General features: G+C 45.6%; 2 pseudogenes; both read right to left on the bottom strand.

Annotated features, from left to right (window-relative positions):
• Positions 1 to 45579: 45579 nt before the first annotated feature.
• Positions 45580 to 49522, bottom strand: LOC141021441 (uncharacterized; annotated as a pseudogene).
• A 9272-nt stretch (positions 49523 to 58794) lies between these two features.
• On the bottom strand, positions 58795 to 70949 carry LOC109759331 (signal peptide peptidase-like 4; annotated as a pseudogene).
• Between the last annotated feature and the right edge of the window lie 1140 nt (positions 70950 to 72089).

The raw sequence follows: 72089 nt of genomic DNA, 5'->3' as shown, positions 1-72089 counted from the left end.
CCTGCCAAGATGTAAATTATTAATTAACTTGCCCAAATTAATCTGGGAATACATGTGTTGTTTCTTTAATACTTCGTCTCATTTAGAAAGGTTCTTTCTTTAAAAAAATTAGAAGTGTAACACACTGAAATGTAAAATAAACAATTTTAACACTTTATGAGAGTTACCTCAATATATTATATATGATTGTAACTTAGAAAAAATAGTGCAGAAGTTACAAATAAATTTAGTATAAATAATGATATTTATGTTTATTCAGGGCCCATGTTTTACTTTTTTATTGAATCATATGAAATTTCATCTTCTTGTTTATGTCATGAACACCTATACGGACACTAAGACTGGGGCGACACATATGAAATCATCATAGTCCATATATAAACAAGTTGGGTACATACTATTTGCTCTTCTTGTTGCATATCTTGTCAGCAGCTTTCTTGTCCACCCTCCTAAGAGCGAAGAACTTGATCCTCAGATCAAATGTTTTCTGTTCCCACATCTCATTGAGCAGGTAAGTTCCATCGCTGCAACAACCACCAACTTCAACAGTTAAGAAAGAGAAAGCGGAGGCAGCATAATTGGAAGAACAAAAAAAAACCATTATAACTTTTTAAGTAACTGCGAACAAGGTCTGTTAGTTTTCTTTTCCCTGTCACGATCTGATTGTAAGCGAAGGATGAGGAGGAGGGGGTGAAGAGTTGTTCCGCGCCACATTGCTACGATGATTTTTTTCAATTTTGATAATCTTTTTTCAAATTCAATGAACTTTTTTTTGTAGCCGCTGAACTTATTTTCGAACTCGATGAACTTTTTTTGAATCCGATGTTTTTTCCCAAAATTGTTGAACTTCTAATTTTTTTCTTAACATTTGATGAGCTTTTTAAAAAATCCATGGAGTTGTTTTTGAATTTATGTTTCTTTTTCAGATAATTTATATTGGGTATATGTAACATTTTAATAAATGAAAAGGTTAACTACCACTGCTTTCTTTTAGTAGACAACAAGGTTACTTTGGTCTAATGGTTAGTGCGGTGGGCCCCTCTTCATGCGACTGGACTCCACCAAACATAAACGGCACCTTAAGCACCCCTGAATGGGTTATTCGCAAACAACGCGTAACCCCCCCCCCCCCCCCCCCCCCTCCTTCCTACAATCTAAGTGGGCATGAATTTTTTTTCTAATTCATGAATTTTTTTAATTTTGTTTTGTTTTTTTCCAAAAACACATTTTTCCTGAAATGTATGTGCAATAAATAGCATTGCTGCGTTTTAAGCATCTCTAACAGATCCCGCAAATGCACGTCCCACAAAACGCGTATAAGGGCTCCAGTTAAAAAAATACGGTGCGGCGAGCGCTCCGGCCGAACAGATCCCGCAGATGTTTTGCGGGACGCGTTTGCGGGATCTTGTTCGGCTGGACTGCTCGCCACAATGTAAACTTTTCATAAAACATCAAACAAATTGCACATTTCACAATAATGTCAACCGAAAGGAATCTAAAATAAATTCAACATACGAATGTATAAATGGTCAAGCAACTCATAATACAACAACAGTCATCGTTACAACAAATGTTTGAATTCAAATAATCATTACAACATCAAATTGTTCAAATCTCACACGAATATAAATGGATACAAATGGGGATCTATCTCCCCCCATAGAGCTGCCACCGATGCTCAATAAGATGATGTTGGAGTTGGTTGTGCGAATCACGGTTCTCAATTTTCCGGTTGGTCTCAAGAAATGCATTGGTCTCATCTGTTCCAAGCAGTCATCATGTTTCGGAGGGATTTTTTACCCAGAAGCGAGCATGACCTCAAACAATGACAAACCGAGCTTGCAATACATGAAATGCCCTCTCGATATCCCCGTCAAACCAAAGAAGCAATGACAAATCCATAGATCATGTGAAGCCACGGCTTCAAGCACGCCGGTGGGTTTACATTTGTGGTCGGTGTATTGCCCTGCCCAAGCCACCGGGATGTTCTTCCACCTCCAATGCATGCAATCAATACTAGCTAGCATGCCCGGCCATCCTCTTGTTTCATTCATTTCCATGAGCTTTTTTATGTCCTCTTAATTTGGAGCTCGAAGATACTCTGGGCCAAAAACCAGGATTATTGTCTTCGCAAAGACACAGACACTTTTGGTGGTCGTATCTTCGCCAATGCGAAAATAGTCATCCGCTTAGTCGGCCGGAACACCATATGCAATCACTTTCATGGCCGCCGATTTTTTTATATGCACTAAAACCAATGAAACCGGCAGCATTCCTACATGGGGGTGAAGAAACGGCAATTTTGCTCGCAAGCCTCGACGATGTGGACGAAAAGTAACCTACGCATTCGGTATCGCCTACGAAAGAGGTAAGCCGAATATGTCGGTACCTCGGCGAAGTAGTCCTTCATGAGCATTTTGTCGCCGAGAGCTCGGTTGCGGGGAATGCGTAGCCGGCCAACCGTCGATCTGTGCCGCTTTTTCTTCGGCCCCGCCTCAAATTCATCGACGAGATGCAACAACACTAAGTTCTCATCATCGTCGTCGAGGACCAAATTTTCTATGTCCGAATCGTCGGGCAAAGACGACGAGGACGAACTCCAATCCATCTACAAAATGCACACAAGCTGGCATGACTTTCACCCGAACCTACTCCGGGCCAAAATCAAGCACGAACCAGCATGGGTTTCGCCCGAATCAGCGCCACGCCGCCCCTTCCTTCTTCCCACCGCCCGAAGCCACGTCGGCGCTTTCTTCTACCCGCCGCCCGAAGCTGCACCACCCCTTTCTTTTCCCCGCCGGCCGAAGCTGCGCCGCGCCGCCCTCTTCCCCCGAAGCGCCTGGGCAACGAATACGTCCGTGTACGCGAAATGTGACCGTATTTGCACGTTCGTACAAGTTTGATGACTGCAAGCACATATTTTACAAGTTTATGCACCAAAATGACCATCAGGTGCAAATTCTATGACTGCTAGTGTATTTACCTCGACTCTAAAGGATAGACATGAATAAACCAAATATGCTTCTAAGTAGGAGCAAAGGACATGAACAAACCAAAGATCCTTTCTAAGCAGAAGCAGAAGACCTCAGGGATTACTCTTACAAACCAGTGATTGCGTAAGCAGATAATAGTTTTCATGATCATTGAGATGATTCATAATGTGCTCTCAGCCTTCATGTAAGCACATATGTTCATGCCAACCGAATAAATTGCTCAAAACCACAATATTTGTGGCTAGAGTACTAAACAACTATCGTTTTTGCTAAAAATTACAAAAACCCACCAACTCTGCGGCAAGTGAGTAACAAATCGCACTAATTCGGAACTGAACCGCCTCTAACAGCAAAACTGACGAGTGGGACCTGTCTGTCAGGCTGATTTGGCATGTCTACATGGACAATATGGTGAGGTGGAAGATGGCCCCACTAGTCAGCCTCTCATCTCTTTTCAATTTTTTCCCTACTTCCATGGTCAACGCCATGCCCACAGGCCGCCGGCTCCGGTCTGTGGTGCGCGGCCGATCTGCCGCCCCCCTGCAGCTCCCTCCGACGCCGCCTCGCCTCCATACACCGACCCGGCCTGACTTCCCCCGCGCGGCCGTGCCACAAGCCCACAAGCGTCACAAACCCGTGCCACCCATGCATCTACCTCCGACGCCGTCGGCCGTCCACGCTCCAGCCCTGCTTCCGACGGTGCCGCCAGCACCCACGGCCGCCGTCGTAGCCGAGGCGACACATGCAGGGGACCTCCTGCGCGTGCTCGTGTCGTAGCGGAGTAGCAGCTAGCCGGCCACGAGGCTCCTCGGCTGCGCGTGCTCATTTTTCCAACAGATTCAGCGGGTCTACGGCTTCGCGGCTTGCTTGGTTGCTGGACTCGCCAGCATGACGCTGTTTTCAGCAGTTGGATCCTATATACCGGTGGATCAAAAAACATCGTTATGAGTTATGCTTACTGTGGAGTACTTCAGAAATGGCTGATGCCATTCCTTCCAAGTATCAAATGTGTGTTATTCAGACATTCAGGCTTACCAAATCTAAGTCTAAAGAAACGAGTCGTAGGCGTAAATGCCTATTTCTTCAGCATTAAGAACTTTAGGTTAGTCAACACAATGATTTCTATGCTGGGTTTGCTCTTCACGGTAGGCTCGAACGTCACATTTAACCTATCTGTGCTAGTAAACTGATGCTTTGTCTTCTCTTAGTCGGAGTTGATGTTTCAAATGCCATGCTTATGCGATATTTGTTCTGAACATTATTACTCTTCTACATTCGCGATAGCTATAGTCAAACTTTCAAGTGTGAATCATATGATCCTGTCGAATGCCAGTTTGATATATATGTCCTGCTCTTGCATTGGCTCCACTAGCTTTGTTTCTTGAATATTTGCATTTTGCATTATGCTGATTTGAACCTTTGCTGGGCAGCACAGCCTTCATAATGGGGACCAATAAACAACTAAGGATGATGCTTGATGTAGTTCTTGTTTATATTCACCAGCTATTTATGTTGGATGTGTTGCTTTTGCTCTTTTGGTTAGTAATATCTCAGTCCTTTGTTAATTTAATTACCCTTAGTAACATCTCAAACCTAAGTAAATAACCAAGTTGGAATGAATGAACAACTAGCCATACCCGGCAGATAACCATGTGTTCTGATTGTGGTCCATGTGCAGATTCATGGCAAGCTGCTAACATTGATTGCCATCATATGTGAGATCCGTGCGCTCTTCTGGTAAGTTGCCTCTTCCTACAAACTGTAGCGACTTCCTGACATGTTAATCATTCGACTATCACATTCTAATGCCAATGCCACTTGGAAAGTTGCAACTATACCTTAAATGAAAAGTTATATGAAATTTGTATTTAGGCACTTATTACTGTGCTAAGTTAGGCAACGTCTAGAATGTCTTTGTGCTGCAATCCAAACATCTGCCAATGTTTTATTCATTTACTTCTCTGTCTCTCTTGAAAATCGCAAGCATATAATAACATGCACATAACCAATTATCTTTAGTCGTTTGGTCCCCGAGTGCTATCATGCACTGAATGTGTGCTTGTGCTTAGAGGACCATTGAGATTAGCTTATACTTCAAGAAGACAGAAAATTGTTACGTCCTCTTGCATTTTTCAGGGAGTGATTTCAGGGTTTCCTCATTTTCGCGTTTGTGGTATGTATCCCTTCGCCCAAGTTAGTTAAGTCACCGTGACATTCAGTTTCAACCATGTTAAGCTGTCGAAGAAGCAATACCTGGAAATCGAAATAGAGTCACACCTCTAACTTGCTTATTATTTGAGGTTTGAGTGATGGAAGCACAAATACACCAGTTGGTGATACGCGATTCACCCTTAGTGCACTCTATTTTAGGGGGAACTGACTATGTCTTTTTGAGAATGTTATTTCTTGTACAGCTGGGCCTGCATAGTTACACAAGTATACAATTGTAAAGAGCACATGCCTATAAATCATAATGATGCTAGATTAGTAGCCTGTAACCATGAGTGGTCATAGCATCATCTCTGTAGAAACGCTCTGTGTCATGTGCAAACCTGAGTGAGCGTCGACCGACTGTTAGCTCCTCAGGGATTTCAGAATGTTGTGCTCGGTGATCCAGGCAGTAGCCAGGAGTGAGAAGGCAGTAGCCAAACCATGAGTGGTCATAGCATCATCCCTATAGACGCTCCGTGGCATGTGCAAACCGGAGTAAGCGCCGACCGACTATTAGCTCCTCAGGGATTTCAGAAGTGTTGTGCTCGGTGATCCAGGCAGTAGCCAAGAGTGAGAAGGCGGTAGCCAAACCTGGCGATGAGAGTATGAACTGATATGTTATGCTGCAAAAAAAAAGATGACCAGAGTAGCAGCCAAACTGGCATGTATGATAGCATGGATCGTGTTTTCTTTCTTGAATCAAGACATGCAGTTGTACGTGTGTCCTTGGAACTGTTTCTTCTTGTAATCAAAGTCCAAGAGCAGCCTGGAGTAGGATTTTATCATTGTTGTTGTTGTTGTTGTTGTTAGTTTGAACCTCTAGCCTATCCCAATTTATTTGGGACTAAAGGCTTTGTTGTTATTGTTATTGTTGTTAGTTTTAACCAAAGGGAAACATGACAGTGCTAATATTTGAGCACAAAGAGCTTCATTGGATCGTGCAACGATGCAAGCTTGGATATCACTTGATGTAGATGCAGGTTATTTTGACACTGTACAATCTGCAACCCCGGAAACAGTGTGCTCCTTCCCCTTTCAATCAACTGACAGAAGTTTTCAGAAAAGGAAGAAGACAGTGTGAGGAACCGAACTAATTCCTTGGATGGATCGAGAGATGCGCGCTCCTGATTTGGAGGCGATCTGGAGGGAGTTCGGGGAAGAAGACAACACAGCCACCAAAATGACCTCACTTGGTCGGTACAACGTGAATTACATATGGATGTTGTTAGTTTGAACCTCTAGCCTATCCCAATTTATTTGGGACTAAAGGCTTTGTTGTTGTTGTTGTTAGTTTGAACGAAAGGGAAACATGACAGTGCTAATATTTGAGCACAAAGAGCTTCATTGGACCGTGCAATGATGCAAGCTTGGATATCACTTGACGTAGATGCAGGTTATTTTGACACTGTACAATCTGCAACCCAGGAAACAGTGTGCTCCTTCCCCTTTCAATCAACTGACAAAAGTTTTCAGAAAAGGAAGAAGACAGCGTGAGGACCCGAACTAATTCCTGGGATGGATCGAGAGATGCGCGCTCCTGATTTGGAGGCGATCTGGAGGGAGCTCGAGGAAGAAGACAAGACAACCACCAAAATGACCTCACTTGGTCAGTACAACGTGAATTACATCTGGATTTTACCGCTCTCCTCTGGTTACGTTCGATAACTGGTGGATATCTCCTGATATCTCCGGTCCATGCTTCTCTTCCTTACTCCTCACTCAGGTACATACCACATCCCTTTCAGTTATCTTTAGATACGCCTTGCAGTTCCTTCAATCCCAATAACCATTTGTAAATTTCAAAACCCATGTTGCTTCGCCCGCACCTCCTCCCGCACGCAGCAGTGCACGGCGCCCGCAGCCACAAGCATAGAGAGAGGGGGGAGGGATGGGGATGGAGCTGAGGAAGCGCCCGAGGCCACGGCGGCTCCACCCTGACTTGGTCTCGTCGCCCAGGATGCCGCCGCCAAAGCAGGACGCAGAGAAGGGACCACGGCAGGCGGCGGCGAGACGCAGCTGGCGTTGAGCAAGCGCGCCAGGTGCGGGCAACAGTGCGTCAGGAGTCGAGCCGCCGGCGCCGGGCTTCAGCCTTGCAAGTCTGCTGCTGCTGCTACTCTCCACTACACCACAACACCAATGCAATGGCATATAATCTGCCGGGAGAACGCCCTTACAAGGGCAGAAATACTGTCGGGACAGAGTTTCTCGAAGCAGATAGAACTGCCACGACAACGGCTGCCATGGATTACTTCTCCCGACAAGTAAACAATCCCCGGCAGTTTCTCTGCCCTGACCTTTATATCTCCCGGCAGACTGTGTCCTAGGGTAGGAACTACAATTGCCGTAGTTTCACTGCCTGCACAAACACATTTACCCGGCAGGTAGTATGCCATCACGTGTTTTTTCATAAGCAATCTGAATTGTTATGGGTAACATATCCCTTATTTAATTATCCAATCCGTATGTTCAAACAATCATGTCAGATCATGCAATTTATACATGTGTTTCAATCAAAGTTATATGTAAGGCCTCGTTCAATAATATAAACAGACCAAAGACATGTGTACATATGTTTCAAGATAAACAAAAGTTGTGGCACACAAGCAAAATGAGGATACAATGGCTTGTGTGCCAAAACAACCACCAAAATGAGCAGAGTAAAACATTGCAATGTCTCCAGGTACAACAAACAAGGCATATTACATATATGTTATCACTCCACTAACTTGTAGATCTTGCAAACCTCCAGCAACTTGTAGATCTGCCAAGCATCCATCAACTTCTGCATCTTTGAGAAACCTGTAAAAAAAGTAAACTCAAAAAGCTGCTCTCGTTTCAGATTTTAAATCGACAGATTAAATATTAATGTCAATATATTTAGAGGAAATGAGCATGTCTATGGGGACACATATAATGTTCTCTTCATACAATTTTCTAATCATTTATTCGCAGAATATTTGTCCACACATTATCCGAACAAAACTATGATTCAGACAGGGCTGGGTGCTGATACGTCCATTTTGCATCATGCTTTGATATTGATATTTATTGCATTATGGGCTGTTATTACACATTATGTCACAATACTTATGCCTTTTCTCTCTTATTTTACAAGGTTTACATGAAGAGGGAGAATGCCGGCAGCTGGAATTCTGGGCTGGAAAAGGAGCAAATATTAGAGACCTATTCTGCACAACTCCAAAAGCCCTGAAACTCCACGGAAGTTATTTTTGGAATTAATAAAAAATACTGAGCGAAGAAAATACCAGAGGGGGGGCACCCACCATCCACGAGGGTGGGGGCGCGCCCCCTGCCTCGTGGGCCCCTTGGCAGGCCTCCGGTGCCCATCTTCTGCTATATGTAGTCTTTTACCCTGGAAAAAATCATAAGCAAGCTTTCGGGACGAGACACCGCCAGCACGAGGCGGAACCAATCTAGGGCTCCGGCGGAGCTGTTCTGTCGGGGAAACATCCCTCCGGGAGGGGGAAATCGTCACCATCGTCATCACCATCGATCCTCTCAATAGGAGGGGGTCAATCTCCATCAACATCTTCACCAGCACCATCTCCTCTCAAACCCTAGTTCATCTCTTGTATCCGATCTTTGCCTCAAAGCCTCAGATTGGTACCTGTGGGTTGCTAGTAGTGTTGATTACTCCTTGTAGTTGATGCTAGTTGGTTTATTCGGTGGAAGATAATATGTTCAGATCCTATATGCATATTAACACCCCTCTGATTATGAACATGAATATGATTTGTGAGTAGTTACATTTGTTCCTGAGGACATGGGAGAAGTCTTGCTATAAGTAGTCATGTGAATTTGGTATTCGTTCGATATTTTGATGAGATGTATGTTGTCTTTCCTCTAGTGGTGTTATGTGAACGACGACTACATGACACTTCACCATTGTTTGGGCCTAGGGGTTAATCATAAGTGGGATGCTTGTCCAAGAAAGGGCAGTACCCAAGCATCGGTCCACCCACATACCAAATTATCAAAGTAACGAACATGAATCATATGAGCGTGATGAAAACTAGCTTGACGATAATTCCCATGTGTCCTCGGGAGCGTTTTCCTTCATATAAGAATTTGTCCAGGCTTGTCCTTTGCTACAAAAAGGATTGGGCCACCTTGCTGCACCTTATTTACTTTTGTTACTTGTTACCCGTTAGGAATTACCTTATCACAAAACTATCTGTTACCAATAACTTCAGTGCTTCCAGAGAATACCTTACTGAAACCACTTGTCATTTCCTTCTGCTCCTCGTTGGGTTCAAAACTCTTACTTATCAAAAGGACTACGATAGATCCCCTACGGTTTATGATGACTCTAAAGAGCTGCTTGCTGCGTGCAAGAAGGAGAGAGATTCCTGGGCATACTTTTCTGGGTGTGGCTGGTCCATGGAATTTCTGGAATTTCACCCCGCATTGATGACTTGTAGCGACCCGACCTGAATGGATCAAGTCTCTGTGCTTAAGTGTCATCCCTGGATCGGTATGCTGACACACACAGTACTCGAGGATTTATAACAGAGGTAAATCACATGTATAAAGTAACGTAAATACTATTACCTCAATCCAAATAGCGGAAGTAACAAGGTTGTGGATTCCCATCAACACCAACGGCAAAGTTGAGTGTAGAAATCGTAACCCTAACGTATCACTTACTCGTCGTAAGAATCCTGCAACATGAAACGTTGCAGCCCGAAAACGGGTCAGCACATGGAATATGCTGGCAAATACACACCATAGAGAAATGATGAACAAAGGCTATCACTACATGCATATATGGCTGGTGGAAAAGCTCTATGGTTATAATGTTTTTGCGAAAAGCCAATTTTTCCCTACTACAAAGGAATAAATTTTATTTAACTATCATGGTGGTTGTTAAACATTGAGATGGTTGACAGCATCTCAATCCCAATTAAGTATCATCATTAACCCAACAAGATTAATTAAAGTAACATGATGAGATCAACGGGATAATCCAAGAACTAGATACTCAAGATGTCCATAACCGGGGACACGGCTAATCATGATTAGTTTGTACACTCTGCAGAGGTTTGTGCGCTTTTCCCACAAGACTCGATCTCCTCCGTTGGGATTCTCGCACTTCATGGTGTTTGAGAAACGGATGACCGAGACATAGTCTTTCAGAAGCGTTTGCACCTTACGATGTGATAGACCGTACCAACCTACATCCCCTACATCTGCTAGTCTACCACTGTAAGAGTTCACACAACTTAATCAACTATGCTAGAGCCCATAATAGCTTGCGGCTGTACACGGAAGTTTCTAGCATGAAAAATCTCATGATCCCTTTGAGCCTGGGTGGCGGTCCAAAAGAAAAACAGGCAATCCTGGAATACCCAGGTACCTCAATCCACCCAGATGTGTGTTTTAGTTGCCACCTTAAGTTTAACCATTAATTAACAATCTCACATCTGTCATGGTAACACTCAAACCCAATCCACGTCTACTAGCATAGCATAACAATATAAGCAAACATAGAAGTAACTCCCAAGGGTTTGCTAATAAACAGGGCAATAGGTACTACCTCATCTACTTTCCAGAACCCACAATTTAATTAGATCCTAATCATGCAATGTTTGAGGGTTGATCTAATGCAATAAAACTGGGTAGTCAAAGAGGTATGATCAAAGTGTTACTTGCCTGCAATGCTGATGAAGATGATTCGCACTCATAACTCTTGATAGATCTACTCGTCACACTCCGTTTCAATCTATCGAAAGCAAGCAATAGTAACCACACATAAGCAATCACTCAAAAGATCAGAAAGAACGAAGAAGACGATTCGGAAAACATCAAAACCAAGCAAATAACTCTTGCAACATAAAACAATTTCTAACAGTACCAAAATTATATGAATTTGGCCTTATCAGGAAGTTTAGGCCAAGAGCTTCGATTTGCAAAAAGAATCAACTAAATCGGAGCTACGAAACTCAAGTTACGATCAAAAGAAGATTCAAATTCAAATCTGATCTAATTCAAATTTTAAAATTTCAAAAACATGTTTGAGTTGTTTTACTGGATTTGGACAAACGAGTGAAAAGTTGTGATCGTTTGAAAACCAGGGGCTAATCTGTAAAATAAATCATCACAAATAGGTCCCTGACCGGAACTAAAAGAAAAAGAAAAGCTCTACAGAAAGAACGTTCGCTGCCGAACGCTAACTGACGAAATTCGTTCGCTGCGGAGAGGTAAACAGCGAGCGTTCACTAATTAAAGAAAACCGTTTAAAAAAATAGAACCGATCTGGTCCATTGGATTCAGATCTGACGGCGAGGGAAGGGCGGCGGTTACCGCGACGGATGGAGTCGCCGGCGACGAGGGAGATGGCGGCGGGGGCTCGGACATCGACGGGGCGACGGCTCCGGTGGGTCTCCGGCGGCGGCGAGGGCGTCAGGGGGCTCGGCTCGGCGCGGCGGTGAGGATGGAGGGGGCGGCGTCGGTCGGGAGTGGCGTGGCGGAGCCGGGCGTCGGCGACGAAGCTCGGTGGCGGCGGCAACTCCGGCGAGTGCGGGATGCGGCGGCGGCAGACAAGAAGAGAGGGGCGGGGCGGCGGTCTCGCCTTATAAAGGCCAGGGGGGCGCGGCTTGGAGGAGGGGCCAGGGGACGCGGACTCCGGCGGCGGCACGCTCGGACGTCGAGGCTGACACGGCGGCGGCGCGTGCAGTGGGAGGAGTCCCGCTCGGTGCGGGCGAGCGGCGTGGGCCGGCTGGGCCGCGACCTGGCTGGCTAGCTGGGCCGGCCCGGTCCGGTCGGTCAGATTTTTTCAAAACATGTTTTTTTTCAGACAAACAAAATAATTAAAAACAAAATAAATAAAAAAATTATATAGTCATATAATATATCAAAATTTCCAGAAAAAGATTTCCTACAACATGAACATTTTTGTAACGTCAAATAAAATCCTCAAAAATTCAAATAAATCAGACAGTGCTACTGCCTTAATAAAATCCAATAAAAATCATTTTTAAAATTACCAAAATGATTTCAAATTTATTTCTCTCCAATTTTCTGTTGTAGGGAATCATGTTACCCTATTTTCCGTATATTTTATTTTTGGAGAAAAATAATTTGAATAAACCCAAATAACTCCAAATTGAAAATAATTTCAAAGGGACTTTGAATTTGATCCTTTTAAACTTCCAACTCATATTTCATATGTTTTGAAGAAGTCATTTTATCTTCTCTCGTGAAAATCATTGAGTTGCATAAAGTTTGAGAATTGGAAATATTTCCAAATGAAATTCAAATATTTTCAAATACCCTTTCATTTAATTAAATGGAAGAAGTCATATCATCTTCGCTCAAGGGTTTTGTATTTGAAAAGAATTTGAATTCATGGAGATCAGAAAGCAAAGATGAAAGTTTGGGAAAGTCCTTTTATTCCCTCTCATTTAACTTTCAAAAAGTTTCGAATTCACTCACTTTCAGACAATCAATCAAACAATCAATACAATCTATCTGTTTATTATAACATTCCAAAATTTAAAATTTTGGGATGTTACAAACTACCACCCTTAAAATGAATCTCGTCCTCGAGATTCGGAGAGGCTAGCAAGAAATAGGTTAGGTTTGGGGTCTTCTCAAAATCCGTTGATCATCACAGGGGGTCTGGGGTGCTACCACCCTTAGAAACATCGTTATGGTCCCATCAATACTCATGCACTCCATCCTGATTCTTGACGGGGCCGGTCTTCTCAAATGCTCGAGATAATCCCTTCTCTGGCTCTTCAGGTAGTGGCATAACCTTTACCACAATTCTTCTGTCCTTTCCTCTTGGTAAGGTTATTCCGAGATTGGGTCTTCTTAGCTGACGGGTCTGGCGCCAATACTAACTAACTATCGATATCTCATGGTGGTTAACAATTTATGGTTTCTCCTGCAGGAAATGGGCCTGGGTTGATCCTCACCATACAACCTACGGTTGGCAACAACTGCCTTGTACAAGGGAATAATACTTATACCATTCTAAGGTTTAAACAGGGTTTAATACCGTCGTCTCTCTACTATAGGTAGGTCACTCAGATTTACCATCCCATATAGCAAAGCGAACAATAAGAGTAAGTCGGTATGGTGATCAATCCATCCCGCACCCAAATTATTACCTTGTATATGGTTTAGCGAATCTCGCATTCTAACACTCGGTCATCCTCGCAAGCATTGCAGAATTTCTCTTGTCGACGAACTGGGTTTGGATAAATCCATAGATTCTGCAAGCCAAACAAACATCTATCGTTCCTTCCCAACCCTCAGGTTTTGCGTAACTCCTATAAGATCGTCTGTCGATAAAATCGTAACTTCTTCCAGGGTTTTTCCTTCAGCAAGAATGTGCTTGCTTCTTGGCAGGTCCTGGGGCCTGTGGGTTATGGCCCATCTCATCACTTGTAAACCTTGAACTCATCATCGGGCAACTGATCCTTAATCCAACATCCAACTTCCTGGTATTCTTAAATCCATCCAATTGTACTGTCTTCCTTCCTTCTATTGGCACCAAACTAGGACATGATTACTCAGACTCATCATGGAATTTCCATTGATACATATTTCCAACATCATACCTCCTTTATATCCAATAGTACTTCATCTCTTCATCCTCGGGGGATATCCCACATACCGAGATAAAAAAACTTATACTTATGAAGTCCATACTCCACTTCGTGGAACATCATTATCCTTTCCAGGGTCAAGCGTCCTTACAGGGGAATATTGGCCATCTCTGCATGGCACTTCTTCAACTGGGAAACATGAAACACATCATGAACTCCTGACAGTCCTTCGGGTGACTCCAACTTGTAGGCCACTTCTCTCATACGCTCCAAAACTCGGTATGGTCCTACAAATCTCGGGGCTAACTTTCCCTTAACTCCAAATCGTTTAATTCCTTGCAGAGGGGACATACGAAGACATGCTCTGTCTCCAATTTCATAGACTACATCCTTGCGTTTTTGAGTCTGCATAACTCTTCTGCCTGGACTGAGCTACCTTCAGTCTATCTTGAATCAACTTAACATTCTCTTCTGACTCCTTGATCACATTTGGTCCAAACAACTGACGGACTCCAACTTCATCCCACTTCAACGGTGTCTGGCTCTTTCTCCCATACAAAGCTTCAAAGGGGTCATCTTCAAACTGGCTTGGTAACTGTTGTTGTATGAGAACTCCGCATAAGGTAGATTATCATCCCTACTAGATCCATAAACTAGCGCACACGCTCTCTATATGTCCTCTAGAATCTGATCTCTCGGTCTATCCATCTGTCTGCGGATGAAAGGCCGTACTGAACTCTAGCCTAATACCCAAAGTGTGGTGCAGCTGATTCCAAAATTTGAGGTAACCTGTGTTCCTCTATTTGATACGATGGTCCTCGGAACTCCATGCAGACATACGATCCCGGTTAAATATATCTTGGCCAACTTCGCACTTGTATAGGTGGTTTTCACTGGGATAAAGTGAGCCACTTTGGTCAAGCGAATCAACTACTACCCAAATAGAATCATATCCCGTTCGGGTTCTGGGGAATTCGGTAATGAAATCGATGCCAAGCTTATCCTACTTCCATTCGGGTATCGGCATAGGTTGTAGTAATCCGGCTGGCTTCTGATGCTTTGCCTTTACTCTCTGGCATACATCACCTACGACTACATACTCCGCAATATCCTTCTTCATACCAGTCCACCAGAAACGCTCCTTCAACTCCAAATACATCTTGGTGTTTCCAGGGCGAATCGAGTATGGTGAGTCATGAGCCTCCTAAGGTATTAACTTCCTGATCTTTGCATTATTGGGCACATATACACGGTCCTCGAACCATAAGGTGTCGTGCTCATCCTTACGAAAACCTTTGGCCTTTCCTTTGCTCATCCTCTCTTTTAACTCAACAATCTCTTTGTCATTCTTCTGAGCTTCACGGATCTTGCCCAACAATGTAGACTGAACTTCCATTGCTGCAACAAAACCCTTGGGAACAATCTCCAACCGAAGTTCCCTGAGATCCTCGGCTCACTCCTTTGGCAATCCTCCGCTTATGAGGGTATTCGTCCTTGTTTTCTTTATGGTTGTGTCCTATTTCTCCACAAAGCTTGTATGCACAAGGTTTCTTCATATCCTTTCCATAAGGCTTCAATTTCTGGGACACAAGCCAAGACTTTGGCAAAGTCAACTTAAATTCTTTCCAAGTGGTTACTCCTTGCCATCCGTTGATGGTTTGGTACATCCTCCACCAAGTAGCAGCACCTCTTTCAAAACACTGAAGAGCATGCTGGGCCATATCTTTTCTTGCTATAGGGTTATTCTCCATGTGATCCTTCATGTTCTGAATCCATTGGTCCGTCTCCAATTGACTCATCGGTCCAGAAAATACAAGCTCATCTCCATTCATCCTCTATTGGGTCCATGGGTTTGGGGTGAGATAAGAGAGGCCGAGAGGGATGCACACAATACAAACAAAAGTTTTGAAAAGACAGAATTTATTTGTGGCTGTCGGGAAAAACATCAAACAAATGACAGCTCACAAATGTCGCATCTAACGTAGGTATAACAGGGGTTTGGTCTTCTAAAGGTCAATAAATCTTCAACGTCGCCAAACTCTTCATGTCTTGTTCATGCCTCCGATGGCTTCTTCCCATCGTGCTTGTCCTTCTCAAGTTCTTTTGCCAGATCATCTCTGTTGACTCAAAGTCTCTCGTGACATCCTTGAATATTCTGGAGTTGCATTCCAAACTTCTGGGTTTCATCAACCTCGACATGGACCATGATCCTACTGTCCTTCAGTTCATGACGAATCTTTGATGTCTCGAGGCTTTGTTCCTCCATCATGGCTACTTTCAGCTTCTGGGTTCTGAGTTCTTCACGAAACACTTCTTTGTCAAATACAGCTTCCTGCAGGTCCATCCTAAACTTCTTGATGTAATACTCCAGATCCTGGTGATACACCAGCTGAGGTTAAAACTTCGTCTTGCTGGTAGGTGCTCCATCAGCCTTCTACCATCCAATCCTTCAATGCATCTGCATGCTTAACTCCGCACGGTGACAATAGCATAAACGGGTAATAACATCATGGATAGCCGCATTTCTTCCCTTGTCATTGCCATTAGCTATCATTCCATAGTTGATATCTCCTGCCTTAGGGTTTTCCTTGACAAAACTTTGTTTTCTAATGCTCCACGTTCCAGTCTTTCTCCGATACACCTTGATCTCGGGCATTGACGGCTTCCATAGTCTGCCAACTTCCATAAGGGTAGCCATTCCTAGGTCATAAAAAATTTGGGAATTCTTCAGAGCCTTTAAAATCTCCTAGTCTTCGGAGTCTTCAACCGTTGTAGTTTCCATTTACACGGTAAAATCCTCTTCATTCCGAAGTGATCTTAGTTGTCCGATATCTTGTACTTCTTAGAGTGGTCTCATCAGTCGAATCTTCGAGTGGTCAAAAGAGGAAAAGGGGTATGGTCTCACTAAAGGGAATATTTGAATAAGCTTAGAAGAGAAGAGAGGTAAAATATCTTCTCGAAAAATAAAGTTTTAGAGAAAACTCTTTTCCTATGGGCTTGCCAGTTTCTAGGGTCACGTCCTACAGTTAACATGTGCTCTGATACCATCTTGTAGCGACCCGACCCGAATGGATCAAGTCTCTGTGCTTAAGTGTCATCCCTGGATCGGTATGCTGACACACACAGTACTCGAGGATTTATAACAGAGGTAAATCACATGTATAAAGTAACGTAAATACTATTACCTCAATCCAAATAGCGGAATTAACAAGGTTGTGGATACCCATCAACACCAACGGCAAAGTTGAGTGTAGAAATCGTAACCCTAACGTATCACTTACTCGTCGTAAGAATCCTGCAACATGAAACGTTGCAGCCCGAAAACGGGTCAGCACATGGAATATGCTGGCAAATACACACCATAGAGAAATGATGAACAAAGGCTATCACTACATGCATATATGGCTGGTGGAAAAGCTCTATGGTTATAATGTTTTTGCGAAAAGCCAATTTTTCCCTACTACAAAGGAATAAATTTTATTTAACTATCATGGTGGTTGTTAAACATTGAGATGGTTGACAGCATCTCAATCCCAATTAAGTATCATCATTAACCCAACAAGATTAATTAAAGTAACATGATGAGATCAACGGGATAATCCAAGAACTAGATACTCAAGATGTCCATAACCGGGGACACGGCTAATCATGATTAGTTTGTACACTCTGCAGAGGTTTGTGCACTTTTCCCACAAGACTCGATCTCCTCCGTTGGGATTCTCGCACTTCATGGTGTTTGAGAAACGGATGACCGAGACATAGTCTTTCAGAAGCGTTTACACCTTACGATGTGATAGACCGTACCAACCTACATCCCCTACATCTGCTAGTCTACCACTGTAAGAGTTCACACAACTTAATCAACTATGCTAGAGCCCATAATAGCTTGCGGCTGCACATGGAAGTATCTAGCATGAAAAATCTCATGATCCCTTTGAGCCTGGGTGGCGGTCCAAAAGAAAAACAGGCAATCCTGGAATACCCAGGTACCTCAATTCACCCAGATGTGTGTTTTAGTTGCCACCTTAAGTTTAACCATTAATTAACAATCTCACATCTGTCATGGTAACACTCACGTAGAAGTAACTCCCAAGGGTTTGATAATAAACAGGGCAATAGGTACTACCTCATCTACTTCCCAGAACCCACAATTTAATTAGATCCTAATCATGCAATGTTGAGGGTTGATCTAATGCAATAAAACTGGGTAGTCAAAGAGGTATGATCAAAGTGTTACTTGCCTGCAATGTTGATGAAGATGATTCGCACTCATAACTCTTGATAGATCTACTCGTCACACTCCGTTTCAATCTATCGAAAGCAAGCAATAGTAACCACACATAAGCAATCACTCAAAAGATCAGAAAGAACGAAGAAGACGATTCGGAAAACATCAAAACCAAGCAAATAACTCTTGCAACATAAAACAATTTCTAACAGTACCAAAATTATATGAATTTGGCCTTATCAGAAAGTTTAGGTCAAGAGCCTCGATTTGAAAAAAGAATCAACTAAATTGGAGCTACGAAACTCAAGTTACGATCAAAAGAAGATTCAAATTCAAATCTGATCTAATTCAAATTTTAAAATTTCAAAAACATGTTTGAGTTGTTTTACTGGATTTGGACAAACGAGTGAAAAGTTGTGATCGTTTGAAAACCAGGGGCTAATCTGTAAAATAAATCATCACAAATAGGTCCCTGACCGGAACTAAAAGAAAAAGAAAAGCTCTACAGAAAGAACGTTCGCTGCCGAACGCTAACTGACGAAATTCGTTCGCTGCGGAGAGGTAAACAGCGAGCGTTCACTAATTAAAGAAAACCGTTTTAAAAAAATAGAACCGATCTGGTCCATTGGATCCAGATCTGACGGCGAGGGAAGGGCGGCGGTTACCGCGGCGGATGGAGTCGCCGGCGACGAGGGAGATGGCGGGGGGGGGGGGGGGGCTCGGACATCGACGGGGCGACGGCTCCGGAGGGTCTCCGGCGGCGGTGAGGGCGTCAGGGGGCTCGGCGCGGCGCGACGGTGAGGATGGAGGGGGCGGCGTCGGTCGGGAGTGGCGGGGCGGAGCAGGGCGTCGGCGACGAAGCTCGGTGGCGGCGGCAACTCCGGCGAGTGCGGGGTGCGCCGGCGGCGGACGAGAAGAGAGGGGCGGGGCGGCGGTCTCGCCTTATAAAGGCCAGGGGGCCGCGGCTTGGAGGAGGGGCCAGGGGACGCGGAGTCCGGCGGCGGCACGCTCGGACGTCGAGGCCGACACGGCGGCGGCGCGTGCAGCGGGAGGAGTCCCGCTCGGTGCAGGCGAGCGGCGTGGGCCGGTTGGGCCGCGACCTGGCTGGCTAGCTGGGCCGGCCCGGTCCGGTCGGTCATTTTTTTCAAAACATGTTTTTTCCAGACAAACAAAATAATTAAAAACAAAATAAATAAAAAAATTTATATAGTCATATAATATATTAAAATTTTCAGAAAAAGATTTCCCACAACATGAACATTTTTCTAACGTCAAATAAAATCCTCAAAAATTCAAATAAATCAAACAGTGCTACTGCCTTAATAAAATCCAATAAAAATCATTTTTAAAAATACCAAAATGATTTCAAATTTATATCTCTCCAATTTTCTGTTGTAAGGAATCATGTTACCCTATTTTCCGTATATTTTATTTTTGGAGAAAAATAATTTGAATAAAATCCAAATAACTTCAAATTGAAAATAATTTCAAAGGGACTTTGAATTTGATCCTTTTAAACTTGCAACTCATATTTCATATGTTTTGAAGAAGTCATTTTATCTTCTCTCGTGAAAATCATTGAGTTGCATAAAGTTTCAGAATTGGAAATATTTCCAAATGAAATTTCAAATATTTTTAAATACCCTTTCATTTAATTAAATGGAAGAAGTCATATCATCTTCGCTCAAGGGTTTTGTATTTGAAAAGAATTTGAATTCATGGAGATCAGAAAGCAAAGATGAAAGTTTGGGAAAGTCCTTTTATTCCCTCTCATTTAACTTTCAAAAAGTTTCGAATTCACTCACTTTCAAACAATCAATCAAACAATCAATCCAATATATCTGTTTATTATAACATTCTAAAATTTAAAATTTTGGGATGTTACATGACTGCAGTAGCATGCCTAGATCTCAGCTACAGCTCTATGTACGTATGCTTACAAAACTACAAATATACGTTCCCCTCTCTGAAACGAAAAAACAAGCTACAGCCGTACGTGCGTTCCTTTCTCAAAGGTTGGTTTTTTTTAGAATGGTCGTTGCTCTATCTATATTGCCGAGTATATCTGTGGCAGCCTGAATGTTTACCCGTTTAGGTGCGCCTGGTGGTGAAGCCATGGATTTCAGTATCCAACTTCTGCTATGGTGATCCGGCACAGATGAGAGAACCTAATATGGAGGAAAGACATGAAGTGAGCGCACGTCATCGCTGAGGAGCCCGTTTGGGTCGCATTTTTTTGTGACCGGTCACTGACTGGGCAGTCCGTGCGGACGTTTGAGGGGGTTTGAGGCGCCCGACTGTAGATGCTCTAATAAAACTTAAAATAAAAAGAAAAGCTTGCCCGGCCTTTATTTTTTTTATTAACTAAAATGTTGCAGGAATTACAATTTGGGTCATGGGTGTACCAGCCACAAAACTCAAATAAACGTCTAAAAAGGAGCTCTCCCAAGGGCCGAGATCTACCTCGGAGGAGCCAAACGGACGGCTCGAGTTTCGTGTAAGCGCACCACCTGTCCACGCCAGCCCGACCCGATGGAAGCCGCCGCCGCCGCCGGCTCGTCTCGCCGGCTTCGTCTTGCCCCCAACCCGATGCGAACGTTCAGGCCACCACTTCATCTCGCCGACTTCGTCTCGCGACCGCGGAAGCAGGACGCGGAGAAGAAGCGACGGCGGGCGGCTCGTATGATAACTTCATCAGCAGGCATGGCTCGTATGATAAGTGTGGCCTTGTGTGGCGAGACGTCTACAACATGTGCTGCAGAGAGAAAATGAAATTGATTACAAAGGGTGATGCTGACACGGAAATCGGCATTGTGAGGAGCAGAAAGGAGAAGGACCCAGACTTCTTCTTTGAGTACGTGCTCGATAAGGAAGGACGGTTAAAGAACATGTTCTGGTGCGATGCATAGTCACGGCGGGACTATCAGTTGTATGGAGAGGGGGCATATGCCCCCCTCCTCGGCGCACTTCACCAATCGTTACTTGCATCATGGTCGTTCGCCCATAATGCCGATTAAGACGATAAGGATTACCTTCGAAGCATTGTCTCCCTTATGGTCGTTCGCCTTGCGTTTCACATAATCGGTCACTTGATCTGCCCTCGACCTCTTTGGCACGGCCTGTGGCTGCGGGCGCGGCGGAGCCGCCAAGGCCGGCGGCTGCAACGTACAGAGCCTATGACCTACGCCGGCTGGGTAGGCTGGCTTGATCCCCTTATACTTTGACTACTCCCACTGCTACCCCGACCACTCGGGGGCGGCGGTGGTTTGGTGGGTTTGCAGGCATTGGCTTGAACTAAAGTAGTGATATAAACATTTTTATATTTATTTTTACATTACATAGGGAGGGAGTAGCAAACTTGCAGGTTGCATGCATGGCCCAGTTCGTACGACTGAGTGATAGTTCTCTCTTCTTCTTCTTTTAAAAAAAATTAAAAGGAAAAAAATCGATTGGAGGGAACCAGGGGACATGCTTGCTCAACGAGACGGTTTTTTTTTCCTTCGATTGATGATGGAGATGGAAGTGCGTGCGTGCGTCGGAGAGAGCACGGTTTTCTTTTTCTTTGGCAGAAAAAAAATACGTACAGTATAAGTGTTGCGACGCGTTACTGCTTCATACAGAAAAATAGTACGCCTGGGTAGGTACGTAGGTACTGCTTCATCGACTGAGTGCATGCACGCAGGTAGGTAGGTAGAAATAGTACTTGATCCAGCCAAGCAGCACGAGGCAGACGTGCGTACGGAGCCTACGCCTACGAGCTCCCACCTATATATGTCGGCTGGGTAGGCTGGCTTGATCCCCTTATACTCCGACTCCTCCCACTGCTACCCTGACGACGACGAGCGGCCGCCCTTCGTCCTCATCGATCCATGCGCCTACTTCGCCAACCACAAGAACGGCACCACCGCCGTCATCGACATGGAGGCCGGGGCCCCCAATCTCAGGGGCCAACTCCAGGTCACCTTCTGCGCCGTCGCCCCACCGTTTGTCTCCTACTTCTGCGTCCACGCCACCCACATGGACCACACCGAGTTCCCCATCACGCCCTACATCCTGGCCACCGAGACCGACGGCAGCCTCGTCCTCCTATGCGTCGCCACCGGCAACCATCCGACCAATCACCCGCGTCCCGAAAATTGCCAATACTTCGTCTACGACGCCCTCGCCCGCAAACTTCACTAACTCCCGCTCCCCGGCTTCCAACACCAACTCAGTGAGCCCTCGCTCGTCATCATGCGCAAGCCCAACAAACGCTCCAAAAACACCAGCAACCACGTCAACCTACGCCCCCATGTACATGGAGAGGCCGAGGCCGAGGCCCATCACTTCGTCGTTGCCGCACAATCTTACATTTTCTAGGGTAAAAAATCTCCTCACCTCTGCATCTATGACTCTGCTATCAAGACCTGGAGCAACAAGCCGGTGGTGATGGGTTCATCATATCCAGAACACCACCTCACAAGCAAGACACTCACCATCGGAGGAAGCAATGGCACCGTGGCTTGGGTGGATCTCTGGCGCAACATTGTCTTCTGTGACGTTCTCGCCAAACGCCCCAAGCTTGGCTACCTGAAGCTGCCGTCCGAACCCGGCGAGGGGGCTATCAATCCAAGGTCAATTCGCGACATTGCGGTCTTTGGCGACACCATCAAGTTTGTTGTGATGCTGCTTCACCCTGACACAAGCTCCTCTAAGGTCCCCTCCCGTCGTTGGATGGCCACAGCATGAGCATCAAGAAGGGCCGTCGGTCCTGGCCCAAGGAATGGCACATGGAATGCAAGCTCGATTCCACCCGTATAATGGTTGATGCGGCTGGTACCGTCGCTACCTTCCCAACCTTGTCGTCTCTTTGCGTTGGCCTGCCCACACTCAGCCTGCAGAATGATGCCATTGTTTACTTCCTCGCCAAGATTGACTTCAGCCCAAGCCAACACACAGCTTGCGTGCTTGCTGTTGACATGAAGAAGGAGACTGCTGAGCAAGTGGTGGAGTTCCCTGCTGAGAGGACTTATTGTGTAGCCCAGGGCTACGACGCAAGTAGGATCTCGGCATATCTCCAACCCGCGCCAGGTAACTGATACTTCCAACAATACTCCATGCTAAACTACCAGATTAATGCATGTTCTTCTTGGTGAGTGGGGACGACATCGTCATATCGTACACGTCGATAGTGTGGGTTTTACGGTGGATAATACAAGTCCAACCGAAATAAGATGATATGCTAGGTCATGATACTATTCATCTCAAGACAGGTTTGGTGACACTTCGCACCTCTTGTTTGGGAGGAACTTATCGAGGTTTTGAACACATTATATTATTTTTTTGAACACATTATATATATGCAATTTTTTCACATAACTCGCTTTGGAGTATCTTAGATAGAGCATATGAATATACTAAAAATAATAAAGTAGAGTATATACTACCACATGGTAGTATATGAGAAATGGGTGTAACTACACCTGGTAGTAGGATGCATTTTCCCTATGAGAGATGGGAGCTGATATACGTGCGCAAGTCAAATGCCACCAATTTGGGGATGCTGACGGTGAAATCCTAACCAGAAAAATCACACTTCTCCTGTGACATGTAATTTATTTATAGGGCGTGAGCATTGCTTGCTGGTCTTTTTTCAGTAGCCTTTTTGCATGGAAATGTAGAATAATGGTTCTATTAGCGGTAGTTGTTTGTCGATCAGTTTTTCTTTCCCAAACTGTTGCTGAAGAAATGCGGAATTTGATATGCTAGGTACGAAGCAAATACATAAACGACCAGGGGTGCCGTTGCTGAAATCACCTAGCAAGAAGCATACTGGAGATGTTGACGCCATGGTGGAGTGATGTTGATTGGAAGCTGAATATATATGGTAATTCATATGGCATGATGTTGCATGGAATGGAAAGTGACTATATATGGTAATTCATATGGCATGATGTTGCATGGAAGCTTGTATGACCTGAAAATAGTGTCCGGTGTCAATGGAGGGGAGTTGTGGATTATCATGTTTCACTGCTATGTTTGGTCTTCTTTTGCATGTCTTTCATTTATTTTATTAGGATTATTATATGGCCCTCTAGACCCTGTACAAGGTCACCTTCTGTGCCATGGCCCACCGCTCATCTCTTACTTGTGCGCCCCGAACTACTACTAACAGCGCAGAGCACGGCGCGCCCATGCCAGTGCCCTTGTTGGTTTAGCTTATCCAGCAGCAGTAGTAGTAGTAGTAGTAGTTGTTGTTGTTGTTGTTGTTGTCGGGAAAATCAAATAAAAGCAATGTAGTAGACAGTTGCAGGGTGGATGGAAAAGTATAATGGGAAGTGCGTTGGGTTACGGAAGTACATTGCATGGGTTACACGGTTGCAGATTAATGATCGCGCGACATTGTAGACGGTTGTAAATGAAGAAGAAATGCTCTGGTGGCATACATTGCATTGGTTGATGATACATAGGTGCAGATAAATAAAAGGGCCCAATTCTATTGGTGATTTGCTTGTTGTGTTTACGCCTTGTCGTTGGTTTCTTCATTGGAGTCTTCTCAGGCAATGGTGCCAATTGAGGTTTTTCTCTCTTGTCCTGGTTGAGTAGCTCCAAGAAAATACTTGGTCGTTTACCCTGCTAAGCATATCATGGCCTTGCACACTGCCTTTCAACAGAAGAAATATATTTTTGGTCCGAAAGCACAACTAAAAACGGAGAAACCTATAGCCTACAATAATCTGCACACCTTGGGTGGATGATGTGGCACCAAATACCACTATTATTGCATCCCTCGAATCATCAGTATGTGTGTGCTTTGGTTGCCTGCAAGGTGAAGGGAGGGGGGGTTATGGGCAGACGCACGGCGGTGCAGTGGTTCACATGCATTGTGGAGTACAAAAATAACTAGATGATACCCCGCGCGTTGCTGCGGGAACACATGCTAAATCATGAGATAAATGCTTGAAACATTAGTTGAAAAACTTAGATTGGAAGTCCATAGGATTCAAAGAACAATAAAACATGTTTCTAAGAACACATGATTAATATAAAGATAGGTAAGCTTTTGCATCATTCATAAGAATGTTGTTTTCCGTTGACATGTGGAGAATTAATGAAGCACAAACATATCCTAAAAATTTATATTAAATGGGAACAACCCAGTATCACAGATAACATAATGCAAGGTGATATAAACAACATAACTTTAAGATATTGCACCTTATCTCAAGTACATAAACATACTATATGGCACACAGGATGAGAGTCAACAGTAGGCAGAGGCATTCCATATAAAGTGGTTGAAGTCTTGGAGATAGTAATTTTCCCTTCAGATGGTATTGGGTATACTGTGCTTTTTTTAGGGAGGTATTTATTTCATCCTCTTAAGATATTTGAACAGAGTTGAGATGATCAATTCTTTGGTAGTCTGTTATTTCATATATACCTTTGTACCGTCCACTACCGGACTCGCCCTCTAAGCCCGACGGCCCCAGGCCGCCGGCATAGGCCATTTGTCGTCGGCTTAGGTCTATGCCTACGGCAGCCATCGGCATAGATCACGTCAGCGTAGATGTGTCAGACCATCGGCATAGGTACATATGCCGACGGCTTCCGTACGGCCGTCGGCATATCATCGCCATCGACAGTGATTTTCACCTGACGGCAACAGACGGCACCGTCAAACGCGCTGACAAACCACGGGCTGCCACATGACAGGGGTATGCTGACGGCTAGATGAAAATCTATGCCGACGGCCTGGCCGTCGGCATATCTCTGCCACGTGGCAGCCTCTGGGAGCTCCTAGCAGCAGGGATATGCCGACGGCGATGAAAAGGTGCTGCAGTTTTTGGCAGACTCCTCGGTGATGAAAAGGCTGCAATCTTTTTATAAAATCTCCTTTTGATGCTTCACCTTCTGTTGGATGTGCCACTTCATCATTTTGGCAGACTCCTCAGTGATGAAAAGGCGCTGCAGTCTTTTTATAAAATCAAGATACCGAAGAACCTTCACAGGGATTTTTAGCTGCTGCTTCTGACCCTGCTCATCGACCACCTCAATATACCGAGAGGAACCGCACTTCCTACAGTAGTTGTCATTCGCATACTCATGCCTAAACAAAAGGCAATTCTTTGGACAAACATGTATTTTCTCATAATCCATGGAGAGCGCCTTCATGATTTTCTTCATAGCGTACATGGTTTTCGGCAGTTCATGGCCCTTAGGCAAGTTGTTAGCCCATACTCCCAGAAATGCTTCGAAGCAACCTCGGCTACAGCCGTACTCAGCCTTGACTGCCACCAGTTGCGAGATGGCATCCAGCACAGAGAGCTTGGAACCCTCATAAAGTGGTTTCTTTGACGAGGCCAAGATATCCAGGAAGGCCTTTGCGGTTTCCTCCGGCTCCTCCGGTTCATTCGCTGAATGTGACGGAGGTGTCGCCTGTGCAGCAAAGACATCATCTAGCATGTCTCTAACCCCATGGTCCTCATAACCAGGGAAGCGTTGTCGTATCACCTCCTCTCTATGACGGTCCCGTTGGGCAAAATTTATCGGCAAATTAAAGTTGGGCATAAATCCATGCGTGCGAAGGTGCTTAGTCATCTCACTCTTATCTCAGCGCATACGTCTCTTACATTTGGCACACGAGCATTCTGGCACAACCCTCATTGGACTACGGAATATCTCTTTCAAAAACACATCAGTTTTCTCGACCCACTCTGTTGTTACTTGATTCCGACGGAAAAACCCACTATACATCCATTGATTATCTGCCATCTCTGCTTTATTGGAAGCCACACAACAAAATTAAGGATTCATTTAAATTACTGACATCAATATTTTATTTTTTACAGGGTTGACAAGAAACGACATTTAATCCACCTACATCTCTAATAGATAAAGATGGGTCCTAATCCCACCCCGAGAATGTGTAGATTGAGTACGTTGTCCATGCTCTACCCCATTCCGAGACAAAATTTTGGCAGCACCTCCCCGCTGTTCTCCAAATACACGTCTCAGCAAAATGTCGAGAGAATGTGCATCCGGAGAACAATAGGGAGGCGCCGCCGAAATCCTGTCTTGGAACGGGGTAGAGCATGAACAACATACCCAATCTACACATCCTCGGGTTGTCCGTGGAAAGCGCTGGACAATCTGAAAGAGCTGCGGTGATAAATATGCAATTGAATGCATATTTATTGATGCAACCCTTTCGGACGGGAGACGCCTAGTTTACGCGACTTGATGTGAAAATTTAATCTACTTACATGAAAAAAAACGGACGAGGTCATGGAATTGTTGCTCACCCTCCGATGTAGACGATGTAGTCGATCAAAGGAGAGACGATTGTGGACCAACACCTCCAACGTCGACGATCACTCCACGAAGATGGAACACCACATATCCTGTTAATTCCACAGAGTGAAAAAAATTCAGGTCATCACCTCACATTAACCATTTGGCACAACATTATGAATCGACATGAAACAACATGTCAAATTGCAAAAAAAAGCTTTATTAAGTATTTTAGAAACCAAGTGCTTCGATTTGCTTCTTATATATGAACCAACATGACCAAAACACTAACTTGACGAAACACTAACTTGACCAATATCCATCCATCTATCACAAACTTGCCCAACATCTATTCATCTATATTCACAAACTTAGTAAAAACTATCTAGTATATATCTAAATACCTAATAAAACTACACAAAACAAAAAAAAATACATTTTATCCATCTATCTATTCATCTAGCATACATCCATCTATCTAGCATCTATCTATTCATCCGGCCACCATGAACACTAGCAGCGGCAACAAGGGTTTGTGGGAGGGGGGTGCTCACTGGGGCTGGGCGGGGGACATCAGCGTCCGGTGGTGGAGGGGGTGCTCAATGGGACGGGGGGGTGGGGACGGCGGTAGACAAGCAGGGCCGGCCGAAGCCGCGGCCACGCGTGCTCGTCAGGGCGGCCAGCGCGGGCTCCGGGAGGCCGAGCCAAGGTCGGGGAGCTCTGCGGCCGGCTCGGGTGGCGACGGTGTGGGGTCGAGGTGGGGTTGGGAGGACGGGGCGGGGTCGGCACGGCGCGGGTGGACGGCAGTGGCGCGAGGAGGGGGCAGAGAGGGTCGGGGTGGAGGCGGGGAGGGGCGAGGGAAGGGGAGGGGCGCAGGCGGCGGCGGCGGGGAGCGATGTGGGTGGAGCGGCGGCGGGCGGCAGGCGGCGGACGGCGCGGGTCGACGCGGAGTGGGGGAGAGGATGCGGGTGTGGGAAAGAATGAGTGAAAGAGGGTGTGGCCGCGAGTGGATAAGGCGCCGTCGGCATATATGAAATCATGCCACGTGTCATATATGCCGACGGCTAAGCCGTAGGCATAGGTATATTCTTTTTTTTATGCATCAACTTTGTTCTTTTTCTAAAAAAAAGTTTTGTTTCCACGATGTTAATTACAGACTAGCCTTCCTATACCCTCCGTGAACGGGGTGCCGACGACGGCGCCGTCCGTGAGGGGGGTGCCTGTGCGGGGTCGGGGCGGCGCTGAGGCCAAGCAGGAGAGGCCGGAGGGCGCGGCGTCGGGGCGACGTGGACCGGCCTGGAGAGGTGGCAGGGCGGACGGGGGGTGGTGGTGGGGTGAGGGGACGAAGAGGGTGGTGGCGGCAGCGGGGCACGGGTGGGGGGAGGGTGGGCGAGATGGGGAATGCATGGAGGGGGCCGGTGGCGGCGCCGTTCGTGAGGGGGGCCACACCCCGGAGACGCGTGCTGCCTCTTCAGATTTCCACAACACCACCCCGCATGTATGGGATGCCGGTGCGACACTCCAGTGGCATTGCTACCCCCAGGGCCCTCGTCCCGCCTAACCTTGGAGCGATTGACCACGAGATCTAGCACTTTGACTTCCCATGGACGGGCTTTGACCAGTGGACCTCTCCGCACGGTTGTGTTAGGTCAGCCCAGAGGGACACCTGGGAGCAACATCTGGGCCAAACCCACAGCAACATCCCCTCCGTATAGACCCGACGCGTCCGTTTCCCCCCTCCAGGTGCCGGCGGCCGTGCCGTCCGTGAGGGGGGCCACACCCTGGAGACGCGTGCCGCCTCTTCAGACATGCCACTAAAGGAAATATGCCCTAGATGCAATAATAAAGTTATTATTTATTTCCTTATATCATGATAAATGTTTTTTATTCATGCTAGAATTGTATTAACCAGAAACTTAGTACATGTGTGAATACATAGACAAACAGAATGTCCCTAGTATGCCTCTACTTGACTAGCTCGTTAATCAAAGATGGTTAAGTTTCCTAGCCATAGACTTGTGTTGTCATTTGATGAACGGGATCACATCATTAGAGAATGATGTGATGGACAAGACCCATCCGTTAGCTTAGCATAAATGATCATTGAGTTTTATAACTACTGCTTCTTCATGACTTATACATGTTCCTCAGACTATGAGATTATGCAACTCCCGAATACCGGAGGAACACCTTGTGTGCTATCAAACATCACAATGTAACTGGGTGGTTATAAAGATGCTCTACAGGTGTCTCCGATGGTGTTTTTTGGGTTGGCGTAGATCGAGATTAGGATTTGTCACTCCGTGTTTCGAAGAGGTATCTCTGGGCCCTCTCCGTAATGCAAATCACTATAAGCCTTGCAAGCATTGTGACTAATGAGTTAGTTGCGGGATGATGCATTACGGAACGAGTAAAGAGACTTGCCGATAACGAGATTGAATTAGGTATTGAGATACCGACGATCGAATCTCGGGCAAGTAACATACCGATGACAAAGGGAACAACGTATGTTGTTATGCGGTTTGACCGATAAAGATCTTTATAGAATATGTAGGAACCAATATGAGCATCCAGGTTCCGCTATTAGTTATTGACCACAGATGAGTCTCGGTCATGTCTACCTAGTTCTCGAACCCGTAGGGTCCGCACGCTTAACGTTCGATGACGATCGGTATTATGAGTTTATATGGTTTGATGTAATGAAGGTTGTTCGGAGTCCCGGATGAGATCACGGACATAACGAGGAGTCTCGAAATGGCTGAGACATAAAGATTGATATATTGGAAGGTTATATTTGGACACCGGAAAGGTTCCGGGGCTCACCGGATAAAAACCGGAGTACCGGGGAGTTACCGGAACCCCCCGGAGGGTCAATGGGCCTTCATGGGCCTTAGTTGAAATAGAGGGCAGCAAGGGAACTGTGGGGCGCGCCTCCCCTCTTTCCTTCTCCCCTCCTCCTCTTTCCTTCCCCTCCTAGTTGGACTAGGAAAGGGGGAACCTACTCCTTGTAGGAGTAGGATTCCCCCCTTGGGGCGCACCCTATGAGGCCGCCGGCCTCCTCCCTTTGCGGGGGCAGGGGGCACCCATAGACACACAAGTTGACATTGTTTAGCCGTGTGTGGTGCCCCCCTCCACAGAATTCCACCTCGGTCATATCGTTGCAGTGCTTAGGCGAAGCCCTGCGTCGGTAACTTCATCAACACCGTCACCACGCCGTCGTGCTGACGGAACTCTCCCTCGGCCTCAGCTGGATCAAGAGTCCGAGGGACGTCACCGAGCTGAACGTGTGCAGATCACGGAGGGGTCGTGCGTTCGGTACTTGATCGGTTGGATTGCGAAGACGTTCAACTACATCAACCGCGTCACTTGACGCTTCCGCTTACGGTCTACGAGGGTACGTGGACAACACTCTCCCGCTCATAGCTATGCATCACATAGATCTTGCGTGATCGTAGGAAATTTTTTGAAATTACTGCATTCCCCAACAGTGGCATCCGAGCCAGGTTTATGCCTAGATGTTATATGCACGAGTAGAACACAAAGAGTTGTGGGCGATAATAGTCATACTGCTTACCAGCATGTCATACTTTGATTCCGCGGTATTGTTGGATGAAGCGGCCCGGACCGACATTACGCGTACGCTTACGCGAGACTCGTTCTACCGACGTGCTTTGCACACAGGTGGCTGGCGGGTGTCAGTTTCTCCAACTTTAGTTGAATCGAGTGTGGCTACGCCCGGTCCTTGTTGAAGGTTAACACAACACACTTGACGAAAAATCGTTGTGGTTTTTGATGCGTAGGTAAGAACGGTTCTTGCTAAGCACGTAGCAGCCACATAAAACTTGCAACAACAAAATAGAGGACGTCTAACTTGTTTTTGCAGGGCATGTTGTGATGTGATATGGTCAAGACATGATGCTATATTTTTATTGTATGAGATGATCATGTTTTGTAATGGAGTTATCGGCAACTGGCAGGAGCCATATGGTTGTCGCTTTATTGTATGAAATGCAATCGCCATGTAATTGCTTTACTTTATCACTAAGTGGTAGCGATAGTCGTAGAAGCAATAGTTGGCGAGAAGACAACGATGCTACGATGGAGATCAAGGTGTCGCGCAGGTGACGATGGTGATCATGACGGTGCTTTGGAGATGAAGATCAAAGGCACAAGATGATGATGGCCATATCATATCACTTATATTGATTGCATGTGATGTTTATCCTTTATGCATCTTATTTTGCTTTGATTGACGGTAGCATTATAAGATGATCTCTCACTAAATTTTAAGGTACAAGTGTTCTCCCTGAGTATGCACTGTTGCTACAGTTCGTCGTGCCGAGACACCACGTGATGATCGGGTGTGATAAGCTCTACGTTCACATACAACGGGTGCAAGCCAGTTTTGCACAAGCAGAATACTCGGGTTAAACTTGATGAGCCTAGCATATGCAGATATGGCCTCGGAACACTGAGACCGAAAGGTCGAGCGTGAATCATATAGTAGATATGATCAACATAGTGATGTTCACCGTTGAAAACTACTCCATCTCACATGATGATCGGACATGGTTTAGTTGATTTGGATCACATGATCACTTAGATGATTAGAGGGATGTCTATCTAAGTGGGAGTTCTTAAGTAATATGATTAGTTGAACTTTAATTTATCATGAACTTAGTCCTGATAGTATTTGCATATCTATGTTGTAGATCAATAGCTTGCGATGTAGCTCCCCGTCTATTTTGATATGTCCCTAGAGAAAAATAAGTTGAAAGATGATAGTAGCAATGATGCGGACTTGGTCCGTGATCTGAGGATTATCCTCATTGCTGCACAGAAGTATTATGTCCTTGATGCACCGCTAGGTGACAGAACTATTGCAGGAGCAGATATAGACGTTATGAACGTTTGACAAAGCTTGGTATGATGAGTACTTGATAGTTTAGTGCACCATGCTTTACGGCTTAGAATCGGGACTTTAAAGACGTTTTGAAAGCCATGGAGCATATGAGATGTTCCAAGAGTTGAAATTGGTATTTCAGACTCATGCCCGTGTCAAGAGGTATGAGACCTTTTGACAAGTACTTTGCCTACAAGATGGAGGAGAATAGCTCAGCTAGTGAGCATGTGCTCAGAATGTCTGAGTAATACAATCACTCGAATCAAGTGGGAGTTAATCTTCCAGATAAGATAGTGATTGCTAGTGTTCTCTAGTCACTATCACCAAGTTACTAGAACTTCATGATGAACTATAAAATGCAAGGGATAACGGAAAAGATTCCCATGCTCTTCGCGATGCCGAAATCGGCGAAGGTAGAAATCAAGAAAAAGCATCAAGTGTTGATGGTTGACAAGACCACTAGTTCCAAGTAAAAGGGTAAGGGAAAGAAAGGGAACTTCAAGAAGAATGGCAAGCAAGTTGTCACTCCCATGAAGAAGCCCGAAGCTAGACCCAAGCCTGAAACTGAGTGCTTCTACTGCAAAGGACATGGTCACTGGAAGCGGAACTGCCCCTAGATACTTGGCGGATAAGAAGGATGGCAAAGTGAACAAAAGTATATTTGATATACATGTTATTAATGTGTACTTTACTAGTGTTTATAGCAACCCCTCAGTATTTGATACTAGTTCAGTTGCTAAAAAGTAGTAACTCGAAACAGGAGTTGCAAAATAAACACATACTAGTTAAGGGTGAGATGACGATGTGTGTTGGAAATGATTCCAAGGATGATAAGATCACCATCGCACACTCCCTATAACTTCGGGATTAGTATTGGAACTGAATAAATGTCATTTGGTGTTTGCGTTGAGCATGAATATGATTGGATCATGTTTATTGCAAAACGGTTATTCATTTAAGTCAGAGAATAATTGTTGTTCTGTTTACATGAATAAAACCTTCTATGGTCTTACATCCAATGTAAATGGTTTACTGAATCTCGATCACTGTGATACACATAATATTGATGCAAAAAGATGCAAAGTTGATAATGATAGTGCAACTTATTTGTGGCACTGCCGTTTAGGTCATATTGGTGTAAATTGCATGAAGAAACTCCATGCTGATGGGCTTTTGGAATCACTTGATTATGAATCACTTGATACTTGGGAACCATGCCTCATGGGCAAGATGACTAAGACTCCGTTCTCTGGAACAATAGAGCGAGCAACAGACTTGTTGGAAATAATACATACTGATGTATGCGGTCCGATGAGTGTTGAGGCTCGCGGAGAGTATCATTATGTTCTGACCTTCACAGATGATTTGAGCAGATATTGGTATATCTACTTAATGAAACACAAGTCTAAAATATTTGAAAAGTTCAAAGAATTTCAGAGTGAAGTGGAGAATCATCGTAACAAGAAAATAAAGTTTCTACGATCTGATCGCGGATGTAAATATTTGAGTTATGAGTTTGGCCTTCAATTAAAACAATGTGGAATAGTTTCACAAACTCATGCCACCTGGAACACCACAGCATAATGGTGTGTCCAAACGTCATAACCATACTTTATTGGATATGGTGCGATCTATGATGTCTCTTACCAATTTACCACTATCGTTTTGGGGTTATGCATTAGAGACAGATGCATTCACGTTAAATAGGGCACCATCTAAATCCGTTGAGACGACACCGTATGAATTGTGGTTTGGCAAGAAACCTAAGCTGTCGTTTCTTAAATTTTGGGGTTGCAATGCTTATGAGAAAAAGTTTCAACCTGATAAACTCGAACCCAAATTGGAGAAATGCGACTCCATAGGATACCCAAAGGAAACCGTTGGGTACACCTTCTATCACAGATCCGAAGGCAGTATTTTTGTTGCTAAAATGGATTCTTACAGAGAAGGAGTTTCTCTCGAAAGAAGTGAGTGGTAGGAACATAGAAACTTGATGAGGTAGTTGTACCTGCTCCCTTATTGGAAAGTAGTTCTTCACAGAAATCGGTTCTTGTGAGTTCTACACCAATCAGTGAGGAAGCTAATGATGATGATCATGAAACTTCAGATCAAGTTATTACCGAACCTCGTAGGTCAACCAGAGTAAGATCCGCACCAGAGTGGTACGGTAATCCTGTTCTGGAGGTCATGTTACTTGACCATGACGAACCTACGAACTATGAGGAAGCGATGATGAGCCCAGATTCCGCGAAATGGCTTGAGGCCATGAAATCTGAGATGGGATCCATGTACGAGAACAAAGTATGGAATTTGGTTGACTTGCCCGATGATCGCCAAGTCATAGAGAATAAATGGATCTTCAAGAGGAAGACAGGCGCTGATAGTAGTGTTACTATCTACAAAGCTCGAATTGTCGCAACAATGTTTTCGACAAGTTCAAGGTGGTTATTACAATGAGATTATCTCACTTGTATTGATGCTTAGAAGTTTGTCCGAATCATGTTAGCAATTGCCGCATTTTATGAAATTTGGCAAATGGATGTCAAAACTGCATTCCTTAATGGATTTATTAAAGAAGAGTTGTATATGATGCAACCAGAAGGTTTTCTCGATCCTAAAGGTGCTAACAAAGTGTGCAAGCTCCAGCGATCCATCTGTGGACTGGTACAAGCATCTCGGAGTTGGAATATACGCTTTGATGAGTTGATCAAAGCATATAGTTTTATATAGACTTTTGGAGAAGCCTGTATTTGAAAGAAAGTGAGTAGGAGCACTACAGCCTTTCTGATAAGTATATGTGAATGACATATTGTTGATCGGAAATGATGTAGAATTTTCTAGAAAGCATAAAAGAGTGTTTGAAAGGAGTTTTTCAAAGAAAGACCTCGGTGAAGCTGCTTACATATTGAGCATCAAGATCTATAGAGATAAATCAAGACGCTTGATAAGTTTGTTCAATGAGTACATACCTTGACAAGATTTTGAAGTAGTTCAAAATAGAACAGTCAAAGAAGGAGTTCTTGCCTGTGTTGCAAGGTGTGAAGTTGATTAAAGACTCAAAACCCGACCACGGCAGAAAATAGAAAGAGAATGAAAGTCATTCACTATGCCTCAGCCATAGGTTCTATAAAGTATGCTATGCTATGTACCAGACCTATTGTGTACCTCACCATGAGTTTGGCAAGAGGGTACAATAGCGATCCAGGAGTGGATCACTGGACAGCGGTAAAAAATTGTCCTTAGAGGACTAAGGAAATATTTCTCGGTTATGGAGGTGACAAAGAGTTCAGAGTTACGTCGATGCAAGCTTTGACACTAATCTGGATGACACAGTATCTCAATCTGGATGCATATTGAAAGTGGGAGCAATTAGCTAGAGTAGCTCCGTGCAGAGCATTGTAGACATAGAAATTTGCAAAATACATAAGGATCTGAATGTGACAGACCCGTTGACTAAAATTCTCTCACAAGCAAAACATGATCACACCTTAATACTCTTTTGGGTATTAATCACATAGCGATGTGAACTAGATTATTGACTCTAGTAAACCCTTTGGGTGTTGGTCACATGACGATGTGAACTATTGGTGTTAAATCACATGGCGATATGAACTAGATTATTGACTCTAGTGCAAGTGGGAGACTGAAGTAAATATGCCCTAGAGGCAATGATAAAGTTATTATTTATTTCCTTATATCATGATAAATGTTTTTTATTCATGCTAGAATTGTATTAACCGGAAACTTAGTACATGTGTGAATACATAGACAAACAGAGTGTCCCTAGTATGCCTCTACTTAACTAGCTCCTCAATCAAAGATGGTTAAGTTTCCTAGCCATAGACATGTGTTGTCATTTCATGAACGGGATCACATCATTAGAGAATGATGTGATGGACAAGACTCATCCATTAGCTTCGCATAAATGATCGTTGAGTTTTATTGCTACTGCTTTCTTCATGACTTATACATGTTCCTCAGACTATGAGATTATGCAACTCCTGAATAGCGGAGGAACACCTTGTGTGCTATCAAACGTTACAACGTAACTGGGAGATTATAAAGATGCTCTACAGGTGTCTCCGATGATGTTTGTTGGGTTGGCATAGATCGAGATTAGGATTTGTCACTCCGTGTTTCGGAGAGGTATCTCTGGGCCCTCTCGGTAATGCACATCACTATAAGCCTTGCAAGCATTGTGACTAATGAGTTAGTTGCAGGATGATGCATTACGGAACGAGTAAAGAGACTTGTCGGTAACGAGATTGAACTAGGCATTGAGATACCGACGATCGAATCTCGGGCAAGTAACATATCAATGACAAAGGGAACAACGTATGTTGTTATGCGGTTTGACCGAGAAAGATCTTCGTAGAATATGTAGGAACCAATATGAGCATCCAGGTTCCGCTATTGGTTATTGACCGGAGATGAGTCTCGGTCATGTCTACATAGTTCTCGAACCCGTAGGGTCCACACGCTTAACATTCGATGACGATCGGTATTATGAGTTTATATGTTTTGATGTACCGAAGGGTGTTCAGAGTCCCGGATGAGATCACGGACATAACGATGAGTCCCGAAATGGTCGAGACATAAAGATTGGTATATTGGAAGGTTGTATTTGGACACCGGAAAGGTTCCGGGGGTGACCAGATAAAAACCGGAGTACCGGGGAGTTACCGGAACCCCGCGGGGGGTCAATGGGCCTGCATGGGCCTTAGTTGAAATAGAGGGCAGCAAGGGAACTGTGGGGCGTGCCTCCCCTAGGCCCAAACCGAACTGGTTTAGGGCTTGGGGGGCCGGCCCCCTCTTTCCTTCTCCCCTCCTCCTCTTTCCTTCCCCACCTAGTTGGACTAGGAAAGGGGGAACCTACTCCTAGTAGGAGTAGGGTTTCCCCCTTGGGGCGTACCCTATGAGGCCGCCGGCCCCCTCCCCTTGCTCCTTTATATACGAGGGCAGGGGGCACCCATAGACACACAAGTTGACATTGTTTAGCCGTGTGGTGCCCCCCTCCACAGAATTCCACCTCGGTCATATCGTTGTAGTGCTTAGGCGAAACCCTGCGTTGGTAACTTCATCAACACCGTCACCATGCCGTCGTGCTCACGGAACTCTCCCTCGGCCTCAGCTGAATCAAGAGTACGAGGGACGTCACCGAGCTGAACGTGTGCAGATCGCGGAGTTGCCGTGCGTTCGGTACTTGATCGGTTGGATCGCGAAGACGTTCGACTACATCAACCGCGTCACTTGACGCTTCCGCTTATGGTCTACGAGGGTACGTGGACAACACTCTCCCGCTCGTAGCTATGCATCACATAGATCTTGCGTGATCGTAGGAATTTTTTTGAAATTACTGCGTTCCCCAACAGCCACCACACCACCCGGCATGTATGAGGGCCCGGTACGACGCTCCGGTGGCATTGCTACCCCCTAGGGCCCCCGTCCCGCCTAACCCTGGTGCGGTTGACCACGAGATCTAGCCCTTTAACTTCCCACGGACGGGCTTTGACCAGTGGACCTCTCCACCCGGTTGTGTTAGGTCAGCCCAGAGGGACACCTGGGAGCAACATCCGGGCCAAACCCACCGCTACATCCCCTCCGTGTAGACCCGACGCGTCCGTTTCCCCCCCTCCAAGTGCCGGCGGCGGCGCCATCCGTGAGGGGGCCACACCCCGAAGACGCGTGCCGCGTCTTCAGACATGCCACAACACCACCCGCATGTAGGACTGGCCAGTGCGACGCTCCGGTGGAATTGCTACCCCCCAGGGCCCCCATCCCGACTAACCCTGGAGCGGTTGACCACTAGATCTAGACCTTTGACTTCCCATGGACGGGCTTTGACCAGTGGACCTCTCCACCCGGTTATGTTAGGTCATCCCAGAGGGACACCTGGGAACAACATCCGGGCCAAACCTACAGCTACATCCCCTCCGTGTAGACCCGACGCGTCCGTTCCCCCCCTCTAGGTGTCGGCGGCGGCACCGTCCGTGAGTGGGGCCACACCCCGGAGACGCGTGACGCCTCTTCAGACATACCACAACACCACCCCCCATGTATGAGGGGCCGGTGCGATGCTCCGGTGGCATTGCTACCCCCAGGGCCCCCGTCCCGCCTAACCCTGGAGCGGTTGACCACGAAATCTAGCCCTTTGACTTCCCATGGACGGGCTTTGACCAGTGGATCTCTCCACCCGGTTGTGTTAGGTCAGCCCAGAGGGACACCTGGGAGCAACATCTAGGCCAAACCCACAGCAACTTCCCCTCCGTATAGATCCGACGAGTCCGTTTCCCCCTCCAGGCACTAGTAGAAAAAGGGCCATTTGTCCCGGTTCATAAGGCCCATTTGTCCCGGTTCGGGAACCGGTACTAAAGGGTCGGTACTAAAGCCCTATACCTTTAGTCTCGGTTCTTATACCAACCGTGACAGATGGAGCTCCACGTGGCTGCTACGGCTTGCCCTCACAGGGGGGGCCTTTTGTCCCAGTTGGTAGCACCAACCGGGACCAATAAGCTACCACACGTCAGCAATTCAGGGGCTAGGGTTTTTGCTTTTTTTGAAAGGTGGGGTTGGGGGGTTTTGTAGGGTTAATTTAGGTGTTTCATATATTGTGTTAGCTAGCTAATTAATAGCGAGAAGTGTCATCTCTTATCTCGGTTCTGGGTCGACGCTACGTACTATACGTATAGAGAGGACTCGACACGCTAGCTAGTAAGCAATTGAAGGAAACCATTAAGTACAGAAAATCATCATGAACATATGCATACAGAGAGAAGTGATATCGACCTCTCCTTCTCCGAGAGATTGGTCGAACAACAAGTTTTCGTATATCTATCCGACGCTACTGGCTACCTATATACAATGTAAGATCTCTTACAATATAATCCCCTAATTATATATGAACTCAGGTTCCACATGGTATTCTCCGTCTTTATTGATCACGTGGTCAAGAAAGAATCCTGCCAATTCCTCTTGAATTGCTCGCATGCGATCTTGTGCTAGGAGTTCATCCCGCATCTGAAACATCTAATTTGAAGAAGAGGGTCAATACATATATATGAATGAATGAAACTCAACACAAATGATGGTAATAAAATAAAATTGTGAATATTATTGCTTACGCACTTCATATTGTTTTTTAGAGTAGCCCCGCTCACAGGTCGTGTGGCGGATGGACTCGCAAATGTAGTATCCACAGTAATAATTCCCGGCTTCCTGCCACAACCACTTTACAAGAAATAGAGGTCAATCAAACTGATAAGCATGCATGCTAAATGGTATTGATGAAACTAGCGCTTGAATCACTAGGAGATGCGTGGAACTAGCTAGTAGTACTTACTTTTGGGTGTGTAAATCGCAGCTTCCCCGGCAGTCCCGGAGCTTTTGCGGTGAACTTTTTCCAAACCCTGCCAGACAAAGAAAACAATTACTTGATATCAGGAAATGAACAAAGTTGCCGATATGGTGAGATAATGATCGATTTAACTTACTTCTCGTGCATTTCAGTCATGTCCGCATACTCCTGGGGATCTTTTCGTCTCGAGTCTAAGACGGCTACTAGTCCCTGCTCAAGCTTAATCTCTACGAGAATATAGTGGAAGCTGCGCACGCATGCATAACTCATCAATTACATTATACTATAACCTCGACTAATAAGGGAAACCGAATATGCACAAGACAGTAGCACTCACTTGAAGTTGTAAGGGAAGAGTATTATATCTTTGTTTTGATTTATTACCAACGATCGTAGCAAGTTGGCCTCGGTATCTTTGGCATGAAATTTAATCGTATATGCATCTATGAGATTTGTGTTAATGAACCCAATATCACCGATTTGTCTTTTCTTCAATTCGACGATCTTCAATCTGCATAATATAGTGAGGATAATTATATATACATGCAATGAAAGAGCTGAGCTATATATAGAGACTTAATGACAGAAGTAGTACTTACAGACAATAGCAAGTGACCATTAATTTATCGAGGGCCTTTTGATTGAAAAACTGGAAGAACTCCTCAAATGGAAGAGTCAACAGTTCAATTCCAACGAGGTCATGCTCCTCTTTAACTCTCAGCGCCAAAGTATCCTTCCACCCAGACTCTCTGCAAGTTTTCATGTACCAATCATGGAATCTTCGCATCATCGTTGTTAGAGATCTTTCATATTTTACGAGAGGCTTCCCGTAATGGTATTTGTGTTCGTCCACCTCCATTGTATCATAATGTACATCGTCGGGCAGGTAATCTCCAAGATTGGTACCGGGCAAAATCTCCGGATGATCGCTAGACACTGAGCGGGGGGCACGATTGGTTCGCTTGTTCGCCGAGCTGGGGAATTTTTTCCCACTTCTTTGTTCTGCTAACCTTCGATCACTGCAAGTACTTCCCGGCCGTGACGCTTCCTTATATGTCATTTCAATAATGCGATCATAGTTGGATTGCGGCGGAGAAGGTGGTGGTCGCTTCAGGGCATCGATAGTGCGCTTCGCTTTCACCGGATCTATCTTCTCCTCCGGAGGTGGATATTTCTTTGCTTCACCCCTTCAAAGAAGTCCCTCACTTCGGCTTCCACAATCTTCGTGTTTTCCTCCACGGTCCTCTCGTATCGTAACTTCTCTAGAGGCTTGAGAGATGGACCGAATCTGTATTGCCTCCCGCCTCTGGCTGTACCGCTAGACGCCGAAGCAGACGGAGCGGCTGCGGCTGTCTTCTTTCCTTGCTTACGAGGCGGATGAGAAGGACTACGACGCGCCGAAGCAGCCAGAGCAGCATCGGTTCTCTTATGCCCTTGCTGACGAGACGGAGGAGGGTGAGGCTAGCTGCTCGGGCTCACCGGCGCAGGCGGAGAATGAGGCGGAGTGCTGCCACGCGCCGGATAAGGAGGCGGAGTGCCCTGATCACTCGCCGGCGGAGGAGGCGGAGTGCCCTGACTCGCTGGAGGAGGAGGAGGAGGCGGAGGCGTCCAGTTCGGAAGGTTGATGAGCTCCTTCCTCCATAGGCATGGAGTCTTCAGAGCAGAACCCAGCCGAGTCTCCCCTTCACCGGTAGGGTGGTCAAGCTCGAGGTACTCAAATCCCGCTGTTATTTCGTTCACGGTCACCCTAGAATATCCTTCTGAAATTGGACGGCAGTGAAAAGTTGTGCCGGGTTCAGGAGGTCGAACAGAGCCAACAGATGCCTTGACTTTGAGGTGCCCCCATTGTGCCATAAGGTGGCAATCTTGAGACTCCGTGATAGCATCCACGGGGTAGCTAGCAGGAGCCGTGAAGACAAGCTCCTGAAGCAGCTCGGTGGAAGCCACACTGCTTCTCCGCTGAGATGGCGGGGTAGCTTCGGCAGGTCGCTTGCTGCAAACTGCTTCTCATTCCTCTAGCGCTTGTACCCTTGCGTGCAGCGCCTGCAGTTGGGTCTCCTCCACTTTCTTCTTCCTCTCCCGACGTTTGTAATCGCCTGCGTCAGGAAACCCAGCCTTCCATGAAACGGAGCCTGGCGTGCCTCGTGTCCGTCCAGGGTGCTCAGGATTCCCGAGGGCCATTGTGAGCTCGTCGTTCTCTCTATCGGGAACGAACGTCCCTTGCTGCGCTTTCTCGATATACTCCTGAAGCTTCGTGACGGGTGTTCGCAGTTGCTCATTCGTCTAAACGCACTTCCCTGTTTCAGGGTCCAACGATCCCCCAACCCCGAAGAACCAAGTCCTTGAACGGTCTGTCCAGTGCAATATCTCTGGTTCAACCCCTTTATCAATCAGGTCATTCTCAGCCTTGTCCCACAACGGACGGGCTTTGAGGTAGCCACCTGACCCCGTGCGATGGTAATGCTTCTACTTTACAGCATTTTTCTTGTTTGTCGCTGACATCTTCGTACTCTTCTCCAATTTCTTGTGGGCGACAAATGCGTCCCGGTGATCTCTGATCTTCTCAAATCGGCCGGTAAATTCTGGAGTCTTGTTGTTGTTGGCATACGTTGTTTTTAGCTCATTCTTCCACCTCCTGAATAGATCTGCCATCTTCTTAAGAGCATGAGCCTTGATCAATGGCTCTTTAACTGGCTTCTCCGGATCCTCCTCTGGCGGTAGGGTGAAATTTGCCTTCAGCGCGGTCCAAAGATCAGCTTTCTACCTATCGTCGACATAAGACACCTCGGGGTCTTTGTTCTTAGGCTTATACCATTGGTGGATGCTGATCGGGATCATGTCCCTAACAAGAACCCTGCACTGAGCAGAAAATGCTTCCTTGGTCCGGAGGGGTGCAATCGGTTGGCCATCGCGCGCGATTTCTGTGATCGTGAATCTTTCATCCTGGCGCAACTTTTTCTTCGTGCCTCGTCTCGTTAGCGAAGTTTGGCTCGATCTGGAGGGCTAGAAAAGAAGAAAGAAGAGAGTTAATATGTGTACATACCAAAACAATTAATGCATCAATTAGCTATAGTCAGCACAGGCTTAATTAATATATATACCTGGCCGGACTCCGTTCGGTCACCGGAGCCGTCATCACGGTGTCCTTCTTCCACCTGCATTCGATCACCGGAGCCATCATAATCATGTCCTTCCTCCTCCATTGTTCGATCACCGTAGCCTGCTTCACCCTCTCCTTGCAGACCATCGGTGTCGTTGAGATACGACAAGACATCACCTCCGGCTGCGATTATGTCCCCCAACATCTGTTGTGCTTCCAAGTCTCGGTGCTCCATAGTTTCTGCAAATATTACAACATGGCAATTATTATACAAAACATATATGACAGATGGATATATTATATAGTGGCAAACATAGACCTAGCTAGCTAATCACAACAAGGAATCATATTAGTGGCCTCGACACGCTTCTAGGTTTTGGGGTGGCCTCGACAACGCTTCTAGGGTTTGCGGTGGCCTCGACAACAACGCTCTTTTAACTTGGTAAATTTGGGTGGCCTCGGCAGCGCTTCCAGGTTTTGGGTTCAGCAGCGCTCTTTTAACTTGGTAAATTTGGGTGGCCTCGATAGTGCCCCCCATGTCACGTTGGTCTAGTGTCAAAGGATTCAACAAAACCATGTCTTCATCATTAGGCGAAAGTAATAGGCGCATGATGGTACGAAGCTCTCCAAAGTTATTTTGGAACGGAGTCCCAGATAGGATAATTCGATTTTTGGTACAAAGTTCAGCAAGAGCCTTCCGAATATCGCTATTTGGAAGGCCTTTGATGAAATTCGTACCAAAAGGCGGATTATCCTATCCGGGACTCCGTTCCAAAACAACTTTGCAGAACTTCGTACCAACATGCCCCGGTTACTTCTGGCTAATGATGAAGGCATGGATTTCTTCAATACTTTGACACTAGGCAACCTCTCGACCCATCGGCGATCCTCGACCCTCGGCCCCTCGACGACCCTCGACCCTCGAACACTCGGCCCCTCGACGACCCTCGAACGCTCGGCCCCTCGACGACCCTCGAATCCTCGACCCTCGACCCCTCGTCCCTCGAACCCTCGGCGACCCTCGACCCCTCGACCCTCGAACCCTCGGCGACCCTCGACCCTCTACCCTAGCTAGTTCCCGACCCTCGCCCCCTCGAACCCTCGGCGACCCCCTCCCCCCTCATGTCAAAGTTATCGGGGAGGGGTATATCGACCCCCCCCTCATGTCGAAGTTATCGGGGAGGGGGTATATCGACAACGACATACCCGATAAAAAATAAGAAGAGGAAGAAGAAGAAATAAAAGAGGAGAAGAAGAAAGGAACAGAGGAGAAGGTCGAAGAAAAAAAAGAAGAAAAAAAAGAGGAGAAGAAGAAAAAATAGAATAATATTATTCTTTCTTTTTTTCTTCTTCTTCCCTATTCTTTTCTTCTTCTCCTCTTTTTTTCTTCTTTTTTTCTCTTCTTATTTATTTCTCCTCTTCTTCCTCTCCTCTTCTTCTCCTTCTTCTCCTCCTTCGTCCTCTTCTTATATCCACACATACATACATAGCCACATGCATCCATACATATATGAACAAAATTAATATCTACTAATTAACAACCTAAATAAAAAATTAATACATATATGAACAATAAATTGCTATGAACATTATATCCATACATACATAGCCACATCCACACATACATATATCCACATACATATATACATTATATATATGAACAAAAAATATCATCACAAAAAAATCGCATAAAAATTTGACAAGTGCGGCGGCTCACAGCGGGGGCGCACGGCCACGGCGACGGCGGGGGCGGCGATGGCACGGCGACGGCAGGGGCGGCGAGGGCACGGCGATGGCGACAGAGGGGGCTGGCTGGGGCAGGGACGCGGCCGACCGGCGCGCTCGGGGGCAGGGCAGGGGTGGGCCGGGGCTGAGGCGTGCGGGGTCGGGGACGACGTCGGCGACGGCGAGGACGAGGCATGGGCAACGGCAGGGGCGGCGGACGGCGTCGGGGCAGCCTGGCGGCGTCGATGTCGTCGGCGTCGTCGGGGAAGGAACTGAATGAAAAATTGACAAGTGATGTATATATAGCCAGAGCTTTGGTCCCGGTTCGTGGCACGAACCGGTACCAATGCCCCCCTTTGGTCCCGGTTCGTGCCACCAACCGGGACCAAAGGTCTCTTTTCAGCAGAGACCTTTGGTCCCGGTTGGTGGCATGAACCGGGACCAAAGGTGGCATTCGTACTGGTTCGTCCCACCAACCGGGACCAAAGGTGGGCATTGGTCCATGTTGGTGCCACCAACCGGGACGAAAGGGTGGTACAGCGGTGGTGTGGTGGGAGTTTAGTCCCACCTCGCTAGCTGAGAGAGCTCATCACCTGTTTATAAGCTGCGTTGCAGCTCAGGTGCTGAGCTCCTCTCTAGTATGCAGGCAGTACTTGCCTACCCCTGTCACTGCCATGTTGGGCCTATTGGGCCTGCGGGCCTGCATCCTGGCCCATTTATAGATGGGTTTCTAGTCGTATGCAAGCCGTGTGGCCCAATTGGCGGCATTTTTTTATTCTTTTCCAGTATTTTTGTTTTGTTTTCTGAATTATTTATTTTCTTATGTTTTTTGCTTTATTTTTTAATTCTTTTTGCTTTTAGGTCAGAATAATTATAAACTTTCTGTTAGTGCCATTAGTTTCCAAATTTGAATTCTTTGAAATTTGTGTGAATCACTAGTTTGTGAATAACTTCACTATAAAAATATATTTTTAGTGATTCTTTTTCCTGCTATTTAATATTACTGCGTTTTATAATTATATTCAAAAAACAGATTTTGTTATTTTAGTTTCTATCAAAAAATTCTTTATGAAAATTCCTTTTGCTATTAAAGTTTCTAACAAAAAATTATTTATGATAATTTTTTTTGCTTTTCATGGTTTGAACAGAAAATACTTTGATAATTTTAGTTGCATAGATTTTATATAATTTTAGTTTAAAAAATACTAGAGGTTTATAAAAGCTTTTTAGTTGATTCCTTTTGCTATTAGAATTTTATAAAAAAATTGTTGATTTTCTTTTTGCTATTGAAGAATATTATAGTTTTGTTTTAGTTGATCATAACATAATATTTTAATTGATTCATTTAGCTATTAGTTCATTTTTTTGCTATTAGTTCATTTCTTTTTTAATTAGTTCATTCTTTGAGCTAAATGACCCTGAAATTGAAAAGCACTACAAATGAACTCCGAAAAGGTTGAAAGTTGGCATGGTATCATCATTTCACCCAAATAGCATGTGCTAAAAAGTTGAGAGGGTTACAGCAAAAACTGGATGCACTTCGTGTACAAAACGGACAGTCTCATTCAAGTATCAGGGTTTCATACGGAAACTCGTCTGTTACATGGATATTCTAGATCGAAGGCATCATCATAATTGTCGTGGAGAGAAAGTCTTCACTTTTTCATCGCTTCTGTCATTTGCTTATTGCGCCATAACCATGGATAATCTTCATCGTTTAACAGGGTGCTTGGGTCAGCCTTGACTTTGAAGGGAGGAATTTCATGAAACTTTTCATAATCTTCGGACATGTCTGTCTTGCCCTCCACTCCCACGATCTCGTTTTCCTGAAAGAACTATGTGGCGCTTTGGCTCATCGTATGATGTGTTCGCTTCCTTATCTTTTCTTTTTCTCAGTTTGGTAGACATGTCCTTCACATAGAAAACCTGCGCCACATCATTGGCTAGGACGAACAGTTCGTCTGTGTACCCAAGATTGTTCAGATCCACTGTTGTCATTCCGTACTGTGGGTCTACCTGTACCCCGCCTCCTGACAGATTGACCCATTTGCACTTAAACAAAGGGACCTTAAAATCATGTCCGTGGTTAAGTTCCCATATGTCCACTATGTAACCATAATATGTGTCCTTTCCCCTCTTGGTTACTGCATCAAAGCGGACACCGCTGTTTTGGTTGGTGCTCTTTTGATCTTGGGCGATCGTGTAAAATTTATTCCCATTTATCTCGTAGCCTTTGTAAGTCAATACAGTCGAAGATGGTCCCCTGGACAACGAGTATAGCTCATCACAAACAGTGCTGTCACCTCTGAGACGTGTTTCCAACCAACTGTCGAAAGTCCTGATGTGTTCACATGTAATCCAGTCGTCACACTGCTTCGGGTGTTTGGAGCGCAAATTGTTCTTGTGTTCATCGACATACGGGGTCACCAAGGTAGAGTTCTGTAGAACTGTGTAGTGTGCTTGAGACCAAGAATGCCCGTCCCTGCATATTATTGAGTCCCCTCCAAGCGTGCCTTTTCCAGTCAGTCTCCCCTCATACCGCGATTTTGGGAGACCAATCTTATTAAGGCCAGGAATGAAGTCAACACAAAATCTAATGACATCCTCTGTTTGATGGCCCATGGAGATGCTTCCTTCTGGCCTAGCGCGGTTACGGACATATTTCTTTAGGACTCCCATGAACCTCTCAAAGGGGAACATATTGTATAGAAATACGGGGCCCAGAATGACAATCTCGTCGACTAGATGAACTAGGACGTGCGTCATGATATTGAAGAAGGATGGTGGGAACACCAGCTCGAAACTGACAAGACATCGCACCAAATCACTCCTTAGCCTTGGTATGATTTCTGGATCGATCACCTTCTGAGAGATTGTATTGAGGAATGCATATAGCTTCACAATGGCTAATCGGACGTTTTTCGGTAGAAGCCCCCTCAATACAACCGGAAGCAGTTGTGTCATAATCACGTGGCAGTCATGAGACTTCAGGTTCTGGAACTTTTTCTCTGGCATATTTAGGGCTAGTTCTTTTGGCAGCTTAAAAAATAAGCCGCCTCCTCCTCACCTTTTCCCATAAGCCGCCTCTCTTATTCATTCGGGCTTCTAAACTAGTTATGAAATAACTAATTTAGAAGTCTCAACTAATTTTGGGAGCGGCTTATTTTTTAAGCTGGGAAAGGTGGCTTATTTTTTAAGCCGCCCAAAAGAACTGGCCCTTATTATTCCCTTTATATTCGACGAAAAGCCAGACGGGACCTTCATACTGAGCAGGCATTCAAAGAAGATTTCCTTCTCTTCTTTGGTAAGAGCGTAGCTGGCAGGACCTTCATACTGCTTTGGAGGCATGCCGTCTTTTTCATGCAAACGTTGCAGGTCCTCCCGTGCCTCCGGTGTATCTTTTGTCTTCCCATACACGCCCAAGAAGCCTACCAGGTTCACGCAAAGGTTCTTCGTCACGTGCATTACGTCGATTGAAGAGCGGACCTCTAGGTCTTTCCAGTAGGGCAGGTCCCAAAATATAGATTTCTTCTTCCACATGGGTGCGCGTCCCTCAGCGTCATTCGGAACAGATAGTCCGCCGGGACCCTTTCCAAAGATTACGTGTAAATCATTGACCATAGCAAGTACGTGATCACCGGTACGCATGGCGGGCTTCGTCCGATGATCTGCCTCGCCTTTGAAATGCTTGCCTTTCTTTCGACATTGATGGTTGGTCGGAAGAAATCAATGATGGCCCAAGTACACATTCTTCCTGCATTTGTCCAGGTATATACTTCCGGTGTCAGCTAAATAGTGCGTGTGTGGTATCCCTTGTTTGTCTGTCCTGAAAGGTTACTGAGAGTGGGCCAATCGTTGATGGTTACAAACAGCAATGCATGCAGGTCAAATTCCTCCTGTTTGTGTTCATCCCACACACGTACACCTTTTCCAATCCACAGCTGTAAAAATTCTTCAACTAATGGTCTTAGGTACACATCAATGTCGTTGCCGGGTTGCTTAGGGCCTTGGATGAGAACTGGCATCATAATGAACTTCCGCTTCATGCACATCCAAGGAGGAAGGTTATACATACATAGAGTCATGGGCCAGGTGCTGTGATTGCTGCTCTGCTCCTCGAAAGGATTAATGCCATCCGCGCTTAAACCAAACCATACATTCCTTGGGTCACCTGCAAACTCAGCCCGGTACTTTCTCTCGATTTTTCTCCACAGCGACCCGTCAGCGGGTGCTCTCAACTTCCCGTCTTTCTTACGGTCCTCTTTGTGCCATCGCATCAACATGGCATGCTCTTCGTTTCTGAACAGACGTTTCAACTGTGGTATTATAGGAGCATACCACATCACCTTCGCAGGAACCCTCTTCCTGGGGGGATCACCGTCAACATCACCAGGGTCATCTCGTCTGATCTTATACCGCAATGCACCGCATACCGGGCATGCGTTCAAATCCTCGTACGCACCGCGGTAGAGGATGCAGTCATTAGGGCATGCATGTATCTTCTGCACCTCCAATCCTAGAGGGCATACGACCTTCTTTGCTGCGTACGTACTATCGGGCAATTCGTTATCCTTTGGAAGCTTCTTCTTCAATTTTTTCAGTAGCTTCTCAAAACCTTTGTCAGGCAAAACATTCTCTGCCTTCCACTGCAGCAATTCCAGTACGGTACCGAGCTTTGTGTTGCCATCTTCGCAATTGGGTTACAACCCTTTTTTGTGATCCTCTAACATACGATCGAACTTCAGCTTCTCCTTTTCACTTTCGCACTGACTCCTTGCATCAACAATGACCCGGCGGAGATCATCATCGGGCACAATAACGTCCGGTTCCTCTTGATCTTCAGCAGCTTCCCCCGTTGCAGCATCACCGTATTCCGGGGGCACATAGTTTTCATCGTCCTCTTCTTCTTCGCTGTCTTCCATCATAACCCCTATTTCTCCGTGCTTGGTCCAAACATTATAGTGTGGCATGAAACCATTATAAAGCAGGTGGGTGTGAAGGATTTTTCGGTCAGAGTAAGACTTCGTATTCCCACATCCAGGGCATGGACAGCACATAAAACCATTCTTCTTGTTTGCCTCAGCCACTTCGAGAAAATTATGCACGCCCTTAACGTACTCGGAGGTGTGTCTGTCACCATACAGCCATTGCCGGTTCATCTACGTGCACTATATATAATTAAGTGTGTCAAAAACCATTACAGAACATCATGGATAGATAAGTGACCAAATTAATAGAAGTTCATCATCACATTAAAACCAAAGTACATACATAGTTCTCATTGAACAACATATAGCTCTCCAGAGCATCTAACTAAACCATACATTGAAACTATGTAAAAAAATTCAATACAACAACAAATGCGATCATAATCGCAACCAAGGTAACAATTGATCCAACAACATAATGATACCAAGCCTCGGTATGAATGGCATATTTTCTAATCTTTCTAATCTTCAAACGCATTGCGTCCATCTTGATCTTGTGATCATCCACGACATCCGCAACATGCAACTCCAATATCATCTTCTCCTCCTCAATTTTTTTCCTTCAAGTAATTGTTTTCTTCTTCAACTAAATTTAACCTCTCGACAATAGGGTCAGTTAGAATTTCCGGTTCAACCACCTCCTAGATAAATAAAATCTATGTCACGTTGGTCGGTATATTTGTCATAAACAATAAATGAATCAAATAGTTATAAAAAGATAATATATACCACATCCGAATCATAGACAGGACGAGGGCCGACGGGAGCGGATACCAAAACCATCGCACTATATAATAACAAGCAATAATAAAAGTAAGAAAATTAGACAAGTATCTATCTAAAGTAAGAATTCTTTTCTTTCAGAAAGAAGATAAGAACAAGAGGCTCACCACGGTGGTGCCGGCGACGAGATCGGCGCGGGCGATCGACGACGGTGAAGACGGGGACGGGACGTGACGGACCGCTAAACCTAGACAAATCTCGGGGAAAATGGAGCTTGGAGGTCGAGCTTCGAGAGGAGAAAGCTTAACTAGTGTGGCTCGGGCATTTCATCGAACACCTCATGTGCATAGGAGGTGAGCTAGAGCACCACAAAGCTCTCCCCTTGCCGGCCAGAAAAAACAGAGCACTGTGGAGTGCTCTGCTGCGGCGATGGGGTATATATAGGCAACTCATTGGTCCCGGTTCGTGCATGAAACCAGGACTAAAGGCCCACCTTCTGTCCCGGTTCTAGGCACGAACAGGGACCAATGGCTGTGGGCCAGGAGCGAGGGCCTTTGGTCCCGGTTCGTGCCTAGAACTGCGACAAATGGGTCCACACGAACTCGGACAAATGCCTCCCGAGGCCCGGCCGGCCGCGTGGGCGCACGAACCGGGACGTATGCCCCCCATGGGTCCCGGTTCGTGGCCGAACCGGGACTAATGGGCTGGCCATGCCCCAACCAAAGCCCTGTTTTCTACTAGTGAGGTGCTGGCGGCGGTGCCGTCCGTGAGGGGGGGCACACCCCTGAGACGTGTGCCGCCTCTTAAGACATTCCAGCACACCACCCGGCATGTATGAGGGCCCGGTACGACGCTCCGGTGGCATTGCTACCCCCCCCCCCCCCCGGGCCCCCATCCGGCCTAACCCTGGAGCGGTTGACCACGAGATCTAGCACTTTGACTTCCGACGGACGGGCTTTCACCAGTGGACCTCTCCACCCGGTTGTGTTAGGTCAACCCAGAGGGACACCTGGGAGCAACATCTGGGCCAAACCCACAACTACATCCCCTCCGTGTAGACCCGACGCGTCCGTTTCCCCCCTCAAGGTGTCGGCGGCGGCGCCGTCCGTGAGGGGGACCACACCCCGGAGACGCGTGCCGCCTCTTCAGACATGCCACAACACCATCCCGCATGTATGAGGGGCCGGTGCGACGCTCCGGCGGCATTGCTACCCCCCAGGGCCCCCGTCCCGCCTAACCCTGGAGCAGTTGACCACGAGATCTAGCCCTTTGACTTCCCACGGACAGGCGTTGACCAGTGGACCTCTCCACCCGGTTGTGTTAGGTCAGCCCAGAGGGACACCTGGGAGCAACATCCGGGCCAAACCTAGAGCAACATCCCCTCCGTGTAGACCCAACGCGTCCGTTTCCCCCCTCCAGGTGCCGGCGGTGGCGCCGTCCGTGAGGGGGGCCACACCCCAGAGACGCGTGACGGGCGTTTGCAGCCACCACAACACTTTCAGACTTGTGAGAGGCCACGTACGCAAGATTGGCAGCATGCTAGCCCCCGGAGGCCACCGGCCAAAGTCGTAGACATGCGAAGGGCAATCCGCGTAGAGGGAAGTGTTCGGATACTTCTCCATCACAAAAAATTATGAAAAATTACCGTCATTCCTATAGAACATGTGCACGTCGTGTAAAAAACTCATGATTTTATCGTGCTCCGAGTATTTAATAATATTCACGTTGTACCGGTACCGTAGAACGTCTACAAATGTGTCATCGCCGTCCGTGAGGGGGGCCACACCCCGGAGATGTGTGCCGCCTTTTCAGACATGCCACCACACCACCCGGCATGTATGAGGGCCTAGTACGATGCTCCGGTGGCATTGCTACCCCCCCCCCCAGGGCCCCCGTCCCGCCTAACCCTGGAGCGGTTGACCACGAGATCTAGCCCTTTGACTTCCCACGGACGGGCTTTGACCAGTGGACCTCTCCACTCGGTTGTGTTAGGTCAGCCCAGAGGGACACCTGGGAGCAACATCCGGGCCAAACCCACAGGTACATCCCCTCCGTGTAGACCCTACGCGTCCGTTTCCCCCCTCCAGGTGCCGGCGGCGGTGCTGTCCTTGAGGGGGGCCACACCCCGGAGACGCGTGCCTCCTCTTCAGACATGCCACAACACCACCCCGCATGTATGAGGGGCCGGTGCGACGCTCCGGTGGCATTGCTACCCCCTAGGGCCCCCGTCCCACCTAACCCTGGAGCGGTTGACCACGAGATCTAGCCCTTTGACTTCCCACAGACGGGCTTTGACCAGTGGACCTCTCCACCCGGTTGTGTTAGGTCAGCCCAGACGGACACCTGGGAGCAACATCTAGGCCAAACCCACAACAACATCCCCTCCGTATAGACCCGACGCGTCCGTTTCCCCCCTCGAGGTGCCGGCGGCGGTGCCGTCCGTGAGGGGGGCCACACCCCGGAGACACGTGCCGCCTCTTCAGACATGCCACCACACCACACGGTTGTGGTAGGTCATCCCATATAAACACTTGGGAGCAACTTCCCCTCCGTATAGACCCGATGCAGTTGTTTCCCCCCTCTAGGTGTTGGCCGCCACCGGCGGCGCCGTCCATGAGGGGGGTCACACCCCTCCGTATAGATGCAAAAAGTTAGGTATTTTTGCTTATATTAACACATGCTACATGTAAGTAAATTAAATAATAATACGTAAAAGAACAAAAAATCTATAATAAATGCAAAAAAAAAAACTATGCCGCCAGGGGCAGATGGACGGCGCGTCCCCGATCGATGACATGGCATCTATGCCGACGGCAGCCGTCGGCACAGGTGGTGGTCGGTGCGCCTCGGATCGATGACGTGGCACGCGCATATGTGCCGACGGCCGCCCGTCCAGGCCATCGGCATAGATCGGACGTCGTTAGCCGCCCGTCACAAGCGGGACCGCCGGGCCCGCATCTATGCCGACGGCTTATGTATGCCGACGGCTGTTGTAGGCATAGGCTGGGGCTAAGCCGACGGTGGCCATCGGCATAGCTCTGGATAGCCCGACGGCCACGCTACGCCGACGGCCTTTTTTCGGCTATCGGCATATCCAGGAGTAGGCCGTCGGCACCGGCCCCTGTTCCGGTAGTGGTCAGTAGCACTCTTCCTTCAAAAGAGTTGAAGGCCAAAATCTTGCTGCCATGGGTCAGAAAGATTGTCTTATAAGAATTCACGTGTAGTCACAATGAAAAAAAAAAACATTAGTGGCATAGATTCCTTGCACGAAACATATGTACAGATCTGAAATGCACCAGCTATAATCCTTAATATAAAAGCCACAAGTTCATGCTAAGGACCGATGTCCCGGGCGAGTGGGCAAAGAAATTCAGCCACGAAATTACATGAACTTCCTTGATTGGGCCCAAATAAATGGAAAGTCGAGCAAAAATCCCAAAGGCATAATTGAAATCCAGAAAGACTAACGTTTTTTTGATGGCGTTGCTTGGAAACAGCTCAACAACATTAGTGAAATTAGCTGGCAGAATCAAACTATTGGCAATCTGAATGCAGTACATTTTTCATCTGTCAATCAACATTCAAGATAAACAAAAAACATGTGCTTCCCTTGTTGGTTCATTTTTCATCACAAAGGGGAAACGAAACGATCAACAGTTGACCATGGGGAACATATATCAACAGAAGATAACAATAGTGACCTTTAGCCCCATGAATCAAATTGGATCCAACAATTGATGTACGTAGAAGTGCAGTAGCAGAACCCTGGATATCCACTGGAAACATGAACAAACAAAATCTTAGACATGAGGTTCAGTCCCATTGATACAAAATTTGTGTTCAGTACAACTTACATGAGGGAGAGGTGTGTGTGTGTGTGACATGAAATCCACGACTTTGCTATAAAGAAGTATATTTGATATAGGATGAAACATGACATTGTAATGTATACACCAATGGGAATCAATATGACAGTCTACGTCCAATAAGTGCATGCATTGGCAATGCTCCTGCCATTTGATCAGAAAAAGCAGGATTAGAACATATTCTATCCTAAACTAAAATTAGATTCATGAAAAATAATTGAATAAATCTGAATCGCCTGCGAACATATCGTCAAATAGACCAGGAAAAAGTGAGTCATGCCTATAGGCCAATAAATTGAAAATAGGGATGCGATTTCAATATTGCATCATTCTGCTCGTCTTCCTCTCATCATTTGCAAAGGTTAGACAACCACTGGAAAATAAAAGCAAAGGGCTAAGTGGCAGTGAGGCCAAGTGTGAGATTGGATATTCACATGTATGAATAAAACTAAAAGAACATAACGATTGAAGAGACCAACTTAGCACGTCATACTCATTTCCCATGATGTTCTAACATGTAAATCACAACGTGGAACCTAAATCAGGACATCATAACCAATTATATATCACCTAAATCTAAACTAAAGATAAGATGAGACTCACCAAGCATCCGGACGACTTGAAAGGACGATGCGGCTGGCGGTGGATAAGCTCCTAATGAATAATAGTATCCATCAAGACAGCTGCAACTAAAACTCCAAATCATATCAATAGGCGCAGCTGCATGCAGGCAAGGGTGGACGATCTAGAAAACTGGTGTTTTTCCCCTGCGAGGTTTCTCAGAGGTGTGCATGCGTGGTTATTCATGTTTTCCTTCGTCTAAATCTGGTTTTAGTGGATATTTATTTGCAATTCGGATCGCTGCCGATATAAAAGAAAAACGGACCATGTGCTATGGATTAAGTTTGCACCCAAAATAATATTTTGAAAATATTTAAAAGGTAAAATAATATCATATTCAGGTTCTACACATTTTTCTAATTAAATTTCATATATAACATGTTAAAATCGGTGTCAGGGGGTTTTCTAAAAAAATATTCGTGTATTCATAAAAATGGTCATGAAACTGAAAAAGGGGCAAATTCAAAAAAAAATTGTTCATTAAGTTTTAAAAAATGTTCATGGTGGTGTCCGTTGATACCACCGTGATTGCATCAAGCGAGCCCGTTGGTCGTATTTTATCTTTTCTATGCAACACATTGAAATACATGTATCTCTTTGCGGGGATATTTACAGAAATCGGTACACATATACTCACTCCATTCCAAAAATACTTAAAAGTTAGAGGCCTGTGCTAAGTCAAACTTCTTTAGGTTTGACCGACCAGACTTGGGGGGGCGAGAAGAGTAGATATAAATCTTTCGATGGGAGGCAACATTCCGTCCCATGCATCATCATTTTTACCAATTAATATGAACTGTATATCGCAAAATTTATACCATCAGGAAAATATAGCATTTGGAGTTCTGCTTATGCTTATGCTTAGCATGATAACGAGGACGGGTGTGAGAGACAGAAAGGAGATTAATGTGATATGTGGCCTGAGAGGTTAAAGGGTGGATGGAATTGATGCCAAGATGATCGATGGTAGCTTTGCGGAATTTGGTTGTGGGATCAATGATGGTGTCGTCCAGCTTCGTCGCGGATGCCGCGCGTACGTACGTCCTCGTCCTCCACACCATGTCTTTTCGCCTCCGGAACAGATAATGTATCAACGGCTCTTCAGACATGATTCTGAAAAAGAATCACTGCATTGAAGAGTCATGTATCTATTCAAGGTTACCGAACAGATAATTTCGAACATATATTATTTAACTACGGCTTGAGTGTTTAAAATTCAAAATTTGAAAGATATTTGGTCTTTTTTGCTTGGTGAGTAGTACAACCTTGGCATGCACCAGCGAACAGACAGAGAATTGAGCTAAATTTGTAGAGGGACAAGTTATACATTTCGTGCTACACCAAATTCGGAAGCCATCGAGACTTCCGGGCTTTCGTCCTAACATGCATAGTTAGCTTGCCCTGCGAAATTATATAATAGAACACCTGCACCCAGGCCCTCTCTATCTAGCCATCCATTCCCCGCATCGCGATTCGTGCAAATAGATTTCTCTTTTTTGTTTCTCTCACATAAAACATGTCTTAAAGTCCAAACCTTTGCAGCGTGGCAAAGCTTTCTATCTATAATCTAGGATAGATCTTTCAGAATTTTTTGTCAAACATAAATATACAAAAAATGATTTTGTAATCTAAAAATTCATATTTTCTATATTTACGTTTGGCAAAAAAAATTGAAAGATTTATCATAGATAGATAGAAAGCTTTGCCACACTGCAAAGATTTGAACTTCAAGACATATTTTATGTGAGAGAAACAAAAAATAGAAAATTTCATATAGAAAGTTAGTTGCGTCGCCTCCTCTCCGACGACTCCATCTCTGGCGCTACGCCTTCCTCCGCGACCTCTATCTCCACACCGACGATCCCAAGATGATCAGGATCCTCCACGTTGCCCGCCCGTTCCACCGCTCTTGGCGCCTCCTCTATGCCACCGCCTTGGGTAAGCATCAGGTCGTCAGTGTCTCCTCCCACTGATACAAGCCGCACACACTAACATGCGTGCTCCTCTTTTCTCTGTTTCTTTCAGATCCTACAATTTCCTACTGCTTCCGTCAGCCCGAGAATCACATTGGTGAGCACAGTGCACCGACATCCCAGCTCCTCAAATCCTTCCTTCATTCCTTCATTGTTGTTTACTGTCATGTGTTTACATGAAACTTGGTGTGGTGCATAATCATTTTGCCTTGGTGGATTCCTCATGGACACATCGAAGTTGGTGCTGACAGCGAAGCTGGTGTTGACAGCGAAGCTGGCACTTCCACCGTGGTTCTCTGGAGTCCATAGAGATCCTAAAAAAGAAAGCCCATAGAGACAACTTAATGAGCCGGTCAGTTCTCTGGGGCAAGCACTCTAAACACATATATACACGACGCAGATACACCTCAGAAACCCTAAGCGTCGGACCATTTAACCTGGTTAAGAAAAGCTACTAATTGAGCGGAACAGGAGCTCCTCAAGCTGTTGCCGCTGCTCCTAGCTAGTACAAGCCATAATGAGGAACTTTCGTAGTGTCTAACAAATAATTGGAACGTGGGTCCTGAATAAAAATAAATATCATTATTTATACTAATTTTTGTAACTTTTGTATAATTTCGGTTAAACCACAATCATAGCTAAATATATTGTAGTAAATCACATAGGGTTTTGAAAAATTGTTTATTTTACATTTTAGTGTGCTATATTTTTAAAATATTTAACGCAAAAAACCCTCTTATTTTAGATAACTATTAAAACAACATCGTATGCCTTCCAAGATTAATTTAAGTTAGTTCCTTCAATGATTTATATGTTTGTATGTTTATCCTTAGATATCTTGGTAGGAATCTCAACAGTGTCTGGTATATGAAATATCCGGAGAACTGTTTTTAGTTTAACGATTAGATATATGCAAATATAAAAATCTAGATTATTCTAGACGGTTAGCTTGTACTCCCTTCGTTTCTTTTTAGTCTGCATATAAAATTTGGTCAAAGTCAAACTTTGTCAACTTTGACTAAGTTTGTACGAAAAGATATCAACAGCTTGTACTCACTCCATTCCAAAAATACTTAAAAGTTAGAGGCCTGTGCTAAGTCAAACTTCTTTAGGTTTGATCAAATCTATATGAAACCAACATCTCTAACACTACATTAGTTTCATTAGATTTATCATAAATTATATTTGATGCCATGGATGTTAGTGAACTTTTTAATAAACGAGAATAGACCAGACTTGGGGGGCGAGAAGAGTAGATATAAATCTTTCGATGGGAGGCAACACTCCGTCCCATACATCATCATTTTTACCAATTAATATGAACTGTATATCGCAAAATTTATACCATCAGGAAAATATAGCATTTGGAGTTTTAATGATAATTTTTTTCATAACATATAACTTTCATTATGTCGGTCAAATTGTCGATCTAAGGATACGCACAGGCCTTACAAACAAACCGGAAAGGAGGTACTACTCTCCAAGTACACAGGTAGATGCAGCCACAACAAGGCAAGCAAACCACAAGGCTCTATCTATATACAACTAATGGGATTGGTTCTAATGACAACAGATCCATATTAGACACCACTACACCCACGGAACAGGGTCACGCACAACAGATCCGCGGAGCCGCGCTTCCGCCTCCAGGCAAGGAACCATTGCGCTACGGCATACGGCGAGCCGCTACCTATGATGAGATTACATGAGAGGCGGAGTCCGCAGAGCCCTTCAGAGGATGATGCGAGTGCATGCAGACTCTCGGACGCTGTCCTTTCATCCACAGGTTCCTGAGCTTGCCCTGCTTTTTACCGAGTGATATGAAAGTTCCTGCAGTAGACACGGTGGTTTTGTTCAAGGCACAGGCTCGAGAATCCGACGATATGAAATTTATCGGCGGCCACAAAGGTGTGGTCTCCTTACCAAGCATGAAGGGCACGATGTAAAGAAGAGCCGGTTGCCCGTGGCCATCCATGAGATTCAAGGCAATGTAGGTGATCAGAAGACCTAAATAAAGAAGGCAAACATACACTATGTCAGCACCTCAGGTGAAAATATCAATTAGAACTGTCTGTATGAACATATAGGATATCGACAATATTCATGTCTTCCGAAAAGCTTCAGAAAGGGGGCTTTACTTCATTTATTCAATGAAAAGAGACATCCGTAGCAAGAAAAACATTGAAAAGTAACCATGAGATCTGAATCGCCTTGAGATGCTTTTGTTTGAAAGTTGTTTGTATCACATGATTCCTTATAAGATAGGACATGCTAATTAAGAAAGCCCACAAACTGTGCTTACAAAAGTACAGAAATGCAAAGCTGATATGGATGCGGGCGATGTCTTACCAGAGCCATACGCAACCATTGACCACAGAAAGTAACCAGATTGTAAGGTCTTCCTGGCAGCCCAATCGTACCTAAAGATAGGGAAATGTAAATACTAAGTGGAGAGAGCTCAACTACTTGCAAGCATAATGTAAGTTCAAGGCAATTGGCATGCAGTAACACAGCTAATTATCCAGCAGATGGAATGCGATAATATGCATGATGACAGTTGTTCTGCAGCTTCTAATTATGAAATCCACCCCTCCAAAATATATATTAGAATTTACAAATGACAAGCCAGGAACCCCAATTTAGCGCACTAACCTTAGCGCAAAAGCAACCAGCAGTCCTGGAAGAAGGATATCACCAAAGCCTATGATGCTGTATCCATCCCATGGATCAAACATGCGTGGGATCTTTAACAGCATGGGTACACCATCTTCGTCAGTATTATCACCACGTGCAACCTGCAGGCAGATCACAAGCATAACTAGCATGTCTGCGGAGCAAAAAAAAACATAATATCACAATAGTCATTTGTACATACCACAATCATCACGCTCTCATGAAACAACATCTTGGATATGAAAACCCAGAAGATGTCATAGAGGAAGGAGCAGCCCAGAAGAACAGACTCCACCTGACCAATTATTAGCAAATAAATAATTGGCATCAGGGTACTTCACTGCATGGGAAGCACGAGCAAAGGAGCAGAAACAATTACCTTAAGGTTAGGTATCCTCACAATCTGGATCACAGTAACAATCAGTGCGATACCTTGAACGCAGAAAGCATGATGTTAATCAACAGAGAATAATCCCAATGGAGGGTGTAAAAAAAAAACTGCACTTACAAGAACATCTTACCCAATCCATGCATAGGGCATCCGGCGATAAACAGCCCATAAAACAGCAAAGACGATGCAAAATGGACAAACTGCCAATGTAAGGTATGAAACAGCTCCAAAAAATGGCACTTCTACAAATGATTTTGCGGCAGGTTTGAACCATCTGAAAGATACCACAGTTTTCAGGTCAGTACACATTTACCCTTTTCTTTAAGCTATATGACTGCGAAACCACAAATTAAAAGGAAAACTGAAACATATGTACACTGTGCATATACCCAGAAAATATGAATGTATCTCGTCGAGCAATAAATTTACCTTGACAATAAAGCCACCAAACATGTTTGCAAACCCTGGATAAAAAAGGAGAGCATAATGTGTCATCAGCTCAAGAAATTGGCAACGAAATATAGCAAAATAAGATATCAATCAACGAAATCAAGATCGGTTCACTCTGCAGCTGTAGTAGATAAGTGTGATGTTGGTCATTCAGCAGCAGCCACAAGCTATTTGTTCATTTTTGGATAATATCTTTAGTGTTCGAATCAAAAGGTACAGATTAAAAAGGAAGAAATTCAATGCTCTGTAGGGAAACGAATGACACCTTTGTTTAAAGAAGGCTTAACGTTTAAGGGCCTAATTTAACCATTCTCCAAATTGCATTGATTCATGATTTGTGTCATCTAGTTTTAATGTGGAATACTATATAAGTACTATTCTGTTTTAGTAACTAAGCAAACAGTACTACAAATCAAAATTTAAAGCAGTGACCTCGCCAAAAAAGCAGTGGCAAAGTTGAAATAAGTATAATTTTAAAAAGGATTTCATCATACGCACCTCTACACCACCAATGCAAAATATAACCACCAGGAGCTCCACAAACCAGTGAGACATCAATTTGTAAAGCATTACCAAAAACAGTGATGCAACCACAATAAACAGCATTGCCGATGTCATGGTGATATCTACCATACCAGTAGAACCTTCGGCATCAATGTTAACTGAACTTTCATGGCCATCCTATACAAATAATGTGCCTGTTAGTTTTTCTTTCCGAAAATCCAAAATAACTGATCGTATAAAGCATCGACTGAAACCTTTAGAAGTTTCTCTTGTTCAATAAGTGCTTCTCGAGCACTCCATGCTGACCAGTATGATGCGCCAAGAATGGTACCAACAGCCATAAGTCATAGAAACACCTCAGCCGTATCAACTAGGGGTCGATCTGGAGAGTATAACTGCACTGACACTGAGAAATTTGAAAGAGCCTATTAGCTATAAATATAATATGGTAGAAGAGTACCAAATACATAAATAAATAAACAAAATATAGGGGTGTTCACAGGACAATGTACAAGATTTGAGGGGCTTAAAGACCTAATGATTTACCTTTACCAAGTGAGAAAAGACCCTGTAAAATGGTGCCTGCATCTTTTGGCAGAAGAACTGCAGGTATATTTATATCCAGATCCGTTTTTTTGGTAGGATGATGATATGGAATGTTTGATCTAGTGTATTGACTGACTCGGGAGTGCATGAATGAAATTTGAAATGAATAGACGCGTCATGTTGTGAAAATTGCTAGTGAAAATCTGCACGACTTGTCAACATTTTGGCCTTTTATGCAAGAAAACCAAAACTTTCCGGTCTTGGCTACATGATGCCAGGGTCTTCGGGCTGCAAAATTATGTTATTTGTGGGATGGACAGAGAATAATATGTTTTCTTTGTTGTGTTTGAGCGTTGACACGTCCATTTTATAGTTTCATCCGGGCTGTAGACGAAGCGGTACAAAGGCGGGTAGTACCGCCCAAGGACTGAGCGGTACGACCGCTCACACGTGCAGTACAACCGGAGCGGGAAACAGAGCTAGACCGATGTGCAGTTGTGTTGGTTGTGAGACAGGTTTTCCATTATTCTCAGACTGTTCAACATCAGGTCACCACTTGTTCTTCTTATGGCTTGGCAATCACAATCAACATTGTTGTTATGTTAGTAGGAGCTGCCAAGAAGGGAGGACACCAATTCTGATGTTCCTGGAAGAAACAGGCAATATGCTCGGTGTGACGCCCGGATAATCAAGCTACAGTAAACCTCTGCTAATGGTGCCACGTCACCTCGGTTACTGTTGATAAACTCGAGTTAGTTCAAAAACGATTCAAGTTAAAATTTAAAATATAGGCAAACAATAAAAGTTTTCAAATATTAAAACTAAATTGTTCGGAGTGAACCAAATATTGCATAGATAATAATGGTGGAGAAATCTAAATTTAATAAAATGTTTAAGTGTTCAAAATAATTAAAATAAAGGTTTAAATGTTAAAATAAATGTATTTTGAATTTTATAAAATATTAAACTATTTTAATTTGGGTTGAGGATTAATGTGGCAATAGTATATTTAAAAGTATTAATTTAAGTGCTAGTGATAATTTTTATAAAACTAAAATAAAAGAAAACTAAAAGTAAAACAGTAAAAAGAAAGATAAATAAAAAGAAAAGAAACAAAACAGAAAAATAACTAACAAAAAAAAAGAACCCCGGGCTCCGGCCCAGCAGGCCTGGCCCAACCAACTGGCCGGCCCACTCCCTCTCCATATTCCCCCCCGGAACCCTAGCCCGATCCCCATTTTCCCCCTCGCACTCCTCTCTCTCCCTCCTCTGCCCGATCTGGATCGGGGCAAACCCCCCGATCCCTTCGACCCGACGCCGCCGTCGATCCCCGCGGCCACTACGCCGGGGCCCCCCCTCGCCGTCCCCGCCCTCGTCCTCGTTCACCTGACGGCGCCGCCCCGTCGCTGCCTCGTCCCGCACTGCTTCGCCGGAGCCACCCACCGTCATCGTCGCCTCCTCGTCCTCCTCTTCGAGCCACTCCGCCCGCACCTCTACAACGGGGGTGAGGAACACCTCCCCGCCTTCCCCTCCTCTCTGTCGCGCACGTGCTCCGGCGCCCGCTCGCGGCCACCACCGCCCCGCGCGCCTCCCCTGTTCTGGACATTGAGGCCCACGCTGACCGTGGCCTCGCCCCGCACCGTCGCCTCACTCCCTGCGCCCGGTTCACGCACCTACCTCCCCCTGCTCGTCCCGGGCCATGCCCCGACGTCTCCCGTGCGCTCCTGCCATGGCCGCGCCTTGGCCGTCCCCTGCCGCCGCTCTCCCTCCGCCGTGGTGCCCGGTGACCTCGCCCCGCCGCACCTCCTGCGGGCAAGCGCTCGCCTAAGCGCCCCTCGCGTCTGCCTTGCACCCCCCTCTGCTCCCCGCGCTGACGTCCGGCCTCGTCGCACCCCTGTGCGCATCCCCAATCGTGCCCCACCACTGCTAGCCGACGGCTGCCCCTGCCCCGCGACAACGACGGCTGACCGCGCCTCCGCCGCCCTGTTCCCCTGCCAGCGCAGCGCCCTACTGCTGCCGCGCGGCCCCTGGCCGCCGGCGCTCGCGCCCGCGAGCCCCGTGGCTCTGCTCCGCTCCACCCCCCCCCCCCCCCCCGTTAACCCGCGCCACGCCGGCGCCCAGCCATGCCTGTGCGGCCTCCGCCGGGTCGGGCTACCGCGAGCCCCTGCGCCCGTAGCCGCCCAGCGCCCGTTTGGCCCCTCTGGGCCAATGGCAAACGGGGCCCACGCCCAGAGAACGTGTTAAAAAAAGAAATTAAAAAAAAGAAATAAATAATAAATAATAATAATAATAATAATAAATAATAATAATAATAAATAATAATAATATAAATAAAGCAAATAATAAAAATAAATTTAATTAATTAACTAAATTAACTAAATTAATCCTGTTTAAATTAATCTAATTAATTAGTTAATTTAATTAAACAGTAATTAATTAGATAAACCCTAATTAACCTAAACAGAGAATGACAGGTGGGTCCCATTGGACCCACATGTCAGTTTGACTTAGTCAACCCCTGTTGACTGCTGATGTCAGCATGACATCATGCTGATGTCATAAATCCAATTTCGAATTAAATTAAATGATTAATTAAATTACAGAAATTAGTAAATCATTAGAAAATCATATCTTTTAAACCGTAGCTCAGATGAAAATACTTTCTACATGAAAGTTGCTCAGAACGACGAGCCGAATCCGAATACGCAGTCCGTTCGTCCGCCAGACGTCCCTAGCATAGCAAACTTGCAACTTTCCCCCTCCATTTCATCTGTCCGAAAAATGCGAACTTCGGGAAAACTTTCCCGGATGTTTCCCCCCTTTGCCGATATCACCTACTACCGCGTTAGGGCACACCTAGCACCGCGTATTGTCATGTTACGCTTTGTGTTGTTTTGATTGCTCTGTTATTTATTGTGTTCCCCCTCCGTTACTTCTTTCCAGTAGACCCCGAGACTACCGGCGACCCCCAGTTCGACTACGGAGTTGACGACTCCTACTTGCCAGAGCAACCAGGCAAGCCCCCCCCCCCTTGATCACCAGATATCGCCTATTCATCTCTATACTGCTTGCATTAGAGTAGTGTAACATGTTACTGCTTTCCGTTAATCCTATACTGATGCATAGCCTGCCCTTGCTTCTATTGTTGCTACCTTTACCTGCAATCCTACATGCTTAGTATAGGGTGCTAGTTTTCCATCAGTGGCCCTACATTCTTGTCCGTCTGCTGTGCTATTCTATCGGGCCGTGATCACTTGGGCGGTGATCACGGGTATATACTTATATACTCTATACATGACACATGTGGTAAATAAAGTCGGGTCGGCTCGTAGGAGTACCCGCAAGTGGATCTTTGTGGCGGAGCGACAGGGCAGGTTGAGACCGCCTAGGTGAGAGGTGGGCCTGGCCCTGGACGGCGTCCGCGGTTACTTCGACATAACATGCTTAACGAGTTCTTGGTATTTGATCTGAGTCTGGCCATTTGGTCTATACGCACTAACCATCTACGCGGGAGTAGTTATGGGTATCCCGGCGTCGTGGTATCAGCCGAAGCCTTCGTGACGTCAGCGACTGAGTGGCGCGCGCCGGATTGGACTGGAACGCCACTAGGCTAGGTCTGCTTCCGGCCGTGTACGCAACGTGCAGGTGTGCATAGGGCGATGGGCCCAGACCCCTGCGCGCATAGGGTTAGACCGGCGTGCTGACCTCTCTGTTGTGCTTAGGTGGGGTTGCGATGTGTTGATCTTACGAGGCCGGGCATGACCCAGAAAAGTGTGTCCGGCCAAATGGGATCGAGCGTGTTGGGTTATGTGGTGCACCCCTGCAGGGAAGTTTATCTATTCGAATAGCCGTGTCCCTCGGTAAAAGGACGACCCGGAGTTGTACCTTGACCTTATGACAACTAGAACCGGATACTGAATAAAATACACCCTTCCAAGTGCCAGATACAACCCGGTGATCGCTCTCTAACAGGGCGACGAGGAGGGGATCGCAGGGTAGGATTATGCTATGCGATGCTACTTGGAGGACTTCAATCTACTCTCTTCTACATGCTGCAAGATGGAGATGGCCAGAAGCGTAGTCTTCGACAGGATTAGCTATCCCCCTCTTATTCTGGCATTCTGCAGTTCAGTCCACTGATATACCCCTTTACACATATACCCATGCATATGTAGTGTAGCTCCTTGCTTGCGAGTACTTTGGATGAGTACTCACGGTTGCTTCTCTCCCTCTTTTTCCCCTTTCCTTTCTATCTGGTTGTCGCAACCAGATGCTGGAGTCCAGGAGCCAGACGCCACCGTCGACGACGACACCTACGACACTGGAGGTGCCTACTACTACGTGCAGCCCGTTGACGACGACCAGGAGTAGTTAGGAGGATCCCAGGCAGGAGGCCCGCGCCTCGTTCGATCTGTATCCCAGTTTGTGCTAGCCTTCTTAAGGCAAACTTGTTTAACTTATGTCTGTACTCAGATATTGTTGCTTCCACTGACTCGTCTGTGATCGAGCACTTGTATTCGAGCCCTCGAGGCCCCTGGCTTGTATTATGATGCTTGTATGACTTATTTATGTTTTAGAGTTGTGTTGTGATATCTTCCCGTGAGTCCCTGATCTTGATCGTACACATTTGCGTGCATGATTATTGTACGGTCAAACCGGGGGCGTCACAAGTTGGTATCAGAGCCGACTGCCTGTAGGAATCCCCCTTTCCAACTCCTTGGCCGAAGTCGAGTCTAGTCGCTGAAAAACTTTTACTAACATGGCTGTGTGGCTTACGGGCCCACGTCGCCATTGGGTGGTATTAGGATCTTTTACTCCTTGTCTATACTCTGGGACTCTGATCTCTCTTCTATTCGGGTTAAGTGAATTTTACTAAATCTAACATTAGGATCTCGTTATCACTTTCACCCGGAGAGCCCCTTATTACTGATGATCGTCTGCTGCACGTGAAGACCCTGAAGATACTCTCCGCTGATAACCCGAGAACTTGTGTTCATCGCTTTTGCAATTCCCTTTCATCGATAAACTCCTATGGATAACCACGTATACTCGCCATTCATACAATGTTTCCCAGTTGATCTTGTTATTACAAGATACCCCGAAATTCTCTCTGTTGTTCCGAGAATCCTTTGAGCTTACTGCCTTGCTGTTCTTTGTCACCTGAATACCCCTACGGATAATTCTCGCACTTACCGAGTATCCGGTCATCCCCAGTTGATTCAAGTATTCCACAATAGTCTTCAGAATACTATTCGATCTTCCGAAAATCCTCAGGAGCCTATTGCTCTTGAAATTCTTGTTTGCTTGCATTATAGTTAATCCCACAAGTCTCGTAATCTTATTGGCATCTCTTGTCATTATCATTTGAGTCCATTGATTCAATTTGTTGCGAATGCTCGCAATCCTCAATCATATCCTAGAATTCATTCTTCCGGCTCAGACGTCATTTTAAACGTGAGCTGGATCTCGACCTATCAAATTGCCATCGATTGTACCCCTAAGCCTACTCAACTTATCCATCCTTGATCAGAGCGTTGCTTCTGACCCCCTGATTTGGAAATCATAATTCTTTTGCATTTGAACTTTGAGTTAGTCAGTTGTTTCTATAATCAGATCTCCTTGCATTCTTCTTCCTCTGGTTGAGTACCGATGCTCACATCAGATCCCTTGTGGACCATCGGTTCCTTTGTTGGATTTTATCCGACAGCATCCTTCTTATTCAATAAGCCTGTGAGCTTTTCCTCGGATACATAATGCCTTTGGTAAATTGTATCCTCTGCTTTGTCAACCATGCTCTACTTTTGAGCTTGTGTTATTTACTCCTGAAGTTTGTAGTATATCTTTCTACGATGCCCCGATGGGTTGAACCTATGCCTTCCTTAATCTGTGTGAACCCGAAAGATTTCGCGGGACATACTTATCTGGTATTGCACCAGGTAAAACTTTCGACAACTAATGTCATTATCAAAATACGAGAGGCGAATGGAAGGTTATGCATTGAAGAAGTGGGAGTCAATCTTGAACCATTGTGTTCATGCCCATGGACACGATGTAGATCCTATCATGGAAACTTCTCTTATAATAATTACCCCCTTGTAATAAGTTCATCTGGTATCCGTGGACGTGGTTCCGACCATGTTTCTCCTTGATTCCGTTTCTCGTGCAAGTTTGAGCACTTGTCTTCTGCAGGGCAATACCCTAGTCCAACCTTTACCTTGATCTGTCGTCGAGTATTACCCCCTGGTATCTCGAGATTATCATGGAACTGCATAACTTCTTATGAGTTTTTCATCAAGTGCTACATTCTCACTGATTCCAATTTTCCACGGGCTCTGAGATATTAGTCACTCGAGAACACCGATAAGTGAATCGATTCCGCACTCCGATTCAATAACTCTAAGTAATTTTTGTTGCTTACGAGTTTAATAATCCTTCAAGTCATTCCTAGCCTTATCGACTATATCATTATCGTGCAAACTTTTTAAATGTGCTACCCGGTCCTTCCCGGAACACAACTTTCGATGATGAGCTAAGCTTACGTCGATCTTCCTCGTCATATTAGTTCGCCTTGAACAACAAGCTTGATTTCAAGTTTGTGTCGTACCCTTGGTTCCAATAACTTTTCGCTTCACCATTCCTTTGACTTGATGTCATCGCCGAGCGATTGCATCTTCATGGAATCTCTCGACAAATGTGCCGTGATCATCATGAGCATTCTAAGTCCTTCCAGAATATCAATTGAATTCATGATGAGAAAGACCATCCTTTCCCTTGATGATTTGTGTTATCATCGGCCACTTTACTGCCTTCCCTCCAACACAAACTTGTTCGTGTTTTGTGTTATACCTTGAGATCCTTGCTATCCAGCATTTGTTCCTTTTTACTTTGGAGTATTACCAAATTTTATATCAAGAATGTCGTGAGAATTTCACCACCTCTTTAGAATTCTTGATATAGTAATACATCTTACCGTCTACCTTCAGTTCTTGGTCCCCATGTTGATTTTAACCGAAGTACCCACAAATGAACTGTGATGTGTAAAATTCAAAACTTCCAGCAACCCTATTGCTTGTAAGTTAATGAACGATAGTTCATTCCTTGTGTATTGGTTATCGAATCACCATTCTAACCTTGATCATGCTACCTAAGCCCATATTCGGGTGCACCTTTCAACCAATGTTTAATTGTGTATGTTTTCCTCGAGCATACATCATTAAGTCATTCGATCTAGCTATTGCTATCTCCTTGTTCACATAGTTGTGGAAATCCATCTTTTGGAAATCTCAATGGATTGTCGCTGAGTCAATCAGTCACCTCCTCACCTCTCCTTGATGTAATGATGAACCCTAGTCTGGAACTCGCTTCCATAGTTCATCTCCCGAGAATCTTCGATGTCGTTTCGACAATTTGTGTTGCACCTTTCTTCTCAGGCATCCTGAGTCTGAGTTATCCTGACACCAATCAGATCTGAATCTCGGTCAGATATGATGGTTGGAACATATTTCCAAGAGTTGTAACATTGGCCTATTTATGACCCGGTAAGGTGATGATACCCAGCACACCTGGCGGGAGGACCTATTGTTATAAGTTTTCCCTTTTAGCAAGGTTAGCTATTCTTCCATGAGGAAATTGTAAGACTTATTCTATAAGTTGTTCCTGATGGATCCTTTTTGTTTCCAAAGTCCGATCTTCACCTGTTGACCATGTCAATGCTATCTCGAAGCATGTCTATGGTACTCCGATTTTCAACAGGAACATTTGAAGCCCAATGCTAAATGTTTCCTGCTCAATTATCCAAACACCGTTGTATGGGTAATGTCATGAAATTTCTCTCCCCTACCTAAAGAGTTTTCTACATTATATCCTGTCATGAATATCATGCTCAGCTTGTCCTTGGGAAGGATATACCCTTGAAATATGTGTTTAAACACATTTTCCTTTCCATTCTTCTGTTTAATCTGATAATCATATTTTCCTTTCCATTGTTTGGTTTAACCTTTCTGGTGATCTATATGATCTAAGCAGTAATATTCTCCTGCTTATGTAAACACCTCGGTGTACTATTCTGTCAGCAAGACCCTGTTACTATTGTTGATGACATCCCGGTAGCCACCGATGGACGAGAACTTTGCCTTATGGTCCGCCTCGTTTCAACGAGCAGGAAAATGGTTCTCTTCGTCCCTCGCCCTTGGTTCCAACGTGCTGCCGACATAACTGACAGGGTACTCTCTGACATGCCTTGCTATCATGACCGTGCAACATGTCACTGCTCCAAAAAAAACCCCACATGGTGGGCCCATAACCCACAGTTCCACAGGATCGAAAACTGACTCTCCTGTACACCGTGTTGTCAGAGTTATTCCTCGCTCTTGACTTTTTATGTAATTCACGGGCCACCTGCCTAGTGATCTATACTCGTATTAGATGCAATGCTTATTCACATTGCTCTAAACCCCTTCAACACTTTGTTTTAGGCAACGAACGATTGCCTATGCGCTTGAAACTTCTATTTTTGTACCTTCTTACTTTGCTCTCGATACTTTCTTAAGTTGCAATTCGAGAGTTACTTTCCGCCACCTTTCCCGATGTTATCGACCAGATAGTCAACCTTACGGAGGTCCGTTCTCCCGGAATACCCACCCTTCATTCCTTCGTAAGTACGATGGAGTTCCCGAAGAAAGGACGACAACTTTATCATGATGACCTGAAACAGTAGAATGAAGACATCAATGTAATGGATCAACCTCTTCGAGAAGAACAACCAAGACCAAGAACACTCCCTAGAATTTCGTAACCCGAACCTTCCCCCTTTACTTCCCTCTTAAATGTCGGGATGAGATTTCTTGTAGTGGAGCAGAATTGTGACGCCCGGATAATCAAGCTACAGTAAACCTCTGCTAATGGTGCCACGTCACCTCGTTTACTGTTGATAAACTCGAGTTAGTTCAAAAACGATTCAAGTTAAAATTTAAAATATAGGCAAACAATAAAAGTTTTCAAATATTAAAACTAAATTGTTCGGAGTGAACCAAATATTGCATAGATAATAATGGTGGAGAAATCTAAATTTAATAAAATGTTTAAGTGTTCAAAATAATTAAAATAGAGGTTTAAATGTTAAAATAAATGCCTTTTGAATTTTATAAAATATTAAACTATTTTAATTTGGGTTGAGGATTAATGTGTCAATAGTATATTTAAAAGTATTAATTTAAGTGCTAGTGATAATTTTTATAAAACTAAAATAAAAGAAAACTAAAAGTAAAACAGTAAAAAGAAAGATAAATAAAAAGAAAAGAAACAAAACAGAAAAATAACTAACAAAAAAAAAGAACCCCCGGGCTCCAGCCCAGCAGGCCAGGCCCAACCAACTGGCCGGCCCACTCCCTCTCCATATTCCCCCACGGAACCCTAGCCCGATCCCCATTTTCCCCCTCGCACTCCTCTCTCTCTCTCCTCTGCCCGATCTGGATCGGGGCAAACCCCCCGATCCCTTCGACCCGACGCTGCCGTCGATCCCCGCGGCCACTACGCCGGGGCCCCCCCTCGCCGGCCCCGCCCTCGTCCTCGTTCACCTGACGGCGTCGCCGGCGCCGCCCCGTCGCACACCGTCGCTGCCTCGTCCCGCACTGCTTCGCCGGAGCCACCCACCGTCATCGTCGCCTCCTCGTCCTCCTCCTCGAGCCACTCCGCCCGCACCTCTACAACAAGGGTGAGGAACACCTCCCCGCCTCCCCCTCCTCTCTGTCGCGCACGTGCTCCGGCGCCCGCTCGCGGCCACCACCGCCCCGCGCGCCTCCCCTGTTCTGGACATCGAGGCCCACGCTGACCGTGGCCTCGCCCCGCACCATCGCCTCACTCCCTGCGCCCGGTTCGCGAACCTACCTCCCCCTGCTCGTCCCGGGCCATGCCCCGACGTCTCCCGTGCGCTCCTGCCATGGCCGCGCCTTGGCCGTCCCCTGCCGCCGCTCTCCCTCCGCCGTGGCGCCCGGTGACCTCGCCCCGCCGCACCTCCTGCGGGCAAGCGCTCGCCTAAGCGCCCCTCGCGTCTGCCTTGCACCCTCCTGCTCCCCGCGCTGACGTCCGCCCTCGTCGCACCCCTGTGCGCATCCCCAGCCGTGCCCCACCACTGCTAGCCGACGGCCGCCCCCTGCCCCGCGCCAGCACGCCCCGCGACAACGATGGCCGACCGCGCCTCCGCCGCCCTCTTCCCCTGCCAGCGCAGCGCCCTGCTGCTGCTGCGCGGCCCCTGGCCGCCGGCGCTCGCGCCCGCGAGCCCCGTGGCTCTGCTCCGCTCCACCCCCTCCCCCCCCCCCCCGTTAACCCGCGCCACGCCGGCGCCCAGCCATGCCTATGCGGCCTCCGCCGGGTCGGGCTACCGCGAGCCCCTGCGCCCGTAGCCGCCCAGCGCCCGTTTGGCCCCTCTGGGCCAATGGCAAACGGGGCCCACGCCCAGAGAACGTGTTAAAAAAGGAATTAAAAAAAGAAATAAATAATAAATAATAATAATAATAATAAATGATAAATAATATAAATAAAGCTAATAATAAAAATAAATTTAATTAATTAATTAATTAACTAAATTAATTAAGTTAATTAATCTTGTTTAAATTAATCTAATTAATTAGTTAATTTAATTAAACAGTAATTAATTAGATAAACCCTAATTAACCTAAACAGAGAATGACAGGTGGGTCCCATTGGACCCACATGTCAGTTTGACTTAGTCAACCCCTGTTGACTGCTGATGTCAGCATGACATCATGCTGATGTCATAAATCCAATTTCGAATTAAATTAAATGATTAATTAAATTCCAGAAATTAGTAAATCATTAGAAAATCATATCTTTTAAACCGTAGCTCAGATGAAAATACTTTCTACATGAAAGTTGCTCAGAACGACGAGCCGAATCCGAATACGCAGTCCGTTCGTCCGCCAGACGTCCCTAGCATAGCAAACTTGCAACTTTCCCCCTCCATTTCATCTGTC

The sequence above is a fragment of the Aegilops tauschii genome, chromosome 4 (assembly GCF_002575655.3).
Source record: "Aegilops tauschii subsp. strangulata cultivar AL8/78 chromosome 4, Aet v6.0, whole genome shotgun sequence".
Taxonomy (NCBI): Eukaryota; Viridiplantae; Streptophyta; class Magnoliopsida; order Poales; family Poaceae; genus Aegilops; species Aegilops tauschii.
The sequence above is the reverse complement of the archived record's forward strand: the minus strand, read 5'-3'. Positions and strand labels throughout refer to the sequence as shown.